We start from the raw sequence: 64,325 nt of genomic DNA, 5'->3' as shown, positions 1-64,325 counted from the left end.
CAACTGAGTAAAAATACAACTTTGTCATTAAAAGAGTATTGTACGTGTCATGAAACATGAATATAAAATATACAAGAATCAAATTATGCGTGTGGTAATTTTTTGCATAGTTAAACATTAGAATTACAAATGCATTTTGTTATAAAGTTTAAGATTTAAATTTTACCTTTCCTTTTGTAAAATCGTATGTCTACTGGATAGACCCAACCCCTATTATCAATTGTATACAACATATTGATGTAGTAACAATGACATGATTTATTGGCCTTTTTACAGACATTTTTTTTTTTACTCTGGTCCAAGTCAGTTGACACCCGTAAACTTGTAGCTTTTTTTCAGTGGTTTGATTTGTTTTCACAAAGATAAAATTCTAAGTGACACCAAGCTAACCAAAAAGCTAACAACAAACCATGTGAGATGGTTCAGTCTACTTATTGGTCAGATGCGTCTGCAGCAGGAGCAACAAAAGTAAATACAGGAAGAAGGTGCTGTGTCCTGGACTGTTGGGGAACATGGAGAATTTATGTTCATTCCAGGGTTAGTTGCTAGCCCATGCAGACATGTTTGCACATTTGTGGTACTTTCCCGTACTGAAAACCCAAAGCATACAAGGCTACAGGACAAGGCTGGATGAATTAATGTATTTTTTGTTTGTTTGTTTGTTTGTTTTACACCAAAGCCATGACGTATTCCCAACTAAACTCTGACTATTACTAAGCATCAGCAGGATATATTTATCTATCCCTCTGTTCCTCTGTGCAGTGGTGTCTATGCTTTTGAATATTTAGCAATTGAGATGTTTTTTCTTTTATCCCTCAACCCTTTAGAGAGAAGTAAATTTCCACTCAGCTGTGTGTGTTAGAAATAGAAATACTTGTGGTGAGTAATAAACCACAAGTAAATTTAGTCTTTAGTGGTTGAAGTAGTCGAAAGCCCCAGTGAGTAAGCCTTTTCTGAGAAAAAGTAGGAGGATGTAGTGATCTAAACTAAAAGTTTAACTACACTTGTAGCACCTTTGCTAGTTCAAAACTCGTTATTTACATTTATTTTCATTTTGAAAGTGTGAATATGAATGATGCATGAGTCAATTATACTATGGTTTGCCTTTTTTGTGGAGTTAAATAAAGAATTATACCTGAAAGGTCAATACCTTTCTATAGACTTTAATGCCATCATATTTGTTATTGAAAACAGAGTCCTGTTTAGTGCCTCTGTGTTTCCTGTGTGATCCAGATAGTTCCTGCTTCAAGCAATGTTCTGAAAATCCAGAATCTGGGGACGAGGGGGGCGACTTGCCTCCCCTTTCGGTTAGTGATTACAGTTAGATTTAAATCTTCATGTTTTTGTTGCATATTTTAGTATATTCTTGTAATTTTCTTGCAAAATCTTCATTTCCATGTTAGGACCTTTACTATTCTATTGCTTCATGTCTTATATTGATACTAATGTGTCTTTTGTGCCCTGCCTTAAGTCTCACTTCCACCTGTCTAGTTGTCAAAGAAGATAATTTGTCTCAGCTGTGTCTTATTGCCCGCATGTCTCTCCTCTACCCTAATGACTTTTCTCTGCATCTTCATGGTGTGTTCCTGCATGAGTCAAAAGTCCAAATTTCTGAGTTCCCAATCTGAATTTGAATCTGGAAGGCCCCTTCTATTTGGATTTTATACTAACTAATAACAATCCAATATAAATAACAGTAAAACTGTAATTTTTCTTTTTAAATCTATGCTGCCCTTTTGTGTATTTGTGATTTGTTAAATAAGCCACACAGAGTACCAGCAGGCTCCATTCATGGATGTGTTGCAGCTGCATTTTTAAGCGCAAAAAGAAAAGTACTATGTTGTATTTCTAGTGATACCTGAATAGCTCTACCTTGTCTCTTACTTTTTTTCAACTTAACTACTGGGATGTAAAGAACTTTAAACTCAGGAATTACATTACTCCCAAGTTCGGTGTTCAGACTTTGAGGTATCTGAAACTCGGCAATAGTCATACTCGTCATTTGTCTTCTGTCAGTTTTGTTTATGGTGCCTTGTGTGTCTGGAAGGCTTTCTACTTTTAAATTCTGCTGTTTGCTCCCTGTTTCTGAAGTTTCATAGAATTCTTCTACTTCACCTAAATAAAAGTTTCCTTTTTTAAAAAATTCCATTTTGCTTTGAGAGCACTTAGCTCAGAACAAACTGGCCGATTGCAGCACTGAAGACTGTGATTATTGACTGTATATAAAAGACAGGAGTTTATCTAACTAATATGAAAGTAAATTAACTTGTATTCCATGTAAGGGTCAACAGACTTTCCTGGTTTCAAAGAGTAGTCTGATCATGAATAAATTCCTTTATGACCTAGTTTGACCCAGTTTAGCCTCAGTAAACACATTCCTAATGAATTTATTGTCTCAGTTGATAGTTGCACGTCTTATTAAATACAATATGATGTGTATTTTATAAAAAGTATTAGGAAACATTTTTTGAAAATTTGTTTTCAAAATTATAATTATATTATAAAAACATTATCATAGTTAGGCCACAGAGGCCAGCTCAAGGCTGGATCCAGGGCTCTTGGAAATAGTTTTAAACATGAATAAAGGGCACTAGACCCTGAAAATAAAAAACTGTCTATTCTTTAAAGATAAACGTCGCTCCAGTCTGAAAGCGAATGTATTTAAGTGGAGGGTGGAGTGTAAATTATGTTGCGCCAGCTTCCTTGTTCAAAACAGGAACAAGGAAGCTGTATACAATCTGCTGTATACAATCAGCAGATTGTATACAGTGGTTCAACTATAAGCAGTCCTGAGGCAAGTAAATGTGATTTTTTTTCCTTTCATATGCATATTTTTTCTATTTGAAGAGGAAAACATTAATAAGGAAAGTGTTTCATAATCAGGACAAGTCTGTGTCATCAGATATCCTACTGAAATTAAGGAACTGTCACGATCCTGGGTCTTTTGACCCAGCGTTTTGAGTTTTCATTTATTTTCATGTTATGGTTGTTTAAGTTCGTTAGCTTATCTAAGTTCATTTACTTATTAGTTTCCCTTTTGTTTTCAACCCCTGTGAAGTCTCCCTTACCCTTCATGTGTTTCATGTCTGTGTGTCTGATGTTGTCAAGTTCATGTTGTCATGTCTGTCATACAGTCGGCCTCTGCCAGAGGAATATCAGTAACTGATATTTTCATCTCACTAGAAATGGTTTTGATGCAATGTTTGATCTACGAAGATATTAAGGTTTATTTTATCCTCTGTTACACGCAAGTACAGATGGCTAACATTCAACTCTAATGACTAACTTTTGGTTTAATAAACCATTCTCCAAACATTTGTATCTATTCATGGAGAAGTCACTTGGATGAGTGATGAAATGCTTCTCCCACTAAGAACGTTACGTCCAGATGAACAGAATCAACTTTTTGCGATTCCATTACCTGGATGATTGCGCATGCATCAAGACATTTGTATCTCTAATTTCACCTCTGCTCAAGAGCAGTACTAACTTTGTCCCTTTTTTAGTCTTATTTATTTTATAAGATAAATAATGGACAATTTATTTATAGCATCTCCATCACTGAAGAGTGAACACAGATGGAGCCTGTTGAAGTGATAATGTGGATTGACGTCTGTGTCTGCCTTCCTTTGACCTTACTGATCATCTATTGTATGTGCTGTGCGGTATGTTTGTATGTATGTATGCAATTACGTCCATCTCTATCAGTATTTGAAGATTTAACAAATCAACTAACCTGTCCTGCTAGTTAAGTATTCACTGTGCTTTTTGGATTTAGCCAACCGCATTTAGCAAGATATAAAGAGCTATTGCACACATAAGGATTCCCAAACCCCTAGACACTATAGTGAGTGAATGTAATCAGAATCATGAGTTTAAACATAAATTAATGTTGCCTACCTTGGCTGTAACCCATCATTACTAGAAATCATTACAAATACTACAAAGTCTAGCAGACCTAGAATGACAATAAAATCAGACAAGGTTGTCTGGGGGAAAAGAAAGCTGATGCATCTGCATCACTGGCTTTTTCCTTGGGGTGGCACTGACTTCCTGTTCCTGTTGCAACACACAGTTGTGTTTTTGTGTATCTTGTCTGTTTAATTAAAAACTTTGATAATGTCTCATTTCATAGTCCAGTCTTTATGTGCTTTAGCCAAGCATGCTCTGTTGATTCACTCATGAATTATATTCACAGTATTCACTCACTGTGTCTTTAGCTTAGCTTAGCTTGTAGCCAACTCACTAGCAGCATGTGCTCTTCAGCTGCCCTTCCCTCACTTTCCTGCTCATTGTGTAAGATATTTGGTGCAGCCTCATTAGCTCTGATTCTATCCAGAGTTGCAGTCAATGACCCACAATAATTATTTTATTGTGGGTGATTTTAACATTTATGTAGATCAGGGCTGGGCAACTGCAAGCCTCAAGGGCCGGTATCCTCCACGTTTTAGATCTCACCTTGGGTCAACACACCTGAATCAAATGATTAGTTCATTACCAGGCCTCTGGAGAACGTCAGGACATGTTGAGGAGGTAATTTATCTATTTAAATCAGCTGTGTTGGATCAAAAACACATCTTGATGCAGGACACTGGCTATTGAGGCTTGGAGCTGCCCACCACTGATGTAGATGCTAAAAATGACAGCCTCAACATGGCATTTAATCTATTATTACAGCGGTCCCCAACCTTTTTTGCGCCACGGACCGGTTTATGCCTGACAATATTTACATGGACCGGCCTTTAAGGTGTCGCGGATAAATACAACATAATAAAACTAGTACCGGTACCGAAAAAAAGATTTATTCATAACACACGTGAAAAGACCCAGGAAAACCGAGTTAACGATAAAAACGATAACAAAATAACGCTGAAAACCGATAAAAACCCTGAAAACTATACATTTCACACCTGAGCCTCAACTCTCGTGGCCCGGTACCGGTCTGAGGCCCGGGGGTTGGGGACCGCTGTATTATTAGACTCAGTTGGCTTTGTTGAAAATAAAAGAACCTACCCAACACATTCTCGATTTAGTTTTAAAGGTCTGTTGAGCCAGTGGTTATGATTTGGTTATCGATATTCTTTGATTTAAGGTTTCTATTATTTAGTTCCACCTTGTGTTCTGTCTGCTAGCCTGCCTGTCTATTTTACTTTATTTGTATTCCCAGTTTAGATAGTGTTGGTTTTTCAGGTGTTCAGCAAGAAAGCTGTTTTTTTAGTTTACAGTTTGCCTCCTGGAGTCTGCATTTTGGGTCCTCCATTCCTGCCTGCTGCACACAGCCCTGGACAGTAACCTTTAAATCCTTAAACCTTATATAGTGTTTAGTTATATGTCCTTATTAATGAGTAGGAAGGGGGAAATATAAAAAAGCCTTTGGAACAAAAAATTTTATTTATCAAGGTAAAAAGGACTCTTGGTCCACTTTCCTTTGCAGAGACACTAGACACTGAATACAGTAAGGCAAAATATATAGTTATATAAAAAATGGCTTAATATTGTAAATGTCATATTTTCTGCAGAGACGAAGGGATCCAGGCCCTGCCCCCTATTACATATACATCCTGGTTTCCAATCTAATCCAGCTCTGTGCTCCAGTTCTTTGGCTGGCTAAACTGGAAGACCATCATCAGCCCACCGGTGTCTCTGCAGTGTTTGTCTTCTTCGGTGTTACAACTAGTCTCAACTTCAAAACCTGCATTGTTCTGGAAAGGTATTTATCTTTCATATATCTTTCAATGCAAGTATACTACATTTTATTGTGACTTGAAGCATCCTTACAGTCAAACTATTGTCTACCGCATCAATCAGAATACTGTTTTGTGTTGCAGGTATTTTTTCGTCACCTGTCCAATGTTGAACTTCATAAGACAAACTAAAGGTTCTATTTTGGTCTCTGTTCTGATCTGGACCGTGTGTGTTATCACTATCTCTGTTATAATATTACTACACCAACATGAACGCATTTTTGTTTTTACCTTCTACCCTGCCCCTCTGTTCATTCTTTGTTTAGCTGGGACCCTCAAAGCTCTGCCTGCTGCCACCTCAGTTCCTGCTGAGGAAAAACGAAGAATTATAGGAACTTTGTTTCTGTTGCACCTGAATTACTTTGTGTTGGTCTTGCCTGCAGTAATTCTATTATCTTTTGTCAGAAATGTAAGTTTGGCCATGATCCTGCTCAGTCCTTTTGTGGACTTGATGCTATTTTGTTTCATGCAGAAAGGACCTGTTGACAGTTTGCTGTCATGTCTGTGCTGCTGCAGTATGAACAACACTGCAGCAGATGTTAGCAGCAGATCACCAGTTTAACTGATTTTAGCAGAAACAGGTGGGCTTGTGTTGGCAAAAACAAAGTGAGAATGAAGAGGGGAACATGTGATGGGACAGATGCAGAGAAATTTAAAAATAAAGATGGACTATGTGCACATAAACACACAGAGGAATGCAAACACAGAGTGTGTAAACAGTTGATGGAAATGTCATGTATATGTTTTATATGATATTTTTGGCTTATTTCATTAAATCTTTAAATGTCCACAGCATCTATACATATCTGCACAATTTCTTTTACAATTTCTGAATTTGATTCAAGAATCTTTTACAATCTCTACATAATTTTAGTTTTACTTTTATGATAGTTTGTTTCTGTCAAACCCTTTTTTTTTTCATTTTGCACATTTGTGACTTGACCAAATCCAGTAGCTCCTTTAGATCCCCCCCCCTGAACAGCAAGTAAATATTTGTGTCAGCTACAAACAATAATTTGAATACATCTTTTACTACTTTATCTAAATTCATGGTCACATGGTAAGAGAAGATAAAGAGTTCTAAAATCCTGTAAAGAAATGTGGCTTAGTTTTCTGTACTGACAATGTGGCACATTATAACATGATCCTTGTCCAATACATTTTTACATGACCTTCATGTATGCTTTTTATTCATACAAACATATTTATTAAAAGGTACAAAAATGAGTTATGTTTGTCTATTTGCTGCTGTGATGTACATGGATATCAAGGTTTTTTTAAGTGCTGTATAAGTCACCTAATAATAACAATAACAGTAATGGAGCTTTTCCATGCATCCCAACACAGTGGTTGTATTTCATTTCACTCTAAATTGGGATATAAATATTGAAACATTTGAACATTTATTTTAATCAGGTTTTCATAAATGATGAGTTCAGAGGGTCATGGTATGATAGTAACTACCTTTCCAGTATCATTTAATCTTTGAAATTGTCATGTCTGCAGTGGCAGACGAGTGGAGATTGAAAGTAGGACCCAAGATGCAGGCAGCTTCTGATGTGGGCGAGCTTTATTAATATGTTAGGTGATACAAACAGGAACATAATGGGCATGAAACAAAACAAAATGAAAGGATAACTTAAACTGTGAAAAATTAACCAAACAAAACTGAAACCTTAAATGGAGGCGCAGGGATGATGATGCAGGGAAATAACACAGACAAACCAGCAATGCACACGAAAAAACACAGGGCTTAAATACACACAGGGCAATCAGGGAATGGAAGACAGGAGGGAGACAAGGCTGGGATTAATGGGACGAAAAGGGGAAGCAAAACTAGAAACATTGACAAGAGAAACAAACCTTAAAAAACACCAAACCTCTAAACACGCAAACTTAACACAGACTGGGGAGACAGAACATAGGAACTTGAAACGTGGAACAGAAGAGCACAGAGGACACAAAGCACTAGGGATAATCACAAACAACCCAACAGAATATTAATACACTCAAGCATAAACACCAAGTCCACAGACTCTGGACCATAACATAACCAGAATATTGCTACTATAGTAAGGCTACTACTAGAATCAAACTTAAAAAGTTTGAATTAAAGAACAGGGTCTGTAACAAAACAATTTCCCAGTTTGGAGTGAATAAATTACTCTTAATTCTGAACATTATGTGTACTAAAAAGGTGGACTGAAGCTTACATTCCAGAGTTCTGTGTCATTGTTCCCTTTGTTCCCTTCATGTCCACTCTGTCCAAGTCTCATCTTTGTGTTTTGCTCTTTCATTTCCCTCAGTTATGTAACTGTGGCTGTCTCCAGCTTGTTCCACCAACAGTTCCCACCTACTGCCATCCTCTCGTTACCTAGTGTGTTCTTAATTCCTTAGTGAGGAGCAAGTTTGGGAACCAAACTCAGGACTCCAAAAGCACAAAGGTTGAATAAAAAAAAAAACAGATTTATTGCTGGCCCCTCTCAAAATGCCAGGAATCCTGGTCGAGAGTAAATAATCCTGAACACGGGAAACACTCTTGAGGAAGAACACAGCCATCAGAAGATGACGAAACAAGGAACAGAGGGACACTGGGACATAGCAGACATGGATACGTGACAGACTGGGGGATAAGAGAAAGAATACAAAGACATGTACATGACGAGGAATAGGACTGCAGATGTAGACAGCCACTGCCCGTTCCTGAGCCTGTTCTGCTACTATTTTGTTTTTTCTGTTATATAGGAATTTTATAACAGGGTTTTCCATCCCATTGTCACCAAGTGCTTGCTAGAGTCTTTGCTTTACAATATTAAACACCTTGAGCCTACTGCTGTTGTGATTTGGTGCAATATAAATAAAACTGAACTGAAAATTTAATTGAAAGCTCCGTCATGTCGAAACTAGTGTGAGGGCACAGCAATGTTCAGATCTCTCCAGAGATATTCAATCAAGTTTAATTCAGGGCTCTGGCTCAGCCACTCAAAGAGATGACAATACCTACAGACCTGCTGTTAAGGCACAACAACACCTTTACTTCCTAAGGAGGCTAAAGACAGCCTAAATCCCCTCAAACTGCTCATCAACAGATGCACAATAGAAAACATGCTCACAATCAACATGTCAGCTGCACCAAAGGTGACAAAAAGGCACTCCAACATGTAGTGGAAACAGCACAAAACACCAGTGATGCACAGTGAGCATCTCTGGGTCTTCTCTACAACACTTGCTGTGTATAGACGACCAGACAAACTGAGTCATCTGCTCAAGCTATTTCCATCAGACAGGTACTTCAGAACAGACTGAAACATAGTTTCTTCCCCAGAGCTGTATCAGCTGTATAATTTATTTCAAATGAAGAAAATCTAGATTTGAATGAAGGAAATTCATTGCTGCGTGCAAAAATTATGTTTTTAACATGTTTTAATGCTGTGTATCTTGTTCTATTTAATCTGAACAAGCCCCTAAAAACAGTCAGTGATCATTGTCTGCCAACTTCAGTAACCCTATGAACGTCACTGCTATTTACTTTCCTATCTTCATTTATGTTGGAAGTGATAGGAGGTAGCAGATAGCAGAGCTGTACATTTTAATTTTTTTCAGAAATCCCTAAGTCAGACCATGGTATATATATTATATTTAGATGGAAGCTAGCGCCCTGCTAACTTCTAACTCCATTAAATATAATAAATTCTGTTTTCATGGATGCCTGGATGTCAAACTTAACTGTTACACCTAGTAGAGCAGCCACAGTGATCATTTTATTACAGATGAAAATTTATACAGTTTTTCAACTCTCAGTAATGCTGCAGTAATCATTTGACTTAGGGATCTGCAGTGGAGTTTGGGCCCACACATGGCTAATGACGTCAGACTTAAAGACCGGACTGTGTGTGTATATGGATAATAGCAAACACTGAAATAAATTTTTTACACGCAGCAATTAATTTTGTTCGCTCAAATTTAACTTTTCTTCGCTCAAAATAAATTTCTCCTCAAAATTCAACACTTGTACTTGCAATTGTTTTTTTCACATAAACCTTTATCGAGTGGAAAAAAAGTTAGCGTTCATCCTCCAGCTTCACTGTGTTTATATTATGCTAACTATAGCTGTGTAGCTAGCCACCACACAGAACATCATTAAATATACCAGCTAGACCAACTTCAGACAGTAACCCTACAGTAACTTGCTGGATCCGCTGTCCACCAGCCATGTGATGACCCTCCTTCCCCCCAGCCAAGGGAAATACACTGCTCTCAATAGAACAGTGCTACAGCAGTAGAGTGTCTCGTGAAACTCCTCTCTCTTTTGGGCCTGGGTGATGGTACCGCTCTCGAGCTCATGGAGAGCACGCTGTCCTTGCTAGGAACAGATGATGGTGGATTCCGCTTCGCTCATGTCTTCCTCCGACAGTTGCTGGTGCAAGGTTGACCTCGTCAACTCCCTGCTGCTGGCTGCAAAGGATTACCACCCTCTCGCAGAAGAAATGGATCGCATTCTCCTGGCTACCAGGAGCTTTGAGATCCGGGCCATAGTTCGCGACTCACTGACAGTATCTCCCGCGCCCCCACCGAGCCTCAGACTCATAGTGGCTGGGATCGGGGCACCACAGAAAAGGACAGTGTTCTTACCATCAGCTTTGCAGTTTTAAGCCCCAGGGAAACGAGCCCGCCAACGCTCTGTAGTGGCCGCGACCAATGGCAATGAGGAAAGGCTGCTCTTCATAGAGGATTCAAGCTCGGGGACATGTTTTCTTGTTTTACTCCGGCTCCCAGAAAAGCCTCGGGAACTCTTGTATCGTCTTTGCATACCTCCCCAATGGTATATTAGTTGATTGGAGATTTCCTGCGTATCACCAGAGAGAGCCCAAATACCAGTAGTGGTACGCATGCCACCGTTTGAGAAAGACTGGAATAGAGAATGTGTTCAGGCACCTTTAATCGCTAGCAGTATGACTCTGAAGTGCTGTACTGTATGTTTGTAAGTTTTCTCCCCAACAAACACAGCAATATCAGTGAAACATTTTGCTGTAACCCACATAATTTCCTTAAGGATCAATAAAGTATTCTGATTCTGATTCTGAGAAAAAAAAGAAAAACAAAGAACCTCAAACTACTCAGTTCTGATGAATCGCAGTAGTTTCATCATTCTCCCACTGACATTTTGCTGATATCTGTGAGTCAGTATACTGAGACTAGGGCAGGGCAATATGACCAAAAATATTTATCACGATTATTTGAAAATTTGTGGTAACGATATAACATATGCCGTATGATATGGCCCAGCCCTAACTGAGACTATGCTTTTTATTCCTCATATGCAATGACTGTTACTGTCTAAAAGGAAAAACTCTAGCATTAAAGTATAGGAGGAATCCATTACTCAAAAGGCCAATTACAATAACATTTTATACATAGCTCTGAATATCTTATACATATTTCCATACCATTTTTTTCTATGCATATTTCTGTATATATGAGCTCCAGTTGCGAATGTATATAGGACCACCTTGTGTCTTCCTTTTATATTTTATATTCCCTTTGCTATAAGAGCTGTGTAACACTGAAATTTCTTATCAGTGGGATAATAAAGGTTTATTCTATTCTATTCTATTCTATTCTATGCTAATAGTTTTGAAGGGTAAACAAACAGGTGCATGTCAGGTTAAAACCAAAGGCTTCATCACAGCATTTCAGAGGGATTTGCAGTTAAATGTTAGATGTGCATGTAATGTGCATGTAAATGGAGAGTCCTCTTCACACACTGAGGTTAATTATGGAGTTCCACAGGGTTCAGTGCTAGGACCAATTCTGTTTACATTATACATGCTTCCCTTAGGCAGTATCATTAGAAGACATAGCATACATTTTCACTGCTATGCAGATGACACCCAGCTCTATCTGTCCATGAAGCCAGATAACACACACCAATTAGTTAAACTGCAGGAATGTCTTAAAGACATAAAGACCTGGATGGCCGCTAACTTTCTGCTTCTTAATTCAGATAAAACTGAGGTTATTGTACTCGGCCCTGAAAATCTTAGAAATATGGTATCTAATCAGATTCTTACTCTGGATGGCATTACCTTGGCCTCCAGTAACGCTGTGAGGAACCTTGGAGTCATTTTTGACCAGGACATGTCCTTCAACGCACATATTAAACAAATATGTAAGACTGCTTTCTTCCATTTGCGCAACATCTCTAAAATTAGAAATATCCTGTCTCAGAGTGACGCTGAAAAACTAGTTCATGCATTTATTACTTCCAGGCTGGACTACTGTAATTCATTATTATCAGGATGTCCAAAAAACTCACTGAAAAGCCTTCAGCTAATCCAAAATGCTGCAGCAAGAGTCCTGACAGGGACTAGAAAGAGAGAGCATATTTCTCCTGTTTTGGCTTCCCTTCATTGGCTTCCTGTTAAATCCAGAATTGAATTCAAAATCCTGCTCCTCACATACAAGGTCTTAAATAATCAGGCCCCATCTTATCTTAATGACCTTGTAGTACCATATCACCCTATTAGAGCGCTCCGCTCTCGCTCTGCAGGCCTACTTGTTGTTCCTAGAGTATTTAAAAGTAGAATGGGAGGGAGAGCCTTCAGTTTTCAGGCCCCTCTTCTGTGGAACCAGCTTCCAGTTTGGATTCGGGAGACAGACACTATCTCTACTTTCAAGATTAGGCTTAAAACTTTCCTTTTTTCTAAAGCATATAGTTAGGGCTGGACCAGGTGACCCTGAATCCTCCCTTTGTTATGCTGCAATAGATGTAGGCTGCCGGGGGATTCCCATGATGCATTGAGTTTTTCCTTTCCAGTCACCTTTCTCACTCACTATGTATTAATAGACCTCTCTGCATTGAATCATATCTGTTATTAACCTCTGTCTCTCTTCCACAGCATGTCTTTATCCTGTCTTCCTTCTCTCACCCCAACCGGTCGCAGCAGATGGCCGCCCCTCCCTGAGCCTGGTTCTGCCGGAGGTTTCTTCCTGTTAAAAGGGAGTTTTTCCTTCCCACTGTCGCCAAAGTGCTTGCTCATAGGGGGTCATATGATTGTTGGGTTTTTCTCTGTATCTATGAAGCGCCTTGAGGCGACTTTTGTTGTGATTTGGCGCTATATAAATAAAATTGAATTGAAAATTGAATTGAATTAAGGTATACTGATGTAGATTTAGCACAGGAGTATAAATGTTCTCTTATTAAGCAGCTAAACCACTAACAAAAACTACCCTCTGCTCACACGAGTTTTCTTGTTTCCCTTCATTGGCTTCAAGTTAAATTTAGAAATTAGAAGTTTTATTAATTACATAAAACACTGACTAGGATCCTAAACAGACACAAGACACTACTATATGGTTCTGTAACGGGTTGATAGTTTAAAGTCTTAGGATACAGTCATAAATGCATCAATGTAGGTTTTCCTGCAGTCACTGATCACACCAACAGATTAGTCGTCTTCTTATTGATTTTTATGCTGTCTGACATCTTTATGAAACCAGTGAAATGATGGCCTGTTGGTCTTTAGATTAAATTCTTGTAATTGCAAACAGTTAAAAAACAAATTGTTTTCTTTTCAAGATATTTTTTTAGTTTCACCAATGCGGCTTCAAAGAAATTTAACCAGCTTGCAAAACACCAAAGACTTTTTTGAACTTAAAAAACACACACAACCTAAACACAACCACGTCAACATTTAACAACAATATTATTAATAATACATTACACACTGTCATAACTGAATCAGAGGAAATTCAAATTCTACTGTAACTGAAAATTCAATTTGTGCAACACTTAAAGTGTCCTTTCAAAAAAATGTAAAGGATAAAATAAAAACTAAATATGATATTTATATAAATTAATGACTGTAATGATACAAAATAAAAATGTTTCAAGAGCTCTTTAGATGATTAATATTTGAGTTTAAGATGTCTTCAGATGAAACTCCATCAATCTTTTCTTGGTGGTGACTGGAGTTGATCCCAGCTGTCATATGACATCCTGGACAGTCTTCACACCTACAGGCAGTTTAGCATCACAAATATATCGAACTGCATGTTTTGGTCTGCAGGAGGAAGTCAAAGAGGAGAACCGTTCATGGAGATCATGCTGTGGTCTTTCTGCTTTTTTCTTCTTCTTTTAGTCATCACTGTTTTTCTCCCTCTGTTCCTCTTCTTCTCCTCTCTTTCTCTCTCTCCCCTGCTGTTAACTTTCTCCCAATCATTACTTTCTTTCTTTTTTCTTTTCTGTCCCAGGCCCTTGTCTCTTTTGGTTATAATAACCTAAAATAAAAATTCCTAATACAGTTTTAATTTGACTATCAAGTGAACCACTATAGCAAAGTGTGTCTCATTTGCAGGCGTTGGAGAGGCGGAGGTGGAGTTAGGATCAGTGTCACTGGCAAGACCTGGGCCAGTGTGCCAGGACTCTATATAAAAATCCTTTAGGGCAGTTTTTTTTGGGGGGGGGGGCTTTGAACTTTGCTTTTAACAGAATTACATGCACACGCTCCACCCATCCACTCGCTTACACTACTGATGGTACTGACTACACACACCACAGTTTTTCTTTTTAGACAGTGCGTTTTCTTTTCTGCTTTATTTATTTAAAAAATATCTCTTGGAAGACATTCCTATCCATGTCTGGGTTTTTTGTCATGGCCGTGCGGCCCGGTTCATGACAGTTTAGTTCTTTTTCTCCTGCAGACAATTCTGACTGCTACACTGTCGGACAGGACAGGGAAAGAATGTAATAAATGGCCCCATACTTCCTGTTGTGAGGTGACATAATCACTGCACCACCTTCATGCTATTTAGAAGAAATTACAAAATAATTTGTACATTTTCGTTTACAACATTCAACTACTCGAGCAAACAATATTTCCTGTTACTCCCAGTTGGTGCAAAGAACAGGATTTTAGGTGATTGACAGTCTGAGGGGACAGCTAAAAATATTTGGAAAGGATGGTGTTTACTTATCTCACTCTTGCTAACTCCTCATCATCTCTCCTGTCGTGTGACCCTGTTTCCTCTTTCCCCTCATCTCTGACTACATGATCTGACCTGTCTGTGCTAACATCAGTCACATCTCCTGTGTTGTTTCTCTCCATACTGCAGCAGCACAGACGTGCCAGCAGCCTGTCAATGGGTCCTTTACGCATGAAAATACACAGAATGAAGTCCAACAATGAACTAAAAAGAAACAAGATCATAATGATAAAATCAATAGTTTTTACAGGGAAGCGTCTCTCAAAGTTCAAAGTTAACAGAGTGACTGCAGGAAGGTTTATGAGAAAGTAATTAAGCAGCAACAGAACCAAGGTTCCTACAGTTCTTCGTTTTTCTTCAGTGGGCACTGAGGTGGCAGCAGGCAGAGCTTTAAGTGTCCCAGCGAGACAGAAGATGAACAGGGGGGCAGGGAGGGCGGCATAAATAATTAAACGTACAAATTCATATGAAAATACAGCAAGAGCAACACTAACACTACAAAGGACCCAGACCAGAACACAGACCAGCACAGAACCCTCAGTTTGTCTGAGGCAGTCCAACAGTGGGCAGGCGATGAAACAATACCTGCAACACAAAAGAGAAACAAATGATGCTTCAGAGTAAAAGATAATGTTCAGAGACATGAAAGTGAACACACTGAAAGACAGAGAGGTACCTTTCCAGAGCAATGCAGGATTTGAAGTAAAGATTGGCCGTCACAGCAAAATAGTAAAAAAAACATGCAATGACATCATGCATTATTATCCTCCAAAAGAATGTCATGCTGTGATGGATCAGAACGGAGATGATGAGGTTTGTGTGATAGATGACAGGAACCTGATATCTGTGACCCTGCAGGAAATATTAATAATTGAAACCATATTAATACAATAAGAAATTTGACATATTGCACATATTGCAGGTGTAGATTAATAAAAAATTTTTAAAAAACACCCAGCACGCCCCTGCGGGCGGTTTATCCTTCAAGCTCGGGTCCTCTACCAGAGGCCTGGGAGCTTGAGGGTCCTGCGCAGTATCTTAGCTGTTCCCAGGACTGCGCTCTTCTGGACAGAGATCTCCGATGTTGTTCCCGGGATCTGCTGGAGCCACTCGCCTAGCTTGGGAGTCACCGCACCTAGTGCTCCGATTACCACGGGGACCACCGTTACCTTCACCCTCCACATCCTCTCGAGCTCTTCTCTGAGCCCTTGGTATTTCTCCAGCTTCTCGTGTTCCTTCTTCCTGATATTGCTGTCATTCGGAACCGCTACATCGATCACTACGGCCGTCTTCTTCTGTTTGTCTACCACCACTATGTCCGGTTGGTTAGCCACCACCATTTTGTGCGTCTGTATCTGGAAGTCCCACAGGATCTTAGCTCGGTCATTCTCCACCACCCTTGGGGGCATCTCCCTTTTTGACCTCCAGTAGCTGGTGTTTTGCGCCTCTGGTATTCTTGCCAATTCCTTTCTGTGTCCCGCTCATGTATTGACCCATGTGCCTGTTCATCTTAGCCGATATGATGCCTGACAGGAGCTTCCATGTAGTACTGAGGCAGGTTATTGGTCGGTAGTTGGAGGGGACCGGTCCCTTCTTGGGGTCCTTGGGGATCAGGACCATCCGGCCTTCAGTTAGCCATTCCGGGTGTCTCTCGTTAACTAGCAGCTGGTTCATTTGTGCTGCCAGACGCTCGTGGAGTGCAGTCAGCTTCTTCAGCCAGTAGGCGTGAACCATGTCGGGCCCTGGTGCTGTCCAACTCTTCATACTGGAGACCCTTTCTTGGATATCTGCCACTGTGATGGTTACTGGACCCTGTTCAGGGAGGTCGCTGTGGTCTGCCCTCAGATCCTCTAGCCACTGAGCATTGCCGTTATGGGTTGCATCCTTCTCCCATATGCTCTTCCAGTATTGCTCCGTCTCCAGCCTTGGTGGTGCTGTTCTCTTATTGTTCCCTTGCCACTGAGAGTACACCTTTGCTATGTTCCAAAGGCGTGTAGTCTAACCACTACGCTATCCAGCTGCTATGTATATATATATATATATATATATATATATATATATATATACACACACACACACCATAATTTAAAGATGAATTTTCAACTATGGCTAATTTAAAATATCAAATTAATCTCACATGAATGTCCAACAGAAACAGGGAGAACAAAGGGAGATTTGAACCAGGCTGATATGGGTTACCCAGCACCTTCTTGCTGTGAAGTGACAGCGCTAAACTGTCATCACTGGGAGAGAGTTAATACTTTTATTTCAACTACAATAAGTAAGTAAAATTCGATCTCCAGTGTTTAGAAGGTCAGAGGCAGAATAGACTGGAAGATTACCAGAAGCAGTTACAAACAGTGAACAGCAGGTGTCAGTGTTTTACTTTTTCTGCAGGAGCAACACAGATGAGTGAAAAATTACAGAAAAAAACAAAAACCTTTTATGACCAAAAAACCCTGTATATAGAATACAGACATGTTGACTCTGTCATGCTGAAGAGACGCACATAGTTGTTACGAGAGTGATCACATTTATCTTGTGTCAAATCTAAAGTGAACCCCATGAAGGATCCAGATGCAGTACCTGGCAAGGTGCTCAGAGCATGTGCCTACCAGCTCACCCTCATCCTCACCAGAATCTTCAACCTCTCACTAGATCAGGCAGCCATCCCATCCTGTCTAAAATCAGCCACAATCATCCCTGTGCCAAAGAAGTCTCCCATCACTAGCCTGAACGATTACCGCCCAGTCTACAGAGAGGAAGTCCTGAAGTTGGCAGCATGCTGTTCAGAGAACAACCTGGCAGTGAACACCAAGAAAACCAAAGAGGTCACAGTCGACTTCAGGAGGCAGAGTGTCGGCTGACCTCTCCCCTCCCTGATGGACATTTATTCCTCCCGCTGCCTCAATAGAGAGACAAACATCATCAAGCATCATCAAGCTGCTCTTGACGAAGGCGGTCGCACTTTTCTCCTCTCCTCTCCCTTAGCTTCCCTGCTTAGGCTCTTATGTCCTTGTCTAGTCTCGTGTTTTTTGTATTACTTTTCCCTGAACAGTCTCTCACAGTCTGTTCTCTAAAACCTAAAAGAGAATTATGGATTTGATGAACTGGTCTCTGAATGCAATTGACACCCCTTCTCAACGAGAAGTCTGGGTTCGGGTGAGCCTGACTGCTGAAGATATCTACCTATTCGGAACCATGATAACAGGGTTCTGGCTGATTGGAGCTGGCTTGGCCCTGGCTTATCGAAGAATTAAGGAAGCGGAACCAGCTGTTCAAACCCCCACAAGGCTGCCTGCTGGGATTGAAATGATGGGACGAGGCGTGAGTTTCTCAAAATGGGCTCATTGAGTGCAGCACGGAGAAGATCTTGGAGAGGCTATGGCTGCTGTGAATACTCAGAACAAGACCTCTGAGTGAAAAACTGGATTACATCTGGAGGGGCTAGCTCGAATGACACCTTTGAGCGCAAATTCGATCACATCTTGGGGAAGTGCACTGCGGTCGTGAGTTCTCAGAACCTGCTCTTTGAGCAAAAAGAATGACAACATCACGGAACGTAAGCTTGGATAACATCATAGAAAGCTCACGGCTCTCCAACGGGAGATTGAGAGACCAGTGTTGGACTGTTAGAGCAGCTTACAAATTCATATGAGTTGTTCGCACTGAAGTAAAAAGCACCATCACTTCATGCGGATACCCTCTCGGTGCCAGCTGCGGTCAAGGCTGGAGCCGAACAAAAACACCCTGATAACGACTGTGTTTAGTCTGTTCCTTCCCATTCCATGCAAGGCCACCTGGGTTGGCTGGAAGACTGTTTACTTAGCCTAGCAGGGTGAAGGACACTGTCTCAGCTGAACTCTGGACACGCACACACAGACATATACACTGATATGCACACACTCATCCCCCCTCCCTTTCCAAACGCCTTCGACACTTATTCCCTTCCGATGCTGATTGTATACATTGTTATACCTCTCTGACCTGTCTTCCCCATGTGATGTTTTGTGTAATGTATGTATGTATGGTCGGAGGCCATTGCGTGCAATAGGTCGGCAGCCTTATGAAATTTCCCCTTCTGGGACTAATAAAGGTATATCAAATCAAAGGACGGCTCCCACCCTGGTTTTAACTTTTTCAACCTGGAAGTGCTACAGGTGCATCAGCACAAAGACCCACAAACTCAAGAACAGTTTCTTCCCAAAAGCCATAACCACCCTGAACTCACACATGCACCAATAAACACAGTTCCACGCCCCATTCCAAGTACTCCCTCTATAAACCACCACTGTAAATTAACCCAAACTGTATATACTAAACATTTCATTTCCTTTTTTTAACCGACTGTATATTTGCAGATTTTATATATATTTCCTGTAAATACTGTCTACATGTACATAGTGCTGCAGAAACTGTACACCCCCATCTCCCCCGCCACACACACACACACACACACACACACACACACACACACACACACACACACACACACACACACACACACACCTACCTACATATTTGCACTGAGTAGGAGATGCTGTGTATTTCATTGTACATCTGTATAGTGACAATAAAGGCATTCTATTCTATCCTATTCTGTTCAATAAAGAGATGTGACATATTTACTTACCTCACGGCACACACACAAGAAGAACAGTACGGTCGTGGAAAGGAAAATGCAGATCAAGATCCATATCAGCACGTTCCACATCGCTCTCATTTTTGTGTGCTGGAGTTCTGAAAGAATCTTCGACTGACTTTGAATAAAAAAACAGAAAAACAAACAAAAAAACCCCCATGAAATAGCAGGTGGTGAAAATGGTTTTCTTTTAATGTTGTGAAACTCACTGACACTGTGCAAAAGATTTAAGAAGCACTTGGATAACACACCGGACACCAATGGAAACAAAATAGCATCTTTGATTGAAATGAAAATGATAAACCCACAGAGGGCAGAATTCAAAGACACCCTGAAAATGAAAAGAAAAGAAAAACAATTATGCAGCAGGCTCCTCCTGTCTCCAGGATCAAACAACTAACTTATTTAAGGAAGCTTCTTTGTAGCAAATATATAAAAACTCATTTCGGGTGTGTCAGCATCTCTCTGTCAAGTAATATGTGACTGTTGGGGTTTCTTTCTAATAGTGTAGATTTTCTCTGACTATATGAAGCACTTTAAGGCAGCCAGTGTGAATTGCCATTATATAAATAAAACTGAACTGACTGACAGAATCAGGTATAGTTAGCGCATTATCAATACACACATTTCCATTCACTGTATTTATCCAGAAGCACAAACTGCAAACACAAAAGAAATGAGTACAATCGCATAACACTGACTGTCCTACTCATGAGGCTGTTTCATCATACTTATGCTCCTCTTCAAGTACAAACAATAATAATATTGTAAACATTGCCTTCACTGACCTTAGAACTGCTTTCAGTTGAACCGGAGTGTAAAATCTGTAATATGATGAGTTTGTCTTGAACGGGGAAGTTGTGGTAGTTGCACCCACCCCCACTGACATGACGTCACACTCACAGCGCAGAGTAGATGGTTGATTTTTAACATAGAGTTTTTCTTTTTCAGGATGTGGCCCACCTTTAACTTTAATTTACAATAACTCGTCTTTCCATCTGTGTTTCTTAAACCCAACAAAGTGGTCACATGAAACTAAAAGGAAAAGTAAACAATTTATCTATGATACTTATGATTTAGCTTTTTTTGTTCTTTAAATTGTTAACGACCAAATTTTAAACCCGTAAAGCATTCATTGTTAATCCATTTTTATTATAATTTATGTTCTTATTTATACCAGTGAATTCAGCACTTGCTTCAGATTGTTGATAACATCAGAGTTTAACAGTCTTTATCTATCTATATATATCTATCTATATATATATATATATCTATGATCTCACCGTAGTGCTGCATTAACATCATCTAGCAGACCATCTGAGGGTACTTCACGTAATCTTGGTAACCGGCTACGGGGGATCCAGGTTTCAAGCTTGGCCATGATCCTATTTTTCAGGTCAGTTCCTCTCGCACTCAACGATCCTTCTCCTATCGCACTTGGGGCTATGTACCCAATCTCAGGTAGGGGTGATGATATCTCCCCCTGACCTGGCGTCCTGACTCCTCCTTGCTGTAGCATTTATGTTGTACCTTGTCAATCAAATACTCTCCAAAAGTTGATTCTGTTCATCTGTTCGTAGCGTTTTCAGTGGGAGAAATGTTTCATCACTCATCCAAGTGACTTCTTCAGTCTCAGCTGACTGCAGGTTTCCCCAATCTTATAAACAGTACATTTGCACAATGACTCAAACCACCCCATTGAATGAACAATGGGCTGGGAGGGCAGTTCCTTCCCTTCATAAAACTGGGGAAACCTGCAGTTATGATACGTTTCTTGCACTGAAAATGCCAGGTCCAGATGAATAGAAACCATACGTTTATTTTTATATATTTTAAGCCATAAAAACCTCCACACACTTACAAACCTTTCCAATGCTCTTGTAAACTCTTTTTAAACTCTTAAACACACTTTTGAGACACATCCTTACGTATTCAGCGGAAGGTTATCGTCTGAGTCCAGAGCCTCAACAAGGTGGTGAAGGGCATTTCACATTCAAGCGCTTTAAGGCCAGCAGGATACAAATAACATCAGGCTGATCCTGCCACGATTTGTCCCCCGGTTCAAATCACAGACAAACAGGATCCCACAGCTGTTTATGTTTTTAAACTTATTTTGCACAGAGAGGCATTTTTTGAAAAATGTAGCAATGTTGAATATTATTACACAGAAAAAAAAAACAACTACACGTAAAATAATCACACCGTGACTCCCATGCCTTTGTAAATGGAGGGACAGTAATGCATGTTACTGCATGCAAACCTGCAGATAGTCAGATTAACAGTATTTTGTCTCTATCTGCAATTCATCTCACGTGAACAATAATGTAGCGCACAGCGTGACGTGAAAAAAGACACATACCTTTGACGTTGCGTGACGAACTCTGTATTCCTCGTCCACACCTAAACGCAAAAAAGGAGTTTTGAAAAATCTCAGTTTTCGCTGATTCGAAACGCCGTTTATGTGGACGAAACAGCTGCGTTTTCAAAAACACCCGTGTAGGTGTGGACGTAGCCTAAAAGAGTCAGTAGTTTATTTTATCACTACCTGTAAGTTATTGCAGATTACTTGTTTACTAAATTTTTGAGGTGTGAATAAACCGCAATGGAGCAAACTATGGGCGTGTGTGGTTGGAGGATGTGTTAGTGCGTGCGTGCGTGCGCGCGGGGGATGCGCAAACATTTTTCATGTAAAACAAAGGGGGGCCCAGCAAAAAAAGTTTGGGAACCACTGGGCTAGAAAATGCTTATTTAACTGCAAAAATCATTAAAATCTACAGAAAAAAAACCCCAAAAACCCCATACCTATAGGCCCCCAGAAACCTGTTATAAAATGAAATTCCTGCAATATCAATTTAGAGATAAAATCATGATGTATTAAGTCCACTAAAGGTGAACCACGATGTGGTGTGGGAATACAATAGTAGTTAAACTATGTTCCAACTATGAAAAAGAAGAATTTGATTGAAATACCACAGAACTAGTAAAAAATATACTTAAACTACTCCTTTTGCTGCAGGAAGCTCATTTCTCTGTAACACAGGTTGAAACTTTAAAAACACAGAACGTTACTGACTGAGGTTATCAGACACCCAAAGCAGCCACTAATAGCTAAGTGTATTTATTGCACAAATATCTGTCCAACATGTGTGAGTGCGCGCGAGATAAGAAGCAGAGAAAAGGAAGGATGTAGCTTAGAGAGTTTCTAATCTATTTTTGGGGTAAAGTGCTGTGTCTACAAGAACTTTATACACAGCAGTTTGTCAGGAAGACTAAAAATACAATAAGACAAACAGGTTTATCTTTCAGTTTGCACAGACACTGAAATGTCTTATTGTGTCTTGCTGTTGTTGATAGAGAAAATGCTTCTGCACTGTTTTTATTGATTGATCGATTGATTGATGTTACATGTTTAGTTGTTCGTATTAAACCAGTTAGATGCTTTCATAAAGTAAAACCTTGTCAGAGAGAGAGGAATGCTAGCTGGTTGATTTTCATGCAAATACGTGACTGTGAATTGCATAATGTGATGAAATGGGGTGTAGATAAAGCAATGAACTTCCCCTTTCAAGATCTTTGAAAAACATATTACAGAGTTTACTGACAAGTTAAGCTGGGAGCAGTCCTGAGGTAAGTAAAGACGATATTAGCTTTTCATTTAATTTTTCTACTTGAAGATTAGAAAAGCTATGAGGAAACTCCCTTATGAGGCTGTATTACAAAATGGACTGTGTGTGTGTGTTTGTGAGAGAGAGAGAAAGTGATTGAAAGAGAGAGGGAGGTCGCTTCCAGGGCAGTTGCGGTGTATACGACTGATGTGATGTGCTTTCCACACCAATCATTCGTGAACTAACATAAATATACAAGTTAAAGTAATGGTGTAACTGCTGCTCTGTATCTCTGCTAAACTGAAATTCTCTTTTTGATTGGTTTAAGAAACAAAAGCGTGGACACCAACAACACCACTACAGAAAATCAGACCGAGATGGAGCCTGCCCGTGTGGTGCTGTGGAGCAGCTCATGTGTCTGCCTTTCTTTGACCATACTGGTCATCTTTTGTGTGTGTTGTTTGGTATGTAGCAATCGTTTTATATTTGTCGTTGTGGAAACTATTTAAAGGTTTACTGCAAAAGACCAACACAGCCTCAAAATGCCCCAAAATCAAGACATGGAATTGAAATATTAATCATCAAAATTGTGATGAGTGATTACTTCAGTGTGCAGAAAGAGTAGAACTGTGTCTTTGTGAATCCAGAGAAAGCATATGACAGAATGACAAAGCACAAACTGGCTTTGAAAGCACTGGTGCAGGACAGGTATGAGGACAGTGTGGCTGGTGGTGGTGAGGTGGGGCGAGGATTTCATTGGGGATCGCCTCTTAACTCCTTTTTTAATTACAATGGTGATGGACAGGCTGACAGATGAGGTCAGGCAGAAGTTTCCATGGGCTGTGCTGTTGGCAGGTGAGCAGGTGGAAGAGATCCTGGAGAGACGAAAAAGGTCAACAGACGCAAGACGGAAAAAATGCGTGTGAATTAATAATAATAATAATAATAATAATAATAATAATGGATTGCATTTATATAGCAGTTTTCCAGGCACCCAAAGCGCTTTACAATGCCACTATTCATTCACTCTCACATTCACACACTGATGCAGGCAAACCACAGTTGTAGCCACAGCTGCCCTGGGGCAGGCTGACAGAAGCGAGGCTGCCATATCGCGCCCCTCTGGCCATCACCAGTAGGCGGTAGGGTAAAATGTCTTGCCCAAGGACACAATGACAGGGACAGAGAGAGCTGGGGGATTGAACAAGCAACCTTCCAGTTACAGATGAGCTTCCCAACCACCTGAACCATACACAATTAGAGGAGGGGGGGGGGGTTGAAGACGGGTGTGACAACAAAGGTGTAAGGGTCAGAGATAGATGAGTTTAAATAACTGGGGTCAACAAACAGCAGACGGTGCAAAAGAGAACTGAGAAACAGAGCGTAGGCAGGGTGGAGCAGGTGAAGATAAGATGTGTGACAGAAGGATAGCAGCGAGAGCTTCTCTTATATCCTGTGGTATAAAATGTGGCCTTTTCTTTTATACGTGCATCATGTTTTTATCTCTGTTTGCCATCTTCCAATCTCTCAGTGTAAGAAAGGAGATACGGGGCTAATAGTGGAAACAGCAAATTTATCATCAGCTCAAAATAAAATCCATGTTACATATTTCTAACTTTGTACTCTCAGAACAGTAAAGCTATATTCTCAGGTCTTCAGCCAGTTTCCCTGCACGTAACTGTACTAAAGTGTATGAAATGCAAAATTACTTTACACACCTTTTATTTAAGAGGCATTATTATTATTATTATTTACTTTTGTTTTCTTAGATTTTTTTAACTGTGTTTTTCATGTTGTCAGTGACACCCTAAACTTGATCTTATCCTGAATAAAGTACCAACAAAGACAGAAACAAGACTTCATCACCACATCCCTGAAACATTTTACTTAAGTTTCATTATGTCTTTTTAGAGACTCGGTTTAAGACAGACTGTTATGTTTATTACCACATCAATGTAACTTTCATTTACTTTTCCTATAGGTGCAAAGGAATAAAACTCCTATTATCTATTACACAAACCTCCTCATTGCCACAGTTATCCAGATTTGCACTATGATGATGATGGTGTCAAAGTCTGATGACAGGAAAATCTCCAACACTTCTTCTCTTGTTTTCTACTGTGCTGTGATGGCTAATCTTTACTTCAAGGTGTGCATTGCCCTGGAAAGGTATCTATCTGTCTTTCAGTGTGTGTACTGCCTCTGGGCATTGGGTTTCAATGTGCAGCATCTTTATGGTCATAAATATTGTGTATTGTGATAATCTGTACAGCTGCTTGTCTTGTATTGCAGGTATTTGTTCATCGCCTGCCCACTGTTGGACTGCATCAGGCAAACTAAGGGTTCTGTGCTGCTCTGTGTTCTGGTCTGGGCTCTTTGTATTGTCAGTATTCCTCCTGCCACAGTCTTACAACAATATTTCCGTTTAATTTGTTTCACCCTCCTGCCGGGTCTTCCGTTCATCTACTGTTTAATTGGGATCCTACAAGCGCTGCCTGCTGCCACCGCAGTACCCACTGAGGAAAAGAGAAGAATTGCAGGAACTTTAGTTCTGCTGTTGCTTAACTACTTTCTGATCGTACTTCCCACCACCATTTTTTATATTTTAATCGTCTCACTTCATTATCACTTTGATACTGATATCCCAGATATCGTTTTGACTTTGTCTCTGCTCAGTCCTTTTGTAGACTTGACTCTGTTTTGTTTCATGCGGAAAGGGCCCATCGACAAGCTGCTGGCATGTCTGTGCTGCTGCAGTATGGACAGCCCTGCAGCTGACGTAGCATCAGATCATCAGAGTGGCTGATGGGTGCAGAGATGTGGGTTTACTTCAGCAGAGACAAGTGGAGAAAAAAAGGAGAAGCAGAATTGCAGAAAAGAAAGAGAATTTAGTTTCCCACATATTTCTCATGTTTGTATGTATTTATATGTCCTGATTATAATTATGGCATTTCCTCTTTCATAGAAAGTTTTATAATACAAACTAGAGAGTAAGCAGGAAAATGTAAATAAGCCATCAATTCAAAGCTTTTTGTGCATTATTTTTATGGAAGTTTTTATTTTTTAGACATTAATAAAATTAAGGTATGTTGTTGCTCCAGTGTGCCTTTTTGTTCTTTTTGAGTGTTTTTTTTTCTTTAGTGAAACTCTTGTTGATGTTAAAAATATACAATCATCTTCTAATTCTGTCATGAGATGACGGTGAAGCTGGCCATAAATACTGTCCGTTGATTGCCATGAATTAACTCCAGGTGAGCTGCCCAGGTGAGAGGAGGGCAGACAATCATCCCCACAGGACGCACACACAGCTGCTCACACGGACCATGACAAATTGTCTGTACTAACACTAAAGGAAGACATGAAAAACATCAATTCTGAGACAACTTCAGATTGTTTTAGCATTAAGAGGTTTTTATCCAGAGGTAAAGGAAAGTGTGAACGCTGACTGTCTTTAAGTCTGATGTCATTAGCCGTGTGGGCCCAAACTCTGCTGCAGGTGATGGCAATTCTGGCTCTTTTTAGAGAACCAGCTCCTAAATATGCTTTTATTTATTCACTCCACATAAAATTTAAAAAATAAATTATAAAATACAAAAACCAACTACCTACAATTCTATTTTTAACTATTTAAAAAAAATTAAGCTTTCTCCTTTTAAACAAATTTAAAGTGAAACAACACAAACCACAACACAATAAAATATAAATTAATACGCAAAACAAGGAGATTTTTTCCTGCTTGGAATTGCATACATAGGATTCAGTGCATGAATAAACTTTCTGATTCCTTTATCATCCACAACTAAAAATAGTTGGAAATCAAGTGCAATCATTTTTGCCAGGTCTTTATAAATTGAGTTCTTGCTGGGGTCACAGGCTTCTGCAAAAACTGTCTAATACAGCTCTGGGTTGGTTTATGTGGTTGTGGTGGTCTACTGCATGATGTTGTAGATGCAGCAGCAGCAACAGTTGCAGTAGACACATTGGCATCTTCATTAATATCACACTCAACTGACTGTCTTTTATCTTCCCATTGCCCTGATGAGTGGACATCATTTTGTTTCTTTTCTTGGTGTCACTTATTTTCATTACTAGGACTTTCTAATGTGACGATGTTGTCTCTTGTTGTTGCCCTCCCTCCTGCTCTTTTCTTGTGCATGAAGCGAAAAAAAGTGAGAGAGAGAGAGGGAGCTAAAGAAAAAAAGAAACACGATCCTGACAAGGAGCTGACACCTGTCATTCACGTCAATGATCTGGCTCCAAGAGCCGTTTCGTTTGCGACCGACACATCACTAGCAGGTCCATAAGTCAAACGATCACTGTAGGATCACTGAGAGTTACAAACTGTCTAAATTCTTCTATCTGTAATAAAATGATCAGTGTGGCTGCTCTACCAGGTGTAACAATTAAGTTTAACATCCAGGCATCCATGAAAATGGAATTTATGACATTTAAGCGAGTTAGAAGTTAGCAGGAAGTTAACTTCCATCTAAATATAATATGGCATGTCCTGACTGAGGGATTTTTGAAACAAATTAAAACGTACAGCTCTGCTCACATCCAACATACATAAAGACAGAAAACTAAACAGCAGTGACCTTTGTAGGGTTACTGAAGTTTGGCTAGCTGCTATATAATGATGCGCTAGGTGATCGCTAGCGACACAGCTATGTTAGCATAATATAAACAGTGAAGCTGGAGGATGAACGCTAACTTTTTTCCCCCCGACAAAAGTTAACGTGAGGGTTCCCGATGGTTAGGGACAAATACAATCGCATGGCAGGATGCTGTAAACGGACCAAACTTCAGTCAGGAGAACAACTGATATAATCCATCCACAATACGAGGTTAGACATTAATATACTGGTGCATGGGCTGGGCTGTAGTTATATCGCAAGCTTTTAAAAACTGAGCTTGAAAATGAATAGCAGTAATAAAAACTGAGAGAGGCCCACAGTGATCACTGACTGTTTTTAGGGGCTTTTTGAGATTAACATGTTAAAAACACAAAAGTCTTATTAAACACAGGGTAGTTTGGGCCAGGAAGCAGGATTTATCAGGTCATCACTTAAAGACCGGATAGAGATTAATACAAGAAAAGGGAAACAAATGATCAACATTAATACAAAGCTGGCAGTTTAATCTGTAAATGTATGTATAAGTAAAAAATAAAATACAATGTTTTAATTAAGATTTTTGTTTGTTAGTTTCTGGTTCTAACTAATATAAAAACAGAAAAGCTGCTAAAGCTGGAAAGACAGAGCAGAACACAACCACTGAGGCACAATCGCAACAGGGCTGGGCTTAAACCATTGAGAATGAGGGAGAGGCCACAAAGGAACTGAGACAAGCCAATAATAAGGGACAGGAAAAACACAGAGAGCTAAATAACACAGAGAAACATATTCATACAGTTTCAAAAATGTTAAAATGCTCACATGGATAAACAATCTTCCTGCGGTGTGTATGTGTGCTTGAGTGTGTGAGTGAGAGAGTATGTGAGAGTGTATGTTTCTTTGTCACTGAACTTAATGCGAAATAATGCAATAATGCTCACCAGGAGCGAGAGGCGGATGGATCCAGGAGGACCGAGCCATCCGCAAGGGTACTGGAGACCAAAGACAACTTATCTCAGCGACATCTGCACTTACAGCTAATGAGTCCCAGAGGTGAAAGGCAGCTGACCTCTCCAGGGTTCAGGACTTCAGGTGCCAAAGAACTGCGCCATACAGACAGAGTTAATAGATACACGTAGACATTGAGGGCTAGCAGGAGGGACCATGCGCTTACCTGCTGCTCTCTGGCAGGTAGCTCCATGCCCTCCTGGGTTTTAAATGCACCTTAGAACACACAATGAGCGGGTGGAGGGAGGTTTGGAGTCTTCTCTCACCCCCATTCTCTACGACCTGCTGGAGCGGGGGGGCTAGGAGGAGGAGTTGGCCGTCCGACTGCGGTCTGGAGTGTGGGGCCTCCCTGCTGCTGCGGAGTCGGGGCGGTCTGCCTCCCCCCACCGCAAGGAAAAGGGTAATACCACCTGGGTCTGGGTGCAGTTCCCCCCTCCAGGGGCAAGGGCACCTAGACCCGGTTTGTAGAGTACGCTTGGGGAGTGTGATCGTGTGTACAACGTCTCTTTATGTCTGTCTCCACGTTGGTTGAGTGTGGAGTAAGTGCATATGAGAGCATGAGGGTGGGAATGGATGTTTGTATATGTGTGTGCCTGTATTTCTGTGTCTATATGTCAGGTTGGGTGTCAGGCGCCACCTCTCTGGGGACATCTCAGGCCCTCCAAGGTTTGGAGGCCTATCTCCCCCTACCACCACTTCCCCTGCCAGTGGCGGACTCCCTCAGACATCGGTGCGTTGGTGGTTCTTTGTGTCCGGGGATGGGCGTCCGGGTACACACTGGCTCACTCCTTGGCGGCCGCTTATCGGGGCCTGGAGCCTGGGGCTCGCTCGGGCCACTTCGGAGGTGGGGTGCCCCCGGCCTCTCGGCCTGGGGCTCGGTCACTCAGGCACAGCTGGCTGCCGGCGGAGCTCACAGGCGCGTCACTGCAACTCCCCCTGGCTTCTGCTCCGCGGCTGCTGAGTGAGCCCTTATCTGGGACTCTCCTCAGCTCTTACTGGGACAGTGGCGCAGCTGCCCCTCTGTTGGTCTTCCTTGGTCTCTTGTGTTCTGGGGGCCTCCAGAGGCCTCCAGAGTTGAGATCAAAACTCCAGACATCCAGATGTCTGGAGTTTTGATCTCCATACCTGCTTCATGCCCTGGAGGACGGGGCTGTGGCCCCCCCACACCCTCTAGCAGATCATTACATGAAGGAACCTTTAAAAAAAAAAAAAACAAGCGCGTCCATGCTCACAGGTGTACACACGGGTGATCACACCCACAAACTACACCCTTTTTGGCTCCTACCTCAAAGCACACTGTGTTCTGTTGATCTTATGTGCTGCACAATAATGTTTAATATTTAGTATTTACTGTCATATTCCCATATATCATTGTGATGTTGTTTACTCTATTACTCTTGTTCTCTTCTGCTTGTTTTCTTTTTTCTTTCTCAGCAGGTGATCCAGGTGATTGATATATGCATTTTTTTTCTTTTTTTTTCTGCTCATTCTGTTGGTTTTTGTCTTTTGCCCTTCTCCCCCGTCCCTCTTCTCAGCTGTTTCTCTTTCCCTCTTTCTTTCTCCCCTTCTTTCCCCCAGTCCAGTCTGTCCCGTATTCAGTAAGTGAAAATAAAATAAACAATAAAAGGTGAATCAAATGGACCATTACGGCAAGGCTGGGATGGTCAGTTTGGTAAAGTAAATCCGTTGGGCATCTTTCTTTGCCTTTAGACAACAATTCTGATGGCAAAAGAGCCAAACGGGACAGGCAAAAAAATAAAAAATAATAATAATAATTCATAATGACGTTAGCCGGTCCTACTGCCCGGCATCAAAAGTGTTGTGATGGATTATACTTTCATCTGTCTTTGCCCAACATATTGCTGCATGTTTGTATTTATTGCTGTTTGCTAAAAATAAAAAACTGGATGTTAAAAGAAAAAAAAAGAGTTAATAGATTTCTCACTGATACGGTGAAGTTAGAGGCTGCATGAAGTGAGCGACAACCTGTTAAAAAAAACAATGTGTGAACTGGGTGTAGGATCAAAGTCAAAGTCAAAGTCAACTTTATTGTCAATTCTGCCACATGTACAGGACATACAGAGAATAGAAACTTCGTTACTCTCAATCCCTAGATAAAATAGAAAATGAACATTTAAATATAAGAGTGATTAAAAATGCAAGTAAAATATTTTAAAGTAAAAAAAATTAAATAATATAATACAATTTTACATATAACAAGAAAGCTATACAATATACAATATAAGGGTAAATGACATTGAGTGCAAACCAGGCAGAGTAGTAGTAGTAGTGCAAATAGGATGCGATTGTCACTGCAACTTCCCCTTTGAAGACAAACTTGTCATATTGCAGATTTTCTGACTGCAGTCTCTCTCTTATTGTTAAATCATGAACACTGACTGTAACTGACACGCGTGAGGCCTGCAGTTCTGTAGATGCTGTTCTGGATCCTTTTGTGACCTCCTGGATGAGTCCTTGATCCACTCTTGCAGTAACGGTAAGTCAGTCATTCATTGGAAGGTTCACCACTAAGTTTTCTCCATTTGTGAAAAAAAATATCTCTTATAATGGTTTACCAGAGTCCCAAAACCTTAGAAATGTCAACGGACCAACTCAGGGGTGTCCAACTCCGGGCCTCAAGGGCCAGCGTCCTCCAGGTTTTAGATCAAAGTTCATTACCAGCCCCAACCAGACTGAGGCCACAGCAGTATAACAAAGGGAGGATTCAGGGTCACCTGATCCAGACCTAAATACATGCTTTATCAAAATGCTCCAGTGCGGAGAAGTCAGTGTGCGAGAAATATGCTCTCTCTTTGTAACCCTGTCAGTACTCTTGATGTGGCATTTTGGTTCAGTTGAAGGCTTTTCCTGCTAAAAATAAATTACAGTAGTCCAGCTTAGAAGTAATAAATGCATGAACCAGTTTTTCAGCGTCACTCTGAGACACGATCTTTGTCATTTTTGAGATATTGGAAGACAGCAGTCCTAAAAATCATAGAAATATGATATTTGACCAGATGCTTACTCTGGGTGTCATTACTGTGGCTTCCCGTAACACTGTGAGGAATATTGAAGTGGTTTTTTTTGACCAGGGTATGTCCTGGTCGAAAGGATATGTAGGACTGAGTACAAAAACTGAATTCAGAAGAAAAAATGTGAAATCATCCAGGTCTCGAAGTTAAAATAAAAACTATTTTATTGTTAGTTCTACCGACTTTTCTCCTAAACCTTTCTAACCTATAATTTCATGTGAGCATAATGGTGAAATGATAATCTTTTTCTGCCACTAGCTTTTTTTGTCTTCTCAAGAAAATTTGGTCAAACATTTTCCAGCAACTCGACCACAAAAGAGTCAGTCAGAGATGGAGTCCACCCTGATAATGACGTGGATCAACACCTGTGTCTGCCTTCCTTTGACTATCCTGATCATCTGTTGTGTATGTTGCATGGTATGTAAAAAATTTACATTTATGTGCTTGTGTATCCATCAGCCTGAGATCTGAATATTTATTAAATTATTTAAAAAATAGAGCTGCTGTTCAACTAACGGAAGAGGGGAAGTGTAAAAAAGTGATTGTTAAAATTAGATTGTTAGTTTCACATAAATTTAAAGGTCTGACTTAAAAAGTTATTCCAGTTATAGTCTTACTTCCTCTAACTGTAAAAGTATCTTGTTTATTACTTGCAGTTAGAGGGTGAGGGAAAGCAGCGAGAGGTAACGAGAGCGTAGAGAGATAAAGACAAGATATAAACTGTGCTTTAGCCTAACTGTAACCTGACCACTTAAAGACAAAGCAACAAGGTGATATATACCAGTTTTTAAATTGTGTTGATAGGCCAGTAAAACCAGAGTCATAAACAATATATACATTGCGTTTTTTCCTCAATAGTTTTGTCACGTTTCCTGCCTAAAGACAGCGCAGCGAGTACTCTCTGCTTATGAGCAAAGAACAAAATAGGGGAAGTTTTAGGAGAGAGAGAGAGAGAGAGAGAGAGAGAGAGAGAGAGAGAGAGAGAGAGAGAGAAAGACAGCAGAAAAAGAGAGAGAGAAAGACAGCAGAAAAAGAGAGAGAGACAGTTTTGAGATGTGAGAGATTTGTGACGTTTAGCGTGTTTGGAGTGTGTAGTTAATGTGTTGTCTTGTGTAGTTAGTGTGTGGTGTTGTGGATAGTTTTGTGTTGTGTGTCAGAACAATGAGGCGACTGCTGTCTCCAGGTAGAAACAGCAGTGATACACCTGCTGCTGTCAGACCTGCAGGTATCAGGCTGTGATGTTCTCCTTTATAGTGGACAGAAATAATGTTTTTGGAGTGGCACAAATAATTTGTGGCATCTTATTGAATGCAAACAGCTGATTGTTCTGTAAATAGTTTGAAATGGTTATTTAAAAAATCAAGGTAAAAGGTAAATGGATGCAAATAAATTTGTTGTTTGCAAAACTTGTGCATGTGATTTTAAAATTGACCATTTTTATTTGTATTTAAAGTTATGAAATATGATCATTAAACATTTTTGTGGTTGTTACAGTAAAAAAAAAAACTTTTTCTACTCTGATTTTATGTTTTTTGTCTGATTTGAGATCAATTGTGTTAATACAGTGTGTCAAAATGAAAACAAACTTTTTTTTTAAAGTAACGCAATAGTTACTTTTCAAGTAATTAATTACTTTTAGAATATTGTAATTTAGTTACTAACTCTACTTTTTGAAGAAGTAACTAGTATTACTTTTTCAAAGTAACTTGCCCAACACTGTCATTGAGGCAGATGTTTTTAATTTTAGCAATACTGCAGAGGAAGCGAGGCAGTCCTCAGTGCAGAATATACTCTGTGAAGCTTTCATGTTAATAAAACTGTTTGATCACTCGCATAACAGCATTCTATCCCTCTACAGCACAACACAGCTAGCATAGCCACTCATTGGCTGTAGAGGTACAGGTTCACTTTATTTATTTTTTTAATTTGTCGCTCATCGTAGAGGAAGGAAGGTTTTCTTTAGTAAGACAAGAAAGCAGGCTGACTCAGTGTTACACCCACTGTTCCTGTTTCCTGTCTCTTATGTCACTGATATTTCTAATTACTGAGAACAGACTTCGCTGTCCACACTACAGTCTCCAGAAAACCTGGTATATAAGTAGATTCATTTTGAAAGTAGACATGCTACTGCATTAATGTGAATTCATTGAATATTTCCTGCAGGTGCAACGGTGTCAGGCCCCTTTCATCTATTACACAAACCTCCTCGTCTCCAATCTACTCCAGCTCTGCATAACAATGGCATTCATGAAAGAACCTCATAACCAGGTTTTTGAGACCATTCTCTACTGTGGTGTGATGGCCAGTCTTTACTTCAAGTGTTGCATTGCTCTGGAAAGGTACCTATCTGTCTTTTAGTGTGTGTGTACTTGCATGTGTTTAAACATTATATTGTACAGTGAAGCATCTTTATAATCAGTGATCTATTATTCTGTACTGTGATCATGAGCGTCTCTGTCTGTTTTGCGTTGCAGGTATTGTTTCATCGCCTGTCCGTGGTTAGACTGGCTCAGACAAACTAAGGCTTCTGTGCTGGTCTGTGTTCTGGTCTGGGTCTTTTGTATTGTCAGTGTCCCTCTGGGTGTAGTGTTGCAAGAATTTGTACGGTTCATTATTTATGCCCTCCTCCCCACTCCTCTCTTCATCTTCTCTTTAGCTGGGACCATCAAAGCTCTGCCTGCTGCCCCTTCAGTGCCCACTGAGGAAAAACGAAGAATCATTGGAATGTTGGTTGTTTTGCTGCTTAACTACTTTTTCATGCTTCCCACAATCATCATTCATAATTTAATAAACTCAAGCTTGATTGACCCCACACAGATCCATGTTATGTTTGTAATCTCCTTTTTGCTCAGTCCATTTGTGGACTTGATTCTGTTTGTTTTCATGTGGAAAGGACCCATTGACAGACTGCTGGCACTTCTGTGCTGCTGTAATAGAGACAACACTGCAGCAGATGAAGCAGGAGGTGGTCAGTGTGAATGATTATAGGACAGACTGACGTGGTGAGTGAATAGTCAGAGACAAAGGGAGAGTGAAAAATTGCAGCCAAATAGTGTCAGAAATGCAGAGAAACTGGTTGATCGGTTCTTTTCCCAGTGAGAACTTGAGTCTCTACAGTGCAATATTCTTTGCGGCTTGAAATTAAAGGGCAAAATTTCTTCCAGAATCATTTCTCTTCATATTTTTTCCAGATGTTTCTGACTTAACAGAGATTAAACAATGGTACCTATAGTTCTGTAATATCTTACAAAAAGTAATGGAAATGTATCCAATAAAGTTTATTCTTGTTTTCTCTTAAGATGTTATGTATTTGTCTGTTTACATTTTATGAATTAAACAGATTTTTGGTTGGATTTTGTTCTGTTATTAATGCTGTTGTGCTGCTCTTTCCAGGATGTTGAGAATCATTCTCCAGGTTAGAACAAAGTGGCACCATTTGACTCTTGTAGAGGATTTACATTTTTAAACATTTGTACATTCACATTTATCGTGGTTTTGCACTGGAGATCATTGAGAGTTTAAATTTCTCAGTGCCAAATATTCCATATAAGACTGTAAAAATGTTTTTTTTTTGTCCTCTAGATGGCGCCATGGGTCAGAATGTGTCTCTATTACTTAAATAAAATTAAGTTTCAGTACAAATGTTTCATCAATAAAAATAACGTACTTAGAAGAACATATTTTGGTTTAGCTGGAGAGGTTCCAAGATTTGATTTGGCAGATTTCTGCACCTGATGTCTTTCTTCTTCTGTTTATTATTATTATTATTGCTGCAATTGTTGTTATTATACATGTAAAAGTATCTTTAAGTTTAAAACAAACAAACAAACAAACAAACAAATGGAATCCAGTTTTGTAGTTGTTCTTTGGCATCTATTTGGCCCGAAATATACTTGGTTGGTTTCAAGAAAATACTGTAGTTTGAGTTATAATAGGTTAAAATGAACCTCTATATATATATATGGACTATATAGACTACGTGAAGTACCCTCTAACGTCTGCTAGATGACGCTAATGCAGCACCAAACTCAAGCCCATAGCACAAGTTACCATCAAGTGTGGGATCTACCAAGGAGATGCTCTGTCCCCACTGCTGTTCTGCATAGGCCTGAACCCCCTCAGTGAGATCATTGACAAGACTGGCTACGGATACCGACTATGAAATGGAGCAGTTGTCAGCCACCTCCTGTACATGGATGACATCAAGCTGTATGCCAAGAGTGAACGAGACATTGATTCACTGATCCACACTACCAGGCTATACAGCAATGATATTGTAATGTCGTTCGGACTGGAGAAATGTAACAAAGAGAGGGAAGGTAGTCAGAACTGAGGGGACTGAACTACCAGAAGGCAACATTACAGACACAGAGCACAGTTACAAGTACCTGGGGATCCCACAGGCAAATGGGAACCATGAAGAGGCTGCTAGGAAAGCTGCAACCACCAAGTACCTGCAGAGGGTCAGGCAAGTCCGGAGGAGTCAGCTGAACGGTAAGAACAAGATCCGGGCCATCAACACCTACGCCCTGCCTGTGATCAGGTACCCTGCTGGGGTAATAGGCTGGCCAAAGGAGGAGATAGAAGCCACTGACATAAAGACAAGAAAGCTCCTTACCATGCATGGAGGGTTTCACCTCAAGGCCAGCACCATGAGGCTGGACGCTAAGCGGAAGGAAGGAGGCCGGGGACTGGTGAGTGTCAGCACCACAGTCCAGGATGAGACAACGAACATCCATGAATACATCAGAAAGATGGCCCCAACTGACAGCGTGCTCAGTGAATACCTCAGGCAGCAGAAACCCAAGAAAGAGGAGGAAGAGGAGGAACCATCATGGACGGTCTTTTTTTTTTAGTTCTTTGTGTGGTAATCTATTAGTTTTCTATTATTTAGTATTAGGTTATTCTTGGTATTTGCTGATGTAATATTTGCAATGCATTTTAAGGATTTAGTTGTGAGTCAGGCATTTGTGTGTTCTAAAAAACTCCCCAAACAAAAGCCATTGCTGCATTAATAACTCTGTTTTCTTACATGCATAGAGAGAGAGATCCTGTTAAGAGTGACTGCAGGGGTTCATTTACTAGAAGGGCAAATTGAAATTATTAGTTTTTAAACTCAAGTGAATTGGGGTGCAAACTAAAAATAAAAAACTGTCTTTTCACTGTAAATCTTAAAAATTACCCTGCAAGTGTGACTGCATGCGGGTGGTGGGCGGGGTTTCACGATTTGCAACTTCCCCGTTCAAGACAATGTGAAGGCAACTAGAAGCATGGAAATATAAAACTGGCTCTACTCTAAAAATCACTACTCTTGTTTGTATTTGACTCTGAGTGGAGTATGGAGTGTTTAAAGTTGGCAACGACGACGTCTCTGTTCAAGACAGACGGGGACAGATATCATGTTTCAGAGTTTGATGACTGAGACCGTTGGAACATTCCTGAGGCAAGTAAGGGCAATGTTTACACTTATCACACTGCTTCTGAAGAACAGCATAGTCACAAGAAAACTGGCATTTAGTAATAAAGTATTATGAGATAGACTACTATGCTCTTTTCTTTTGTGCTTGCAGGGTGCTTTTGTATAAATGCAGAGAACAGAAATGTGTGTACTGGTAACTGTTATTGGCTGTACTTGATTATACTCAGATTACTTGATAAAAACTTGATCAGAGAAAATCAAATATTTCGTTTTCACTAGTTTAATACATGCTGACTGTGAATTCCAGTGAATGGGGGTTGGTACACAGCAAAATCTCCAGTGTTAAATTAACATTGGAGAGTGTCTATATGGGTCCACACCTCTGAGTGTTAAATACAACACTGTTGAGTGTTAAATTAACACTTTTGACAGTGTTATATGTTTAAAAGTAACTTAGTCAGTTTTGAAGATTAACAATGGCTAACGCTGAGCAGTGCTGATTTTCTAACACTGGAAAATAACTCAAAATGTTAGAAATATTCCAGTGTTAGAAAATCAGCACTGCTCAGCGTTAGCCATTGTTAATCTTCAAAACTGACTAAGTTACTTTTAAACATATAACACTGTCAAAAGTGTTAATTTAACACTCAACAGTGTTGTATTTAACACTCAGAGGTGTGGACCCATATAGACACTCTCCAATGTTAATTTAACACTGGAGATTTTGCTGTGTATTTTTAAAGTTGACTACCACAACTTCCTCCTTCAGTTTTCACCAGCATTATCTGCATTATATTTCATGTGTGGGCGGTCTCGAGGCAAGTGAAGGCAACACTTGCAATTAGTCACATGTTCTTTTGTGTTTGCAGTGTGCTTATCTATGAATGTTGTGAATGTAAATATCTGTACTGGTACTGCACTAACTGCACTTGTTTAAGATCATATTACTTGACAGAACACTGATTTATTTTCACATATTTGCTTCAAAGTAGCAGTAAATATGTGTATGAACCTGATGAATACAATATAATAACACAGCCGTCTATATTATTTGTTACCAGTTTTCTACATGTACTTTTTATTGAATTTTTTCATCACTGTAACTACATGGAATCTCCCTTTTCCACCGACAGGTCTTTCTTTGAAGAAAAGGTGAACAGTGCATCTTTTACCAGAGCTCCATCCCTGAATGGCAGATAGAGATGGGGCCCATCCATGTGATGATGTGGATCAATATTGGTGTCTGCCTTCCTTTGACCATACTGGTCATCTGCTGTTTGTGTTGTGTGGTATGTAGATAATCACTAAATATTGTGCATTTTATGTCTGTCAGTATAGGAACAAAAAGAAGAGTTTTCAAAACAAATATAATTAAAATAAGAAATATGTTTCCGTTAGGAGAAAAAATGGATGGAAATAATTTTGAACTGATTCCAGCAATCTTAATGTGTAATTTAAAAAACTGTGATAGACAGTTTAATACAAAATATTGTCCAGCAAGCTATTTTTTTCATGGTCCAAAGCCTGATCCTTTTAGCTGATGCCAGGAGACCAAAATGTCTCTATACTGTCCACCTGTGCACTGAACGTCCTTTTCCTTCTTGCGGTCACGTGCACAGATGCCGGTATAGATGCTTATTCAGTACTTAAACATTGAACTAGCACTATAGCACTATTAGTTTTTGTTAAATAAAAATTAAAATGGTGTAATATGTTGTGCACTGTTGTTCAGCTGTAAGACCTGCAAGACCTGATCAGAGGAATATAAACCTTGTTTTTACCCCGACTGTGCTATACTAGTTAGGGATAATTGAACATTTCACTGCGACACTAACATGGGCAGTATCGGACATATAGACTGGATGGGTCCAGCACACCATTGAATCCTATCGAGATCTTTAAAATTACTTCTGTGGTTTATTGGGAAACGCGAACACCGATTATCCTGAATGGGTACCTGTCACACTGGATGGGGCTGTGCTTAGGCTTCTAAGGGTTATTCCTTTATGAGTCCTGACATAATATAATCAGCTGCATCTGTTATAGTTTACACGTTACAGTATACCCAGAAAAGCTTTCACACTTACATGCAGCTGTGACCTTAAAAAGTAGGTCATTTGGGGTCAAGTGACAAAGAAGTGAAAAATGAATCACTATAAAAAAGAGAAAATTGACCCCTAGGGTGTGGTTAAGTGTAATGATCGTAATTTCATGTTTGTTAGAGTTTATACTGAACAGTAAGTCCAGGTTAATGTGCAGGTTTGCAGTGAATTACTATGTTGGTGCAGGCAAGACTGTGATATTCATGGTGACTGGTTAGGTGCTGTGTGTGTGTGTGTGTGTGTGTGTGTGTGTGTGTGTGTGTGTGTGTGTGTGTGTGTGTGTGTGTGTGTGTGTGTGTCACAAAGCATGATTATGAGAGAGATGGGGGTGGGTGGGAGTGATGGGAGATGTTTCAGGGTTGTTCCTTCATTATTTTAGGGTCACTGAGGCAAATTGAGAGTCTTGAGATTTGGTGCTATATAAATAAAGCTTCCTGTGTATGAGTGTATGTAACATCTGAAGGGATTTTAGAGTTCACATTGAATAATCTCAGTAAGAGGATTAATCATTACTCACCCAATGTGGATTTAAGAATTTGAATGATAATTTTTCTCTACTCATTTTTGCTTTGTTGGATTGAAGTCTGAAAGGAGCTGGAGGACTTAATGAGTCACTGCTCCCTCATTTGGACTTCATTGGGTGCAGTCTGCAGAGGGCTGTCTGTGACCATGAGCACTGGCCACTAAGTGGCAGTGTTTCATCAGAAGTTAGTGCAGTTAACATCTGGACGTAGGCAACTGAAGCTGCCTGCATTGCTTGGTTGGGTCTATCTCTTGGAATTGGAAACTCAAACCATTTTGGAAAACTGCTCCAGACTTACTACAAAGGAGTAACTGCTGATCCACAACACTGAGTGTACAACCACTGCCCACACACTGCCTGCTGTACCACAACTTACACTATGTTTCCACATCTGTCAAATTTTAACCCCCACTGATGGCAACGGCCACTTTTCTAATAGAAATCTGCTAAAAAAAACTTTATGGGGTAACGATGGTAAGGCAAAAAAAAAAAAAAATCATGATAAAAAATAGTTATGAATAATTACGAATAAAACAACAGGGAAAAATAAGAGGAGACGGTTGCAGCACAGTGTGGGGGATTATTGTAAGAGAGTGAATCTGAATGATGTGTTTTACTTTCTAAAACTATGGTTGTTTAGCATGTAGTTAAAACCCTGCTGCTAAGTGGCGCACTGGTGACCTGTGGGTAGTTAACAGATTAAAATGAATAGAGATGGCATGAAAATATTACATCTGTTAGTTTGTACATTAATCAGTGTTCCTGTAACTTCTCTGTTCACATCAAACCGTTGTGTGAATTAAAATGTAAAAGTTAAATAATGCTGACAAAGTGCCTGCACAATTTCAAGGTTAGCCTTTCTATCATCCAGTAGAAGATGCACAACACCTGGGTCTCATAGCTTAATCAGAATGTTTCACTAAAGGAGTAAACGTTAATATACTTCACAGTGAAAATATTTGGAAGTGAGGTACTCTCTAACATATAATACACATCCCATCAGATAACAAGTGCAACATTGTAATACCGCACATGACAAAACATTGTCTGTTTAATCTGACCTCATAGATTGCTCTATGATGGAGTTGAACACATCTTGTTATTATTTCATATTCTGACTAATAATTGTATGTCCTGCAGGTGCGACGGGATCAGGTCCCTGTCATCTATTACACAAACCTCCTGATCTCCAATCTAATCCAGATGTGCACTATCATCATTATCGTGGCAAAACCAGATGATCATGAAACCTACATGATGTCTTTTGTTATTTACTATTTCGGTGTCCAGGCCAGTCTTTACTTCAAGTTGTGCATTGCTCTGGAAAGGTACCTGTCTAACTTTCAGTGTGTGTACTTGCATGTGCTTGAGTACTATATTGTACTGTGAATCATCCATATTTTTAGAAATAATATATTCTCTACTGTGAAAATTAAGTTATCTGTCTGTCTTGTGTTGCAGGTGTTTTTTCATCACCCGCCCACTGACGGACTTTATGAGGCAAACCAGGAGTTCTGTGCTGGTCTGCATTCTGGTCTGGGCCCTTTGTGTTGTCAGTGTACCTGTGGCCATAGTCTTGCGTTATTTTCTACGAGTCCTTATTTTGATCCTAGTCCCTGCCTTTCTGTTCATCATCTGTTTTGCTGCGACCCTCAAAGCCCTGCATGCTGCCTCCACAGTGAGCACCGAGGAAAAGCGAAGAATTGTAGGAACTTTGGTTCTGTTACAGCTTAGTTACTTTCTGATGATCCTACCTGCAATTACTGAGTTAACTTTTGAATTTCACCCACATGACACTGTCAGAGATGTTGTTTTTATCTTGTTTCTACTCAGTCCTTTTATGGACCTGATTTTGTTTTTTCTCATGCAGAAAATGCCCACTGACAAGCGGCTGGCTGGTTTGTGCTGCTGCAGTAGGTGTAGCAGCAGCTCATCATTGTGAGGAAAAAGCAAACGGCTGTTGTACTACAGATTTAAGCAGCAAAAACTATTTTATTTTATATGCTCGAATATACAGAAAATAGGTTTAAATGTTAAACAAATTTCTTCCAGTCAGAGAATGTTGCATATAATTTAATTTTTGCTTGATGCGTAAAGTTAAAAGATTAAAAATAATAAAACTAGTTTTAAAAAGAGACTTTTTCATTTGATTACATTTTATATGATGGATTATGCAGAGAAACTAGAATTGGTCTGAAAAATCTATTGCTTTATCACCTATTCAGGTTGTAAATCATGTTTTTAAAAAGTAACTAAGTAACTAATTACTTTTGAAAATAAGTAATCAGTAAAGTAACAGGATTACTTTTTGGGGGAAGTAATCAGTAGTTAGTTACTGATTACTTTTTTCAAGTACCTTGACCAACACTGGTCTTGTGTTGCCATCTGCAACACTTGACCACTGATGGATTTTATGAGGTAAACCAGGAGTTCTGTGCTGGTCTGAGTCTGAGTTAACGTTTGAATTTCACCCACATGACACTGTCAGAGATGTTGTTTTTATCTTGTTTCTATTCAGTCCTTTTATTACGGAGCCCCGCAGGGGACATGGGAGAAAAAAAAAATTAAGACGGACTTTTGTGAGATCTCGCAAAGGTTTTAGCCACATTCTTCGGAGGCCACCAGCTCGAAGCCGACCGGGAGGTCGAGGCACGATGTGCCGGGAAAGCGGTGTTCCTCCCGGCTGTAGTAGGTCTCGACCTCCCGTTAGCTTCAAGCTAGTGGGTGTCAGATCTCCGAAAACGTCGGTGCACTTTTGCAAATATGTGATGTCTTGTAAACCGAGCAGGTATCTGACGTTTACACAACTACATTCACGCCTCAAAATATCTTAAAAGTGTATTTTGTGACCCAGAAAGAGTAATATTACAACTAAGTAGCTGCCGCCATTGTTGGAATTCAACTTTTGCGGGGTCTCGCAAAAGTTTTGCGAGATCCCGAGTTTGTTTTGCGAGATCTCGCAAAAGTTTTGCGAGATCTCGCAAAAGTCCATCTTATTTTTTTTTTCTCCCATGTCCCCTGCGGGGCTCCATATTTTATGGACTTGATTTTTTTTTTTTGCAGAAAATGCTCAGTGACAAGCCGCTGGCTGGTTTGTGCTGCTGCAGTATGTTGCAGCAGGCCATCAGTGTGAGGAAAAAGCAAACGGCTGTTGTAGCTTTAAGCAGTACTGTGACAATAAATCTGCATCTCCATGTGAATGTATTCATTTCAGAATTTTATTTTATAATTTTTAGTTCTATAGTGTTAGTTGCATTTTATTTACTATATAGAGAAATCTTTTACATTACAATGTTCACTGCAGTTTAAAATTATAAGGCAAACTTACATCCATCTACAGAAGCTTTTTCCTCAGCCGTTCCTAATGTCTAGACTAATTTCTTCCTGGTTAAATAAAGAAAATAATATAAGGCACTATTTTTTCCATAAATTCTTTTGTTATTTTGTGTTTTGCTTTATGATGTCATGTACCATCTATGGTCTGAATTGCTGTTAGTAATGCTGCTGTGTTTTTTCCAGGAGGACTCATGAATCAGATCACGGTGGTATTTCACTAAACTCCACAATGAGAAATAAACATTTAAGCATTTCAAAATTCATAACGATAATGGTTTAAATTTGAGGATACTATTTAATGCTCTCGGACTTTTAAGCTCAGACGTTTTTAAAATATATTTGACCACTAGATGGTGCTCCCAATAGAGGATGCTTTAATGTTAGTTTACCTCCACTTTTTTTTAGATTTGAAGAATCATAGAAAATAGGCCAGTGTAAGTGCTCTTGGCAATAGCTTTGTATACATTTATGATGTTATATTTTTCTTCTAAATCCAATCTGGAAGCTGGATGGCTGCACTGAAAACTGAAGGCTCTGCCTGCCATTCTACTTTCAAATACTCCAACCACAAGTAAGCCTGCAGTCTGAGACCGAAGTGCTTTAATGGAGGCGCAGGGTTTTGAATTTCATTCTGGATTTAATAGGGAGCCAATGAAAGGAAAACAGTATATGAAAAATCTGCTCTCTCTTTCTAGTCCCTGTCAGTACTCCTGCTGCAGCATTTTGCCTTAAGTGAGGCTTTTCAGGGAGTTTTTAAAACATGCTGATAATAATGAATTACAGTAGTCCAGCCTAATAAATGCATAAACGCATAAATGGCTTTATAGAGACTTTCTTTTCAGAGGAGCTACAGTATCCAGAGTCATACGTAGTGAAGATTTGCTATGCTTTTACTTAAACTTAACCACTTGTGTCAGTAAATCTTCTTCCAACTATGTCATCACTATGAGCCTACACAGACTGCTTTTTTGGGTCACTAGATAGTGACATGGAACTGCAAATGTTGGCATGATGGATGAACTATTTGCAAAAGAGGGTGTGTTAAGGACATAAAGTGGACTTTAATGTTACTAATGTAATTAGTAAATGTTTCAACTTATTTACCTAAATATTAGGGATGGGTATCGAAAACCGGTTCTTGTTGAGAACCGGTTCCCACTGTTTCAATCCCTTGGAATTGTTTGCCATTTTTGCAAACGATTCCCTTATCGATTCCAGTCGCCCTGAATGATGTCACCACGTTGCGGAGCGTCATTTACCTGGCAGGAAACATGGTGGCTCAAACGCTCTTTAGTTTGGTTATACTTTACGAGAACGGATGACAACAGGGCAATTGCAAAGTAGATATTTCCTTTAAGGGAGGAAACACTACGAATATGCAAAAGCATTTGCTCACAAAACACGCAATGACCTTAAATGAATGTCGTGTTTTTAATTCCGCTCCAGACTCGTGAATCTCGTCCCAGCAGCAGCGGTAACGTTTGCACGTCCTCTCCCGTTAATGCAGCAGGTAAATAATCAACTAACAGTGCATATTATGTTAGCGCGATCTGCCTTATTACAAAACCTGCCATTACTGTGCATTTAGGCGACCATGATGAGAGAGACAGACAGAGTCTGGCTCAGATGCTGGCACTTCTCGCTGCAGTCTACCGGTAGCGTCTCCTTTCAGGCCAGGATAGATGAATGTCACCGAGCAGAGACTAAGTTTGTGGTCAAAGGCTTGAACCCATTTGCCACAGCAGATGCCCCGATTTTCGATAAGTGAATGTGTTTTATTGCAGGCAGGGACATTACTGGATATTCTTGTGTAATTGCTACAGAATAATTTATGTTATACTTTGTTATTGCTACAGAAGAATATTTATTTTATTATTTTACATTTACAATTTTTTTTCCTGAGGACCCTGTGACACCCCATTGAAGAGCCGTAGGCTGTGGATCTCTTAAGGATCTCTTAAGATCTAACTGCTGGGTTTGTAAGGCCATGTTACTCCTAAATTTCTATCTTGTTCAAAGAGAAGATATAAAACAAAGTTCTAAGCTAATCGACCTTAGTGTTCTCCTTTTTTAAAAAGAATCGATAAAGAATCGAATCGTTAAACAGAATCGAAAATGGAATCGGAATCATGAAAATCTTATCAATACCCATCCCTACTAAATATACACTGTTACTGTCTGCAATAAATGTATTAGTTAATAGCTTTCAGCAATACTGAGTCTTGTTTTTATTTTTACAGATGTTCGAAATCATATGTTTAGGCCTCTGTCCCACAGTCACAGAGACTCGTTGGTGTCCCAAAGAAAGCTGTAGAACTATTTAGGCATTGAAGTCAGTACCTACTGACTTCGGGCGATCGTGGCTCAAGCGTTGGCAGTTCGTCTTGTAATCGGAAGGTTGCCGGTTCGAGCCCTGGCTCGGACAGTCTCGGTCGTTGTGTCCTTGGGCGAGACACTTCACCCGTTGCCTACTGGTGGTGGTCAGAGGGCCCGGTGGCGCCAGTGTCCGGCAGCCTCGCCTCTGTCAGTGCGCCCCAGGGTGGCTGTGGCTACAATGTAGCTGCCATCACCAGTGTGTGAATGGGTGGATGACTGAATGTGTAAAGCACTTTGGGGTCCTTAGTAAAGCCCTATACAAATACAGACCATTTACTGTGGGTATTCTACATGTTCTTTGTGAAAATGAATCAATTTCTCTTTCCCTCTTTCTTTCTCCCTTTCTTTCCCCCAGTCAAGTCTGTCCCGTATTCAGTAAGTGAAAATAAAATAAACAATAAAAGGTGAATCAAATGGACCATTACGGCAAGGCTGGGATGGTCAGTTTGGTAAAGTAAATCCGTTGGGCATCTTTCTTTGCCTTTAGACAACAATTCTGATGGCAAAAGAGCCAAACGGGACAGGCCAAAAAAAAAAAAAGAAAAAAAAAAAAAAGAAAATGAATCAATTTAGGGAAATTTATGGTGATGTTTGTTGTTTTGCAAAAAAAAAAAAAAAAACGGAAAAGAGTTTTGATAATAATAATTCTGATTAATAGTCTCCCTGTAAGATATGTGAGTAAATACAGAAATTTAATGACAACTCAGTATTTTCCATGCAGGTATACACCTAACAGTCACTTTAATGTTAAAGATGAATAAATGTTAACATCTGACAGCAGGAAAATGATTGGCTCCCAGATGGATTGTGTCGAAATCTGATTGGTTTAACTGACTAAGAGATTGTGTAATTTAAACCAATCAACAGCATGAGACACACCTGCATCTGGTGTGTCCAGAAGAGCAGGTGTTGATTATCATGAACAACTGCAGATTAAGATCACTAAAAACTGGATACAGTGAAAGGAACATCAAACACTGGAGCCAGGTGTGATATAGTAAAAGGTAAATATTATTATGTATTATTTTTTGTATATATATTTTTTAATGTACAATTTATTATGATATTGTGTATGCATGAGAAACTAGTAGCACTTCCTTTCTTTTTTCTTCCCTTCTTTTTTTTTTTCTTAGAGATCTCCTCTATGAATACATCAGGTATTCACGTATTTTCTAGTATTTAAATTGCGCCAAATGTATTTTAACCAAATGCATTTCATATATATATATATAATATATATATTAGGGGTGCAACGATATTCGTATCGATATTGAACCGTTCGATACAGTGCTTTCGGTTCGGTACGCATATGTATCGAACAATACAACATTTGTAATTTATTTTATCAATTTTCCTTCTGACGATGCTGTCTGTGTTGAGCGCTCAGTGAATCTGCATTCGACTACTCCGCCTAGGCTCGACAGTGCAGCCTAGGCGGAGTAGTCGAATGCAGATTCACTGAGCGCTCAACACAGACAGCATAGTCAGAAGGAAGAGCGCAGGGCAAGCTAGCGAGACAGAAGTTAAGCTCTCCTTGTAACAGGCAAATTGAACCTCATTCAGATCTGGCGTTTGGAATTATTTTGGTTTTCATGTGACGTATGACCCTGAAGGTAAGCGAGTCATGGACTAAAGTAAAACAGTATGTTGGATGTGCCATGCAATGCTCAATTACATTGGTGTGAACTAGTGTGTTAGCGCAGTTAGCTCGTTAACGTGTTGGCCGTCTAGCCCCATGCACAGAGCGATCGGCGGTAGCTCGTTAACGGAGATTTGCCGTGTTGTGGCGTTAAGGTCATTTCAACGAGATTAACCTGAAAGCACTAGTGGGAACACAACGAATATGACTGCACATTTACGCCGACATCATCCTAGTGCAAAGACAAATACAACAAGCATGCTACTAACTTTAGCCGAGTCATTTAGACAGCTGTTAGCACATGATTCTCCTTATGCTGCTGAGAATATAGCCCAGAAGAAGCGGATAGTATAGCTTTTATTTTGGAAAGAGCCATTTCTCTGTAATAAACTCTCTTTTCCAAAGATGAGTGATTCCTCAATCAGATACAGGGCTCGCAATATCGCTAGCCCGACGTCCCGGAGCTAGCGATTTTTTCAGTCGGGCTACCAAAATCTATCTCTTCCCTGCCCGTCGGGCTATTGTAGGAAAAATATATGTCAATGCTTTTGCATTCTTTCAGAAATGTAGCTGGGTAATTATGTCATTGGCATCGGTGAGCCACTGTCAATATGTGACATATTGAAGTCGCGTTTGAATTTGCGCTTGTTTTTTTGCTTTCACTTTGCAATCGTGCGAACTGTGTATAGAGAGCGACAGCACTGATCTGTGAGTGATGATAATTTGTGCACCAATTCCTCTGACATCGTCTTATTAATCGTTAGCTTACTATGCAAACATGACAAGTGAAATCTCCCGCAGCTTAAACATGTGAGAGGTTGATCGCGCAGAGAATCGCTGAGCTTATGTGAGTGAGTGTGTAAAAGCATTTCAGTTCTGCTGAGCCAAATAAGACAGGTCAGGGTGAAGAAGTGACAGCCAAAGAAAAGCTTACCACAAAACGGAGAAGTTATGACAAATCAGACTATAAGGCAAAAAGAAAGTGCAGCTTTATGGTTTCATGGACAAAAGAATTTCTGTGGCTGCGATATGATGAGCTAAATAACCAGGGCTGCACATAAGTGGTCCGCAGGTGCGCATTCGCTGTCAAAATAAAAAACACGCACAAGGGTTAGGGTTAAATTTAAAAACTGTACTTTTGAGTTAAAATATATATTTATAATTTTAATAAATGACAAATAAAAAATGCATGAACATTTTTTTTGTATCGAAAAAATATCGAACCGTGACACCAAAGTATCGAACCGAACCGAACCGTGAATTTTGTGTATCGTTGCACCCCTAATATATATATATATATATATATATACATATATATATATATAATTTTTTTTTCTCTTTTTGTGTCCCGTTTGGATCTTTAGCCATCAGAATTGTTGTCTTAAGGCCAAGAAAGAAGCCAAGCGGATTTATTTTACCAAGTGGATCATCATGGCCTTGCCATATTGGTCCATTTGATTGACATTTTATTTTCAGTTGCTACAAACGGGACAGACATGACTGGGGGATAGGACAGGGAGAAAGAATGAAAGAAAGAGAGGGAGAGAAAGAAAACCAAAGGGGAGAAGAGACGGTGAGAAGGGGGGGAAGAAAGAAAAAAAACAACAACAAACAAACAAAACACCTGGGTCACCTGTATGGAGAAAAAAAACAGTAGAGAAAGCAAACAACAAAGAGCAACATAATAAAAAAAAACGGCACCATCACAATAAACTAGCTAGCAGTAGATATCAGTAGATACTAAATAATAAACGATATTGTGCAGCACGCAAGATAGACAGTGCACAATATGCTTTGAGGCAGCAGCCAAGAAAGGTGTAGTCCGCGTCTGTGAACACCCGTGTGTACACCTCTGTGCACACCTGTGTGGATCAGCATGCTTGTATTCCAAAGGTTTCTCCATGTAACGATCTGCTAGGGAGTGTGGGGAGCCACAGCCCCGTCCTCCAGGGTATGAAGCAGGTATGGAGGAGATCCAGGCCCCAGATATCCAGAGGCCCCAGAGTACAAGGACCCGAGGAGGACCACCAAAGGGGGGGGGGGGGAACCGTGTCACCCTCCTGGGAAGAGCTGAGTAGAGCCCCAAAGGAGAGGTCACCCCGCAGCTACGGAGCAGAGGCCAGAGGGGGTTGCAGTGGCGTGCCCGCGGGCTCTGCCGGCAGCCAGCTGTGCCAGAGAGGACCGAGCTTCAGGCCGAGAGGCCTGAGGGCATCCCACCCCCCCGAAGGAGCCCAGCCGGGCCACAGGCGCCCAGCCCCGCCAATCGGCCACCAGGAGTGAGCCGGTACATACATGAGCGCCCAGCCCCAGACGACAAGGACCACCAACACACCAACGTCTGAGGGCATCAGCCACCGGCAGGGAGTGTGGTGAGGGGAGATAGGCCTCCGTACTTTAGAGGGCCTGAGATGTACCCAGAGAGGTGGAGTCTAAGACCCAACCAGACATATAGACACAGACGAACAGGCACACGCGGACACAGACGTGCATTCCCACCCCATATGCACAACCAAATACTCGGCACTCACCCAACGTGTAGACAGACACACATAGACACTGCACAGACAGTCGCACTCCCCAAACATACTCTATATCCCAGGTCCAGGTACCCCCGCCCTCAGAGGGGCAAGCCGCACCTAGACCCAGGAGATGTAACCCTTCTCTCTGGGGTGGAGGCAAGCGGACCACCTCCTTATCTGCAGTAGCAGGGAGGTCCCGCATCCCAGACCCCAGTCTGACGGCCAGCACCTCCTCCCAGCCCCCCTAGTAGCACTTCCAATAATCAAAGCGCTTTACACATTCAATAATCAAATAAATCCCGATTGAGATTGCCATAATTCATGCATGACAGGGTTAAATCGTGTGGTGCTGGTGGTGTATTTGTTTTCCAGCCAAATAAACAGATTTTTATTTAAACCATTCATCCAAATTGATTTGCATTCATCATGCAAATCAATTTGCAATTCATCGTAAGACGATGGCTGCAGTATCCCAGCTGCCATGGGGTGAGGGGTGGGGTACACCCTGTACAGTTCTCCAGTGTCACAGGACCAATACTCTTTTTAAATTTCATGATTGTTATAACCACATACTGAGCATTTATCATTAAAATTTTCCACTTACATTATATCAGACCATATATAATTTTCCTCAATTTGCACGTTTTTAGCTATTACAGGGGGTCCCGGAACATAACGCGATGGTGAAAATCCACAAAGTAGAAACCATTTGTATGTTTTATTACTTTAAATATTCTAAGCCATAAAAAGCCTCCCCACACTCTTGTAAAGCATTTCTAGCTCTGTCTCTCCCTCCTGTTTCAGTCTCTCTACGTACAGGCCTGACACCAACCTAAAGATGGTTCCCATGGTGAAATGGGAAGAGTCATCTCCTATTACAGGGAGATGTCCAAAAGGTGCGAAAGTTGAAATGTGATCTGGATATCTGAACCGTGGTCTTGCCTCAACTTTTTGACCAATCACATGAACGTTCAGTGTTTATGACACACAATAAAATTCCTTCCTGGATGCAGCATCCTTTGTCTCTCTGAGCTGTGGAGAACCAGAGGTCCATGGCACCATGAAAAAAACGAAACAAAAATTTTAACCGTTTGATAATAAATTTTGAAAACGTATAATTAAGCATATTGTCTTCTCTCAAAAGAAGAACATGAGAATATATAAAAGTGCATCTACCGTATTTTCTGTACCATAAGTGTGTGAATGTGAGAGCGAATGAATAATGGAATTGTAAAGCGCTTTGGGTGCCTTGAAAAGCGCTATATAAATCCAATCCATCATTATTATTATTATAAGGCGCACTGGATTATAAGGCCCATTAAGTGAAAAAAAAACAAAACAAAACAGTCAGATAAGTCAAACTTTATTCTACATTGTTGAAGAGGGTAACATTCTTCAGTTGTAACACAGAAAATACAGAACAATACACTCACTTTTTCAGTTCATTCCTATTCCACAAATCCATCAAATTCTTCATCTTTGCAGCTGCTTTTTTACTATGTTCTACTGCTTAATTGATAGCCTTGAGTTTGAAATCTGCTTCGTAAGAATGTCTCTTAACAGGTGCCATTTTGGGGTCCTTGTACACACACAATACGGTAATATTATGTTGATGCACAGTACTTATTACTCCGTGAGGCTCCTGACTACGGTAGCCTTAATGCTCTGACCATCAAGTGGTGCCGCTTCATAGTTTACCAAAGTCGTACTAAAACATGTAGAACAGATTTTTGCGCGATGTAGCACAAAAAAATCGGTTTGAGGTCAGTAAGCACAACCAGAATTCATACATAAGGTGTACTGTTGATTTTTGAGAAAATTAAAGGACTTTAAGTGTGCCTTCTAGTCTGAAAAATACAGTAAATACATTGTTAATAACTTATTTAAATGATACCATGCAAATGTTATATATGAGCTCGTTAATGAAGAATAAATATTTATATCTGTATTTATAAATTGTAATAGAGAACTGAAAATGAGATCTTCTGAATCTCTTATTATCACAAAAATGGAAAAGAAAATTGAAAAGTTACAAGCAGTGGTAGTAAATCAGCGCACTTCAATGTTTAGATGCAAGATGATATTACACACACACCAGTGTGTTAGATCAATTAACCTGATTTCTTTAACTGGGACATGACACTGCACAATGGGATTTGAGTTAATTGATTTTATTCTGTTTTTATGGTTACATGAACAACAATAAAGACTTTTTAATTTATTTATTTTATCATATTTTATATTATCAAGTACAAACTGTATTTTTTGAAAATTGGTTTTTATACATGCTTTTCTAGACCACACTGCACTTTAAGAATGCAGAAATCAAAGGGATTTAAAGCAATTCTAAGAGTACATGTTGATTATTCTGTCGGGTTTTCTTAACATTTGGGGGGGAAAGTAATTTGTTGTTGGATCACTGCTGAAAGAGCAGATAGTTTTACAGCCAACGGCACAAAAGAGCAAACAAATATTGTCTCAGTAAAACTAAAATAGATCAAATAAGGAATTAGGAATGAAATGTTGATTGTATTAATTGATACATATAATATATATTTTAATCCATGCTAATAAACAACAGAAACATTGCCTGAACAGCCATTTCCCATTAAGCCAACAATCCAACAAAAAAAAGCTTCACTTATCTACAGTGAGGCAACTCGGAAGTTGCACAATTTCCTTCTGATTTTATGTTGTTGTCACTGAAGTTCTGAGATCATTGTTGTCCAATTTGCAACAACACAGACAGCCCAAAAGCTTGTCTAACACCCATTTGTTAATGAAAAAGTACATAATCAAGTCTATAAGAGGATTCAGCTGAACTAAACTGCAGGTAGTGTCATACACAAAGTACAAAGTCTGCCAATTTGTATTTGTCAGGTACAGTATTTCCAAAATGGTTCTGGGCACAAACACCAATATGTAAATAAGCACCACCAGCACCAAAACTGCCACAATTCTTTGTTTTTCATCAGAGGGGACACTGGTTGCAGACACGGCTTTAATAGTTTTAATAAGGAAGAAAATGAGAAGAGGGAGCGGAAGGACGAGGAAGGCACCAAAAAAGTTTCCATTTAAGAGGCCAACAAAAAAAGAAATGATCCAGACTAAGACACAGACCACCACAGTGACCTTGATGGTTCGTCTCTGTTGGTACCACACTGGATGGGCAACAACCAAATACCTGTTATACAAGAAAGACACACAGAGGAGTTGACATGGAGAGGTATTAAAAAGATATACTAATGAAAAGCAATAAATGCTCAGAGAATTACATAGCTACAAACACACAGCACAGATGTTTACCTTTCCATGGAGACACACACCATGAAGCCCACACTTGCCATCAGACCACAAGGATAGACATTGTGAAAGAATATTATCTGTGTGAGGTCGTCCTGGACACCTGACATGTGAACGACCATACAGAAGAGCTGAACAAGGTCAGAAATGTAAAGGTTGATGATATAGATTTGACTGATGTGACCATTTCGCACCTAAAGGAAAACAAAGTAAACTATAAACATGTTCAGTCAACACAATTTAGGCATTATGGTTTCCACATAAAAGCATTTCATATAACATACTACACACTAAAGACTTGCAGATTAATACTTGGTCTGATTTACATAAATAAATACATTGCATGTTATTCTTTAAATTAAAGTCCATTTTTGTCTTTTTTTTTTGCCAGACTTTGAGCTTGGGATGGAGTATTACATTAAGAATTATGAGGTGAAAATGGGTTGATGTTTTGACATATACTACAATGGTAAAATACAAGGAAAAAAGTAGTTTAAATGTGTTCTGTGTATTCAATGCTAAAAGAACTAGTACTTATATATACTTATATAACACCTTTCTACTCAGCTGCACACACATTTAATGTTGTGACTCAATACCAGACTTTGTAACACTGAAACTTAGTTGCATAATGATACAAAACTATATTTTATATTTTATGTTGAATTGAATGGATTTGTCTATGTTGCTTTGCTAGTGATTGCCACTAATAAATTAAATAAATGATTGTTAAAACTGAAACTTTCATTGTGAGTACTGACAAAAAAATCTTTTTGAGATCTATAAATGGTAAAATGGCCTGTATTCGTAAAGCGCTTTACACATTCAGTTATCCACCCATTCACACACTGGTGATGGCAGCTACATTGTAGCCACAGCTGCCGTGGGGCGCACTGACAGAGGTGCCCCAGGGCGCTGCAGTATATAAAAGCTGCAGTAGTAGTTGGGCTGTTGTCAGAGTACAGTCTAGGGTAGTTTACTAAAGCAAATGGACCCAAATCTGCAGTGTGACTTACAAACTGCTGTAAAGTCTTTGGGCATCCAAAAAAAAAAAGCAGCAGCAAAATAACTGAAGCAGTTTCAGTTATTCCAGAGCTGTTCAGTGAGCTGTCAATAGTGTTGCAGTCTGTATTTAATAGGATGAATTCAAAATTGTAAGTATGCAGTGCTAACAAAAACAGACACTGCTCTCCTTACCTTCAAAAAAAAAAGAAAAATAATGGCTTTGATGTAATGTATTCTTTCCTTTGAACAGTTATGATGTTACAAAGTCACCCTTCTTAATTAAATCATATGATTTTTTTACCTTTTCACCTTTTATTTACTGTGGCAACTGAAATCATATTTTTTTTAATTTAATAGTCATTTTATTCCACTTCTATGAAATTTAGTCCCAAAGTCAAAGTGAATCATACAAAACCCAGATCGTAGTAAGACAATCGTATTCATAATATACACACCTTTATGCAAAGAAAAAAGATTGCCAGTGAGGTCAAAGGAAGGCTGACACAAACAATTATCCATGTCAAGGTGCTAATGCTGTCCTCATAATACCAGCAGAAGTCATTAAAATCTGTGTAGTTGCCATAATTGTTGCAGCTGCTGCTGGTAGTTGAATTTTGAGTCAGTGAAGTCATACCAATTTTTCTTTAAAGAACCTTTAAGAGAGAAATTAATGGTTAATAACAGTGTTCAGCTGCATGTTGCAAACTAAAGAAAATTTATCACTAACTTCTCTCACTGGTGTTTCACTGTTGTTTTTCCAGCTTAACTGTGCTTCTCAATATGTTGCTTTCTCAATGGTACATCAAACAGAAACAACTATTTGGCAAAATATTACATTCTGAGAAGGCTGAAAGGCCTGAGCTTCTAACCCCAAGAGCCACAGTGAACTGTCACAGCAACAGACTAAATGTAGTATTGGACTAAAAGCTCGTTCGCATGAGTCCAAATGTTCAGCCTTTGGATTGGTGAAACTAGACTTTTAAGACTTATAGTTCTGTCACTGTTTTTATTCAGATGTTCCCAGGCATGTCTCGGCTCCCTCTATTTCCTCTTTTTCTGTCAGTCCATGTCTTAATGTGTGTCTCTGTTTTCCTATTTTACTTTGACAGTTTCACATCTTATGTTATTGTGTTCAGTTTTTCTTCCACCCACCTGATTATGTTTAAACTCTCCCAGCTGTGTTTCCACTTCCCTTCTCACCCCTCAGTGTATTTAGTCCTCTTTTTCCCCCATGTTGCAATGAAGCTACCTTCTATAGTTCCCCCCTTTGTGTTTTGAGCCCTGCGTTTGGGTCCTACTCCTGCCTACCACACCGCTCACAGCACCCTCATGACACAATACACATGATTTATACCTCATATTTCTATAGACACAAATAAAAATAATGCAACTACAGTTTTGCAAATACAAAGCCTGAAGTTTATAAGCATAGTTACCTTTGATTGTTTCAAGATCACTCCTCAGGTCTCTACACCAGTGTTTTCTGCTTTGTCCTCTGCATTAAAAACAGTCTACAATAAATATGAAAAGTGATGACAACGTGCCACTGGCTGATAGTTATCAACACCGGCCCTTCTAGCCACACCAGGTCCAGGTGTATCCATGCTACTTATTGGCTAAACATTTGACAAAATGTCTGTGAGCCAATCATTTCACCTTTGACAAATTTTAAAACAGTTCCTTCCTCTGCTGCCATCAGCTATCATCTCTGTCAGATCAAGAGGAAAAATGTTCACAACAACTGTTCTGATGTATGTTGGCCCGGTCTTTGCATGTTTAAGCGACACTAAACATAAGAAACAACTTTGCATTTTGTTTTTAATCCATCTATCTTCCCTAAAAATCGTCCCTAGCAATGGCCCATATGGCCCTGTGACCATATGGGCCAGTCAAAGTTTATTTGTGTAGCTACACTTTAATCAACCTCAATTACAAGTTCTACAACATATATACTATATAAAACAGTGACTGAATAACAATAAATATACACTAAAAAAATCGAATAAAAGAAGTAAATAAGCCAGCATTAAAAAGGCTTCATGGCATCTCTTGATAAACCTGGACCTGAAATTTCCAGGAGCAGCTGGTTCATAGACCTCATTGCTCTGTAGGATTTTAAGATTTCAAAATTTGAATGACTTCCTTTCCTCACAGTTGTGCTGTCACTGTCTGCTTACACAGAAGCTGTAAAAATTATTTATTTAATTTTGGAGCCTATTTTATGATAGATAAAGAGTAGAGAGAATAATAAAAAGGGGAATGACATTCAGGAAATGGTCCTGGGTAGATTCAAAACCAGATTCCTGCAGCCATTCTGATTGCCAACTCACCCATACCTGGGACTGGAATGTTACTTTATAAGTAAATAGTGTTATGTCATTTTGAATAATGCTAATGTTACCATAAACTAGTTGAGGGTGAGGAGAAGAAGAGAGACAAAAGAAAAATTCTTCTATAACAGATCAAATTAGTTTACCACATCACATCCTTTGAAATTTATAAGGTGAATTTTGCAAACAACAAGGAATACAAATTTAAATATGTGGCCTTTCCCTTTTTTTTTCTGGGCAATGATCAAAGTTTCCTGTAAATGGTAAATGGACTGATTCTTATACAGCGCTTTTTTACTCTCCCAGAGTACTCAAAGCGCTGTGTACAGATTTTTCATGTCTGTTACATTATGGAGTAGACACATTATTTGTCCTACTATAAAGGTTTTGTGAAGAATGAAAGGTTGAAGACATAACTGCTTGGAGGCTTTTAAAGAATGCTATTTTTATAACAGCATGGAAATGTTTTCCTATCTGAGCTCACATCTTTTTCCTGGAAAAATGTAAACTAAGCCCGCAGCTTGTGTCTAATTTATGTCTTTTGTATGACGCTCACTGCATGTGTATTCACAACATGAGACAAATGAATTAAGTAAAGAATTTTAGTTGCTGATCTGATCAAACAGCTGGAAATGACAAACTTTTCCTTTAAAATTGTTACAGACCAAATCACTCAACACATCAACACAAAGTTGCAATACAGCACCATGCAAACTTCCACTCAAAGATTGTTACACTTACTTCTGTGTTGACTATTAGCACAGAACTGTTTTCACATAGTTGAGACCAGGAAGCTGAGTTGCCCTTTCTGTCCTTTTGTCATCCCCCAAAACCCAAATCCCATAAAGATTGTGTCTGCTCCCAAACCATCAGAAAACTAAACAAAACTAGCAAAAAATAAAAAGATTAAAGCATAAACATTGACAAAGAAAGAACAATATAGTATCTTGCCCTCAGTGCATCATGGGAAGCCCCAGCAGCTTAACTAGGAGAGGATTGCGGGATACCTGACTGTTTTTATATGCAGAAAAATCTCTAAACTCTCATTTCTCTCAGAAGTCTTGGAAAAAGTAATTCTCCTTCAACTTTCATATATAAACATACCAACATACCCTAACCCATACCAACAAAGCACAGAGTGTGCCCTCCTAAAAGTATACAATGAAGTAGTCCTGTCAGTAGACTGTGCCATCCTCATCCTCCTCAACCTCAGTGCTGCATTTGATACCACTGGTGAAAATATCCCTGTCCCCCAGCACTTCACTGGTTTACCTCATACCTGTAAATCTGATCCTTCTCTGCCAGCACTGCAAACTATTCTTCTACAACAACAACACTTTGCTACGGGTACCTCTGGGTTCCATCTTAGTTGCTATATTGTTCTCTCTATACCTGCTTTCTTTAAGGAAAATATCAGTAAAAGTAATTTCTCCTTTCACTCCTTTCACCTTCACAAGACAGCTTCTTCCATCTGTGCTCTGTATGAAATATTACATGTTTCCTTTGTGTGAGAGATTGCGAAATTGTCATTCATGCTCTCATTTCCTCTCAGAGTACTGCAATTAACTTTACATTAGTCTCAATCAATCCTCTCTTTTCCATTTTCAGCTTGTTCAAAATGCTGCTGCTCACATCACACATCTCACCTGTTTCAGCTTCTCTACATTGGTTGTCGGTGAGGTTTGGAATCGATTTCAAGACCATCCTGTTTGCCCACAAAGCCCTTTTCTACATCTCTGACCTCTTTATTCAGCTTTCAGGTCCCTCTGGTGCGATGCTTCTGACTGTGTCTCACTCTTGATTTAAACTCAGAGGGTGAGCGTTTTGTGTGCCCTCAAACTGTGGGACAGCATTCCCCTCACAGTCAAATCTGCTAGAAACAACCCATATTGTTATGGTTAGTGTTGAAAGCTGCTGTCAGCAGTGTGGTAACAACAGTCTCTTTACTCATGAAATTTCCTATCTTTAACTACACTTATATTTACTCACTGACATTTGAGTCTTTCTGAGAGCTCATTGTGTCTCCTGTGCCATTTTTCGGCCATGAGTGTGTGTGTTTAGCACCTAATAAATGTACCGATTTATTTCTTATCTATTACCTTGTTTTTTAATTGTTTTGCTTTGGGTTTTTTTTTTCCTCTTCTCAATTTAACCGTTGCACAGCACTTTGGTCAACACAAAACCCTGGCTTCTATCACACAAGCCGTCGAAAGGGGAGGGGCCTGCTTCTTCCAAATAGAGCACATTTCATTTATAATGTTGTAAATCCAAGCCCATTATGTATTCATGATTTGAATCCTGGGTTGTGTGAAATCTCAGAAATGCACCCTAGACAAAGTGAATCTGTGAACTAGGTGTAGGCCTATTAGGTTATGTTGTGGTGATCCTCGAGTTGGGGGATTTGTGTTCATACTGGAGTGCAAAATTAAAACCAATGGAAGATGGACAAGAAAAGTTCAAAGCCATCAGGTCCTCGGTTTAGAAAAAAGAGAAAAGAAGAGGAGGAGAAACGAGCAAAAGATACAGGTAAGCAGATGTGTCATTGGATAATGGCAGGTCATCCTGAAACAATCAGAATCAGAATACTTTATTAATCCCTAAGGAAATAAAGTGGGTTACAGTTGCTCCAAGAAGAAATGGAAAAAATAGCAACCGTAACAGACTAAACTCCAAACAATACCTTATGTTACAGACTTTAATATTAATTAGTCATTGTCAATTCTTTATTTGTCCTGTTCTCATTGTATGACAAATTATGATGGCTGTTTGGTAGCCGTTTGCATACTATGCATACTCTGTCTCTCTTCATGTGTGTGTGTGTGTGTGTGTGTGTGTAAAACCGTTTCATGTTAATGTACAGTCCTTAATGTGTTTTGTGTGTGTGTGTGTGGGGGGGGGGGGGGGGGGGGGGGGCGCGCAAGAGGGAGTGTTCACCCAGGGCGCCATTGTAACATTGTAACAGAGATCCTGAACACATGGCGATAAAATACCATACGATATAATCTCACACACACACACACGCATTAACTATTATTAACTATTGCATTACTTTAGAAAAATGTTTAACCCTCTGGGTTCCAGGGTATAATTGGCCATTTTTAACTACAGGGTGGGCCATTTATATGGATAATAACATGGGAATGGTTGGTGATATTAAAGTCCTGTTTGTGGCACATTAGTATATGTGAGGGGGCAAACTCCTCAAGATGGGTGGTGACCATGGTGGCCATTTAGAAGTCGGCCATCTTGGATACAACTTTTGTTTATTCAATAGGAAGAGGGCCATGTGACACATCAAACTTATTGGTAATGTCACAAGAAAAACAATGGTGTGCTTGGTTTCAGCGTTTAAAGCCTGGACTTACTTACATTACTTTAGAATGTAAAAAGTGACAAAAACATTAGCGTCTGGGAAGCTCCCAGCAGCTTAACTAAGAGAGAAGTGACACCTGTCAGGACACCTGACCCTTTTTATATTCAAAAAACCCCTCTAATAATATTTGGAGGGTAAGCAGACGACAGCATACAGCAGTTCACTTTACGTTGGTCTCAGTCAGTCCTCTGTGTCCCGTCTTCAGCTTGTCCAAAATGCTGCTGCTCACATCTCACCTGTTTCAGCATCTCTACGCTGGTTGCCAGTGAGGTTCAGAATAGATTTCAAGACCCTCCTGTTTGCCTACAAAGCCCTTCATGGTTTAGCTCCTTTCTGCTTTCTACATCTCTGACCTCTTTATTCAGCTTCCAGGTCAATTGATCAGATGTTTCTGACTGTGTCTCACTCTTAATTTAAATGCAGAGGAGATCAAGCGTTTTCTGTGCCCCCAAACTGTGGAACAGCTTTCCCCTCACAGTCAAATCTCATAGAAACAACCCATATTGTTCTGGTTAGTGTTGAAAGCTGCAGTCAGTAGTGTGGTAAAAGTAAAAAAGTAAAATTTTATTTATATAGCACCTTTCAAGATAAAATCACAAAGTGCTTTACAGAGGCAGAAAACAAACATTAAAATAAAAAACAAAACAAAATCAACCAAAAGCGAGTTTAAACAGGTTTTTAACTGCTTTTTAAAAGACATGACTGGTAACAAAAGTCTCTTGACTCTTTAAATTTCCCATCTTTAACTAGAATTATATTTACTCACAATTTACCTTCAACACAGCACTAGAGCTTGTTCCTGTGCTGCCATGATGAGCGCCTCTATGCTGTCTTTCAGTCCAGTTTTTTGTATCTGACAGTGGTACATGCTGTGCCGGATTAATGTCGGTGCTGTAGAGCCTGGTGGTGTGGATCTGTAAATCAGTGTTTCAGTCATTCCTGACATAGAGCTTAATGTCATCCATGTAGAGAAGCTAATCCCTCCATTCCAGCAGTTTTTGCAAAACAAATTATGATCTGAATGTGATGATGTGCCAATTTTGATTTGGGAGAAAATAGATCTGAACCAAACAGAAGCTCATATAATTCTAAGCTATCAGCCGTACAAAGTTTGCAAATTATTTTGCATTCCTGTTTTTCCAGAGAACCTAGTACCACCATGTGCAGTTCTTCTATATTTATCAGGAAACTAGATCAGTTATGCAAATCTCAGTTATCCTACAGCTTCAGGCCAACAGCTTTAATGACTTTCTCTCACTGCAGTTGTAAGATAAGACAACTCTTTATTGTCATTGCACAGTCATAGCTAGTACAACAGTACAACAAACGATAAGCTAGTTTGTTTACAAGTTTACAAGTCTCAGAAATAACCTTCACATCTGGTTTGTGTTACAGGAGAAAGCAGGATAGAATAATTTTCTTTGAAATTGTATCTATTTATTAGATTAGATTGAAATGGATGAATGAAGAATGGTTTACTGGAGTTTTGGTAATTTGTAGTGTAAAATATCTGAATGGTCAAACTGACTGTAAACTTTTATGCATTTATTTGACATTTTCAAAACGTAACTCTAAGTTTTTATATTTAATGGATGAAGAGGTTTACAACACAAGCTAAGAAAAGAATGTGAAATTCTATTCAGTTGTATTTATATAAATGAAATCAAAGCAGTGGCCTTGATGTGGTTTATATGATAAGATAAAGAACCTACAATAATCATCTATAGCTAACTATCCTAGTCAATGTTTTTTTTTTTTTTTTTTTTTGAAGAAAGCGCCATCTCTTGGTATATCACCTTCCGGCCTCTCACGTCTCCACAAAGAAGCAACTCCCCTGCAGAGACGTTCTGCAACAGGCAAAGGAAACAACAGTGAATATCGTCCTTTGAGATCATGGTACACTATTAGCTAAACTATGATTTTAAATGTCTATATTTATGTACAGGGTGTCAGGAGGGTGTTTCAATTATTTTACAGATTTAGTAGTCAGCCAGTGAGCAAAGTTAATCGTCATAGTCAAGTCACTGTTTTGTGTTGTGCTGAAAGACAGAGGTCTGCTCAGCCTGCTGTACTCGCTCAAGATTAAGTTAAATTTATCAGAAACATGAAGTGGAAGTGGAATTAATACTTAATCCTAAACAAAGCTGAACACGAAAATAACATTGAATAAAAATGGTTTGACTATTCTCATCAAAGCGTGTGAATGTGCTGCCACAGGGGCTGTGGGGTGGAGTTTATAACCCACCACAATTTCCTTTTTCTGATTCGCTCTGATAAAAATATCTTAAATGGCACAATGCTGAATTAACTATTGAGTTGGAAGCTGCGCTGAAGAAAGTAAGGCTGATTTTTACTTGTATATATATTGAAGATACAGGAGGCGGTTACTTTATTCTTTTGAGCTTCCTTGTAAACAGCATGAAAGCTGCTTAAATGAAAACCAAATGAAAATATATTTATTGATTATGCTTTATTTCTGCTTAATTTTGTACTTAACTGATAGGCTTGTGGACAGATCAAACTACCAAGGGCTTCCTTATAGGTATATAATTTCTGTAGTCAGGTACCAGTTTAATAAGTACAGCTTGCTAATTCAGTTAGGTTCAAAGGTTTAGCTTTTTTTTTTCATCTGTAGAAAACAAAATCAGTGGAAAATTGATTTATTAGTCCAGATGGTTTTGACTCAATATAGGACACGTTCAATTTAATTCAACCAGTATTTTGTTTTTCCCCTTTTGTTTTATTTTGGCACAATTTTCTTTCTAATATCTTTAGCTATAATTTCATATCAAAATAACAACAATGTTGATCTGCTCACTATTTTAACACCTCCTGTTGCACTCAGGCAGATCCTTTGGTAAAGAGAAGAGAGTGGATAGAGCTTTTATAGCAGATCCATCATACAGAAAGTCAGCTGGAGATGGATATCTTGGATATAATGTTCCTGATAAGCGTCTGTTTCTGCCTTCCTTTAACTTTGGTCACTATGGCAGTGACCTGTTGGGTGTTTTTTGTGGTATGTAAATGAGAGACTTTCATTACTTTCTATGTCTCACTCCTGCTGAACTAATTCACTTTTACAAACAGTCTAGTTTTATAAAATTTTTCCACTTTTGTCACTTTAAATGTTCATTTTCTGAGTTAATAGTTCATAAAGTTTAGTTCTGAATTCATCCGTCCATTTTTTTTCTGCTTCTGAAGTGGAAGCTTATCGTAGGTGTCACAGTGTGAGAGGTGGAGTGAAACCTGCACTGGTCACCAATCTGTCACTCTTTTTAATTCCATCAGACCATTTTGCAGCTTTTACACATTTTTGAGTTTCTTATTAGTCTAAATCACACTAAAAATATTTTCTGGACACTTAATACAGTTGTTATTAAAACACTAGCTCTCTACATCATTTTCTGTAAACATTTAAATGTTTAGTTCTGAATATCATGTTTATTACTGCATTAATATTTTCTGCAGGTACGAAGGGAGCAGATCCCCATCACCTACTACACAAACCTCTTAATCTCCAATCTAATCCAGTTCAGCATGATGATCATCATTTTGATCGTCAAAGAAAACCCTGAACAAGTTCTCTATCATTATATTGCTCTTGGCATTTTTTGCTGTGCCGTGTTTGCTAATCTTGACTTCAAGATGTGCATTGCTACTGAAAGGTACCTGTCTGTCTTTCTCTGTCTGTATTGCATTCAATCAAATTCTCAAGCGTCCCTCTAAAGATAAATGTCCTCCTGTAATGATCAGTATGTCTGTCTTGTGTTGCAGGTGTTTGGTCATCACCCGTCCACAATGGAACTGCATCAGACAAACTAAAGGTTCTGTGCTGCTCTCTGTTCTGGTTTGGATCCTGTCTATTATCACTGTACCTCTTGCTGTATTCTTCTATGTGATTTTACTCCCTGTGTTAATTTTTTTTAACCTCGTTCCTTTTTTCCTGTTCGTCTTCACTTTGGTTTGGACCCTCAAAACTCTGCCTGCTGCCACCTCAGTGCCCACTGAAGAAAAACAGAGAATTGTAGAAATCTTAGTTCTGTTGTTAGTTAATCATTGTCTGATGTTCCTTCCTCCGATCATCTTTTATATTGTACCAATTTCACTTTATTTTCTCATTCCTATCTTTCTAATCTACATGAATTTATTTCTGTTCAATCCTTTCATGGATGTGATTTTGGTTTTTCTCATATGGAAAGACCCCATCGACAATCAGCTGTTGTCTCTGTGCTGCTACACTATGGACAACACTGCTGGAGAAGTAGCTGCAGATAAAAAGCTACAGCTACAATGCTGCAGTGACTGTAACAGCACAGTGGTGTACACAGCACTGCAGCAGATGTAGCTGCACATAATCAGACAGGTGGTTGATTGTAACATAGAGAGAGAGAGACAAAAGGGGACGATTCTGTGAAAGAAGTAGATAAATTAAGCAAACATCAACCTTAATAAATGTAGTAAAGTGGACATCTGAGATTTATCTTGAGAAATTTAGAAGCACTATTCTTATTAAAAGCTTCATCGGTTATTAACCAGCTGAATTCAGTTAAACTGGGGAAGCAAGAAGCATGTTTTGTTTATTGATCAGATGCTATGAATCACGAGAGAGAGAAAAACTCTGAAGACCTACTTAATGAGCGTACTATTCTGCTCCTCTGTGATTTGTATTTCTTCACACATACTAAGAAAGCGCATGGCACATGAAAGCCTGGCTCACAGTCTCTGTTCTAGTTCATCCCAAAGGTTCTATCAGGTTTTCAGGACTGTATGC

At 39.5% G+C, this 64,325-nt stretch overlaps 6 protein-coding genes across 7 annotated transcripts; 5 read left to right on the top strand and 1 right to left on the bottom strand.

Annotated features, from left to right (window-relative positions):
* The first annotated feature begins 5,501 nt into the window (after positions 1-5,501).
* LOC147315753 (uncharacterized) lies at positions 5,502-6,954 on the top strand. The gene is made up of 2 exons (XM_086258743.1): positions 5,502-5,710; positions 5,829-6,954. The coding sequence occupies exons 1-2, from the start codon at positions 5,502-5,504 to the stop codon at positions 6,304-6,306; spliced, it is 687 nt and encodes a 228-aa protein (XP_086114869.1). The 3' UTR covers positions 6,307-6,954.
* A 7,762-nt stretch (positions 6,955-14,716) lies between these two features.
* On the bottom strand, positions 14,717-19,443 carry LOC147315752 (uncharacterized). Its single transcript, XM_086258027.1, has 3 exons — positions 19,363-19,443; positions 15,406-15,581; positions 14,717-15,314 (listed from the first exon to the last, which is right to left on the bottom strand). Exons 1-3 carry the CDS (start codon positions 19,441-19,443, stop codon positions 14,717-14,719), a joined length of 855 nt encoding a protein of 284 aa, XP_086114153.1.
* Positions 19,444-23,353: 3,910 nt separating this feature from the next.
* LOC147315751 (uncharacterized) lies at positions 23,354-26,260 on the top strand. The gene is made up of 3 exons (XM_086258026.1): positions 23,354-23,440; positions 24,958-25,145; positions 25,269-26,260. The coding sequence occupies exons 1-3, from the start codon at positions 23,354-23,356 to the stop codon at positions 25,780-25,782; spliced, it is 789 nt and encodes a 262-aa protein (XP_086114152.1). The 3' UTR covers positions 25,783-26,260.
* Positions 26,261-31,959: 5,699 nt separating this feature from the next.
* Positions 31,960-34,611, top strand: LOC147315750 (uncharacterized). Its single transcript, XM_086260168.1, has 3 exons — positions 31,960-32,046; positions 33,793-33,968; positions 34,104-34,611. Exons 1-3 carry the CDS (start codon positions 31,960-31,962, stop codon positions 34,609-34,611), a joined length of 771 nt encoding a protein of 256 aa, XP_086116294.1.
* Positions 34,612-36,864: 2,253 nt separating this feature from the next.
* LOC147315749 (uncharacterized) lies at positions 36,865-43,140 on the top strand. 2 transcript variants are annotated; one of them, XM_086258024.1, is made up of 4 exons: positions 36,865-37,072; positions 38,182-38,337; positions 40,814-41,001; positions 41,135-43,140. In XM_086258024.1, exons 2-4 carry the CDS (start codon positions 38,251-38,253, stop codon positions 41,613-41,615), a joined length of 756 nt encoding a protein of 251 aa, XP_086114150.1. In that variant the 5' UTR covers positions 36,865-37,072; positions 38,182-38,250; the 3' UTR covers positions 41,616-43,140. The 2 variants fall into 2 exon arrangements, with proteins under 2 accessions (XP_086114150.1, XP_086114151.1); XM_086258025.1 differs by having other exon boundaries at positions 36,865-37,076.
* Positions 43,141-62,492: 19,352 nt separating this feature from the next.
* On the top strand, positions 62,493-63,899 carry LOC147315748 (uncharacterized). Its single transcript, XM_086260167.1, has 3 exons — positions 62,493-62,570; positions 63,023-63,219; positions 63,329-63,899. Exons 1-3 carry the CDS (start codon positions 62,493-62,495, stop codon positions 63,897-63,899), a joined length of 846 nt encoding a protein of 281 aa, XP_086116293.1.
* The last annotated feature ends 426 nt before the right edge of the window (positions 63,900-64,325 follow it).

Source organism: Aulonocara sp. 'chitande type north' Nkhata Bay, linkage group LG13 (assembly GCF_057382095.1).
Source record: "Aulonocara sp. 'chitande type north' Nkhata Bay isolate Kocher_YH1m ecotype deep benthic linkage group LG13, A_spYH_male_GT1.1, whole genome shotgun sequence".
Classification (NCBI taxonomy): Eukaryota; Metazoa; Chordata; class Actinopteri; order Cichliformes; family Cichlidae; genus Aulonocara; species Aulonocara sp. 'chitande type north' Nkhata Bay.
The sequence above is the reverse complement of the archived record's forward strand: the minus strand, read 5'-3'. Positions and strand labels throughout refer to the sequence as shown.

Coding starts and splice junctions, on each gene's coding strand:
- LOC147315753 (XM_086258743.1), top strand. CDS start 5,502: ATGTCATATTTTCTGCAGAGACGAAGGGATCCAGGCCCTGCCCCCTAT. Junction 5,711..5,828: donor ACCTGCATTGTTCTGGAAAG/GTATTTATCTTT, acceptor TTTGTGTTGCAG/GTATTTTTTCGTCACCTGTC.
- LOC147315752 (XM_086258027.1), bottom strand. CDS start 19,443: ATGTGGAACGTGCTGATATGGATCTTGATCTGCATTTTCCTTTCCACG. Junction 15,582..19,362: donor TCTTGTGTGTGTGCCGTGAG/GTAAGTAAATAT, acceptor TATTTCCTGCAG/GGTCACAGATATCAGGTTCC. Junction 15,315..15,405: donor TCCTGCATTGCTCTGGAAAG/GTACCTCTCTGT, acceptor TTTGTGTTGCAG/GTATTGTTTCATCGCCTGCC.
- LOC147315751 (XM_086258026.1), top strand. CDS start 23,354: ATGGAGCCTGCCCGTGTGGTGCTGTGGAGCAGCTCATGTGTCTGCCTT. Junction 23,441..24,957: donor TCTTTTGTGTGTGTTGTTTG/GTATGTAGCAAT, acceptor CTTTTCCTATAG/GTGCAAAGGAATAAAACTCC. Junction 25,146..25,268: donor GTGTGCATTGCCCTGGAAAG/GTATCTATCTGT, acceptor CTTGTATTGCAG/GTATTTGTTCATCGCCTGCC.
- LOC147315750 (XM_086260168.1), top strand. CDS start 31,960: ATGGAGTCCACCCTGATAATGACGTGGATCAACACCTGTGTCTGCCTT. Junction 32,047..33,792: donor TCTGTTGTGTATGTTGCATG/GTATGTAAAAAA, acceptor TATTTCCTGCAG/GTGCAACGGTGTCAGGCCCC. Junction 33,969..34,103: donor TGTTGCATTGCTCTGGAAAG/GTACCTATCTGT, acceptor TTTGCGTTGCAG/GTATTGTTTCATCGCCTGTC.
- LOC147315749 (XM_086258024.1), top strand. CDS start 38,251: ATGGGGCCCATCCATGTGATGATGTGGATCAATATTGGTGTCTGCCTT. Junction 38,338..40,813: donor TCTGCTGTTTGTGTTGTGTG/GTATGTAGATAA, acceptor TATGTCCTGCAG/GTGCGACGGGATCAGGTCCC. Junction 41,002..41,134: donor TTGTGCATTGCTCTGGAAAG/GTACCTGTCTAA, acceptor CTTGTGTTGCAG/GTGTTTTTTCATCACCCGCC.
- LOC147315748 (XM_086260167.1), top strand. CDS start 62,493: ATGTTCCTGATAAGCGTCTGTTTCTGCCTTCCTTTAACTTTGGTCACT. Junction 62,571..63,022: donor CCTGTTGGGTGTTTTTTGTG/GTATGTAAATGA, acceptor TATTTTCTGCAG/GTACGAAGGGAGCAGATCCC. Junction 63,220..63,328: donor ATGTGCATTGCTACTGAAAG/GTACCTGTCTGT, acceptor CTTGTGTTGCAG/GTGTTTGGTCATCACCCGTC.